Genomic DNA, 60948 nt, shown 5'->3' on the forward strand with positions numbered 1-60948 from the left:
TACATTTTATATATTACTCCGTACATTATTACAGAGATTCTATGAATACGTCAAAAAAAAATTCGACAACTATTTTTTAGTATATATTATACCAAATTAGTTACCATTTTGTCGTCTCTATCTACATATATTAGTGACAACTATTTTTTAATCACTGATATTATATAGTGACCAAGATTCACTAACCATTTAATTAGTGATAATTAAATAGTAATATTCGTGACCAAATAATAAATGGTCACTAAAAAGTGGTCACTAATGATCATTTTTCTTATAGTGGTATTAGGCCACTCCCAACAATCATGCTATGGAGCCGCCCTCAAGCATGCTATTGAGAGCTCCATTGGCATTCTCCATGCCATGCCTCCACCCTCAAAGCACAAACCATTCATGCCCTGCAATTTGCTCCGGATAGCATCTTTGAGTACAAGAGCAACTCTCTTTCTTCATTTAATTTGTTTTATATATTTGTACTCCTAGCTAAATAACTTGTAACTTATTATATTTAATTAATTTTGTGAAGTATGTCATAGTTACTCATAGTTAGTAATAATGTGTTATAGGAGTGTTATGGGGGGAAGTGGTGAGGAAAGTGGAAAGAGAAATCTAATGTGACGCTGAAAAAAGTTGAGGAAGTATGTCATGGTCGGAAGTGATCTTAGTATTAACAAATCTAAGATGATGTTGTACAGCTTTATAAATACGTGTAGCTTTGTGTTAACCTTTTTTAGTTGGCTACCATTGCACCGTACGTAACGATCCTTGTAAAATATCTCCTCAAGAAAACTCGTACAAATTATCACCAAAAATGGCATACGTATATCCAGAGGCGGATCTAGAGTGTAAGGAGGGGGGGCGCCCGCCCCCGGTGGATTTCGAAATTTTAGTGTAAAAATTTTGAATTTTTCGACTTTGCCCCCGGTGAATTTTTTTTTTGCCTCAAAAGCTTTATATTTTGCCCCAAAACCTTCAAATTTTGTTCAAAATTCTCCAAATTTTGACTCAAAACCTTCAAATTTTACCCACAAATCTTCAAATTTTGCCTAAAAACTTCAATTTTTTGCCCCAAAACCTCCATATTTTACTCAAAAAAATTGCTATGGTTTTAAAAAAAATTTCGCCCCCGGTGGGAAAAAATTCTGGATCCGCCACTGCGTATATCCCTTCGTTATGTCCTTTATGCTACAATCAATAACCCATTATATCATATTTTTTCATATTTATATTTATATTAATATTTATATCCATTATTAGTTTTAAAACTCGAAAGGCATACTAGATTCTTATTCCATTGTTAACTTTCATATTTTATAATTTATTTTTAGATTTTTGGATATGTCTAGATAGATGTTTGTCACTTTTCTTTTTCTCTTGAAGAGCCCGTATGGTTCCTGTTTATCTTATTAGATTCGTTACTATCCTTCCTTATTAAATACGAATATGATAAAAATATTAATAATAAAAAATTATAACTAAAATCAATAAGTAAATACTAAAAAAAGATATTATAAACTTTGCCACCTTTTCCCTTTTCTGTTTTGGGGAATAAAATGTTTCCTGTTGCTTATTTCTTTATGTTAAAATGCCGTTTAAAATGTTCTTTTAGTTTTGTTGATTAAAATTGAAAAGTATTTGATAAGTGAGTTTTTCATAAAATAACCCACGTCGATGATGCATTTGTGCTTATATAGTGATTATCAATTTTATTATTTTTTTAGTTCCCTTTCATACCCGAGTTTCCGACTTGCTTTGCGAGGAGATTAATCTCGATGAGACAACTTGCTTTGCAAGCTGCTCAGACTCGTACATGGTGAACCTCTGTGGCCATAAAGGGCTTATTGATGCTTTATGGACTTGAAATCCTTATCTCCTTTTCTAATTTAGTGAGAAAGTCATAATCGTGACCCGACTACACTTTAATAAACAGAATGTAATTTTGATCGGGGTAACGACTGTGACGTTTCCTTAATCCCAATACAAAATGTTGGTGTAAATGCTCTGTCTTAAACAAAATTTGTGTAGTACAATTTTAAGCAGTTGTAAACTGATTGATGTTCTCGTACAACTATACAACTGTTTTGAGAGACATGTCTGAATCACAAAGTTTTTACGCATAAATCAGGATGTATATTAATACCTAAATTTCACGTACTAAAGCAATGGGCCAATAACATAAAGTTTGAGAAATAAGAGAAACAAAAAACTTCTATGGCGATTTATACGTTTTATTAACTACTACAATTTGTCAGTTATTTTGTGAAATTTAAGTGAGAAGAGCGTTGCTTTTGTTATAATATCTTCAATCATAATACAATTGTTGACACATATCTAGGTAATCTATAAATAAACATGTTATGTTTCGCCGTAAACAATTATCACATTGAATTTGGCACGATAAACACATCTAGACACCAAAGTGTACACAAGTTTTGACTATTTGGTTGAGTCATAAATGAATTCAAGTAATGAAATACAAGTCTCAAATTGTTAGACCATCCTCTTTATCTTCGGATTGCGTTTTAGAGGAATGCCATAATCATCACGTTCATAAATGTAAACAGTCAGAAGAAAAACGTTTGGCAAAAAAATGATAGTAAGGTGCATCTTCTTAATCTTAAATATCATTAAAAAGGCACGTTTTGTGTACTTTTTTTTTTTTTTTTTAAATATCGTTTTTATAACATAAAAATTTATGTTGAAATCATAATCTCGTGCACCCCCTCATATGGATTTGTAACTAACATAGGTTTTACACATAATCCAAGTTCAAAATTTACATACGAATTAAAAGAAAGTACACTACTTAATATACTCTTATAATAAAGGAAAGATACAGGAAAATGTGGTCTAGCGGTTGGTGGTCTACTTCAATTAAGGGAGGTCAGGAGTTCGACCCTCCGTTTTCTACATATTAACCACAATATCATTCATGTCATGAAGTATGAGATTGGTGCGAGTTTTCTCCTGTGCACGCAGCTGGGGCGGGTATAGCAACTGCGAAAAATGATCGCGTGAGTGATTAAGTCCCCTAGGTGATCCCCAACTAACTATTGTCAAAAAAAAAAATGTGGACTTAAACATGGCAGTCTTGTAGTGAAAAGTAACTTGACTCTACACAAGATATAAAACGTTGAAAAATTGAGAATGAACTCATCACTGATAAGGTTTTAATCGTGTCAATTTTCTCATATGTAATTCTGGATTCTAATTTTGACATAGTTTTGGATCATGAGTGATAGTCAACATCATTTACCAGCATGCATGAGCAAGTGTCAATTTGATGGCAGAATAAAAGTTAAATTTGCATATGTTACAACACTCATCAAATAACCAGTCACGCCGTAATTAAGTTGACTTATCTATAAGCAATCGAGTTACCAAAAGTGTTGAATTCAAATAAGAAATTACATAATCGTCCACTGTTCATATACACAAATGCGAACTTGTAAAAAAATAAAATAGAAGATTGATTTTATAGGTAATATGTAAATATATTGTTACTGCATAATCCCTAGTTCTATGTATATCATTTGTTTACATTCGGTCATGTAGTAACATTTTATATTGCGACTATTGAATCTTTATGTGTATGCGTTAATATTTTATCAATAGTTAAACTGCAAATACAGTCGACCGAATCAGTTCACTCAATCGATTGACTGAGTCCATACAGTCGATCGACTGTCTTAGACAGTCGACCGACTGTGTCTGATGGCAATAATATATGTGTTTAGACCTCCATTATGAGGTTACTCATCCCATCAACCCTAAACTGCGTGTTTTCGTTTCAGTCGTTTCCCAAGTTCAAAATCCACCGAATAACTAAGTTAGGAGTCGTTGTAATCTAGATTACCAATCCTATGCTTGACCTATTCGAAACCGATACGACCTGTTATTCGATTAAACCTTGTTTTAGAGTTTTTCGCCTCTAGATCGAGTTACAAACGATTCAAGATCTTTAGTATTAATGACCACATATATTATATTAGTGCGTCTAACCTTTCTACATCAATATTATCAACTTATACCAAAGTTAGTGTTTCATTTACGCGTCTTTCCCTATGTATTTTTAATTACTGTAATTTCCTATGGACTTACAAGCCTCTTGCAATGTAATATGTTGTATTTTCTTCATCGTTCCGATGAAAGTTTTATTAATATATTATTTTTTCGCAAAAAAAAATGTTATCAACTGATTGAATCAAATTAAATAAGAGAAACCCTATAATTGATTGATTTCAACGGTTTTCACATTTTTTTCATTATTATTTGAATATATTTGAGTGTATTGATATAAGAACATAATAAAAAAAAAATCAATAATGAATTTAGTAAATGGACAAAGGAATTTCATTGATAGAAGATCGAACAGAGGATCCAGTTAATGCGATGGACCACCTGAGATGCTAGTGTAGTGGATTATATCCAATTTCACGCCACGTGGCTTGATTAGGGACTCATGATCCACTTTTAGTGCTCTTCCCCCTTTTCATTTTCATTATTTTTTAGTTTATTTTTTAATTCATTTTAATTCTATTTTTCGTTTAATTTATATTCAATTTACTTAATTTAACCTAAATTCAAATTTAAATCTTTAATATTTAATTTTAGGGTGACAACGTCATTTACGTGTCAATGCTAATGGATCCTTGGAATCGAAATTTTCTATCTAACAACCTAATCCAAAATTAATATGAAATAATGAATTACCACAGAAAAGTATATATACAGTTAATTCATAAATGAAACGGATTTGGTCGATCTACTTTTTAGATTGTATAACTTAAAAAAAATATATATTATTCAGTGTTGATAAAAAAATCTAACTATAGTAGGCGAGCCGGAAAGTGTTTGGAACGGTCAAAAAGTTTTTCTATAAATGTTGGCACTGTTGACGCGTGTTTAACCAAATCAAGTATGCTCCCGAAAATATTTTTAACCAAAATATTTACATTTGTTTCAAAATAAATCTTCTTTACTTAGATAATACTATAAAGTCACTAAAGTTTCAATTCCACTATTTACAATTGGGTTGAGCCATACTAACATTACATTACATTTTACATTTATGTATTATAATAAAATAGAAAGATCAGATGATCTGATTTTTTTTTTTTTTTTTTTTTTTTTTTTTTTTTTTTTTTTTTTTTGAAAGGCAATGTTAGTGGTTAGCTCACGAAGTTAATTCACGAAAATCCCCCCCCCCCCCCCGAGACTCGAACCCTGGTCTCCTCGAACACCATGTTAACATGGTGACCAATGAGGCAAAGCCCCATTGGCGATCAGATGATCTGATTGAAATACAATGACACAAACCATGCCATCTATTTAAACCTACGATGCATACTACGAACGAAACAATTATTATAACTTCCATCTGATGAAAACAAACCAACATAATTGAATTATAAGAGCATTAGGAGTCGTGACACTGGACTTAGTGTTAAAGCTCAGTGTTAAACTTAACACTGAGATTTAACATTGAGGCCAAAACATGAGAAAACGTTCAGTGTTAAATTTTAGTATTCAATTCATTATTTTATTATTATTATTTAATTTATTTTTATACTTTTATATATTATCTAATTATATTTAACTAACAAAAAATATAATATAAATAAGAATAAGTATTATTGTGATTTAAAAAAAAAATGGACTAGATTTTCAAAAAAATTCAACCCTTTTTTGCCATTTTCATCTTCACCCCATCTTCACCTTCATCGCCACTTTCACCTCATCTTCACCTTCATCACCACCTACAACCACACACAAAGAAAACTGTAAAGACCCGTCCTAATCCATAAGAACTAATACAATAACATATGATTACATTGCGAGGTATTTGACCTCTATATGATACATTTTACAAACATTGCATTCGTTTTCAAAAGACAACCTTTCATTAATCGAAAGTTGACAGGCATCCATACCAATTCATAATATCCAAACTATAAATGACCTAATCTGTCATAATAATCTTTATTGAACTCAACGACTTGAATGCAACGTCTTTTGAAATATGTCATAAATGACTCCAAGTAATATCTCTAAAATGAGCAATTGCACAGCGGAAGATTTCCTTAATACTTGAGAATAAACATGCTTTAAAGTGTCAACCAAAAGGTTAGTGAGTTCATTAGTTTATCGTAACCATTCATTTCCATTATTTTAATAGACCACAAGATTTCATATATTGACACGTGTAACTCGCGAATTAAAATTCATTCATATGGTGAACACCTGGTAACCGACCTTAACATGATGCATATAGAATATCTCCATCATTCCGGGACTCTCATCGGACATGATAAATCGAAGTACTAAAGCATCCGAAACTCGGATGAGGCTTGTTGGACCAAATAGATCTATCTTTAGAATTCGCGTCAATTGGTGGCAATTATCATAAACACCGATTCTTAGGCTACCAAGCTAAAACGGTCATATTCGGTTCGATAATCCAACCATAGAATGTAGTTTCGATCACTTGTGTCTATTTCGTAAAACATTTATAAAAGCAGCGCATGTATTCTCAGTCCCAAAAATATATATTGCAAAAACATTTAAAAAGAGAGCAAATGAAACTCACCATACTATATTTTGTAGTAAAAATACATATGACGACATTGAACAAGTGTAGGGTTGGTCTCGGAGTCACGAACCTATATTAGTTTTATATATATTAAAACATATAATGACATTCAGACGATGTTACATATTTTAATTATTTAATATGTTACTCATTTAATATGATAATGTATTTATTATTTTCAATGCTATATATGTTATTAAAATAGTAAATTAGATATACTTATGATATATGTAATAAATATATTCTTATATAAATATCTTTTGTTTGTAAAAATAATAATTATAATAATACTAAAATAATTTGTAGTAATAATAATAATAATATAAATAAAATAATAATAATGATAGTAATAACAATAATGTTAAAAGTAAGAATAAAAGTAATATTAATACTAATAATAATAATAATGATACTTTTAATAATAATAATAATTGAAAAAATAAGTTTAATAATAATGATAATTCTAATAATAGTCTTAATGATATTACTACTAATTTTAATGATAAAAGTCATAATAGTTACGATAATCATAATAAGGATAATATTGTTACTAATGATAATATTTATAATTAGTAATAATAATAATAATAATAATAATAATAATAATAATAATAATAATAATAATAATAATAATAATAATAATAATAATAATAATAATAATAATAATAAGTAATAAGTAAACTACCCGAAAACAGTAGCCCTTAAAGAATGCCCAAGTCCGGGTTTGAACCCGCGACATCCCACTAACCCAATAACATCCTTAACCGTATTTATTATTATCGCTATTTCACCTATCATTAACGAATCATAATCATCATCATGCTACATCATCTTATTATTTTGTGAATCAATATATTTAATTCGTTATTCGTTATCATCGTCTTCATAATCACCCTCAACGTGATCATAATCATCATCTAATCTATCTTATATCATATACCATCATCTTTATTATTATCATCATCATTTTAACTTCTTTAACTCGTCATCATCATACCCGATTATTACCAATTCATCATGTATCAATATTATCTATCATCTCAGTCCAATTAAATTATGGCCTAACAAAGCATCCCGTTAACAATTATGAAATGTATAGGGGTTCATATATAACGCGGCCCAACAGACCCATGTTTCATCAATAAGGTTCTCGGCCCAATCAATTATCTGAGCTCTCGGCCCAATCATGGAAATGGCAGCCCAATACAAGATCGTTTCTATTTTCTGTTTAATTACCTATGATCTAAAATAAACCCCGAAATTATCAAGTGGTGAGTGGGGTTTGTTGGCCAAAAGAAAAAGAAGGAATACTCATGCAGCCTCCACGACTAGAATTTAATTAATCTGGGTCCCATACAATAAACTTTGCTGGTACCGAATCAAGATACAATAAAATTGTATGTGGGGTTTCGGTTTTTAATGGAAACATAAAGAAACCGCCGTGTAACATCAACTTTAATAATCATAAATCAATAAGTGGGGTTATATGCTTTATCATGTGTTGGCCAACAAAACAAAGTGTAATTCGATGGATTTTGTACAGCAACAATATAACCAAATAGCAGCAACAATATTAATTGGGTGGTGGTTTGTTAAGTCTAAAACAGGAGCAAAAGCAACAACAAATGTTTGAACAAAACAAATGAGTTTCATAGTGATGGTTGGTGATGATTTCATGGTTGTAGTGAGGGATGTTTATGGTGGTTTGAGGTGGTTTGTAGTGTTGATGATGCACGTATGTATATACATGGAAGAGGTGGTGAAAGTGGTAGTTTGGTGATCAAACAGGATCAGTTAGATAGAGACAGGAGCTAGGCTGTTTACAACCTTAACAAGGCGATTCTTGGTGTGGCGGTTTTGTGATTCCAATAAAGATAGAAACGAAAAAGAAAGCAATTTATCAAGTTAATGATGGTGGTGGCTTTCGGACTGAACACATAAATAATAACAACTGTAGCAGTAGCAGTTTTCAATGGTGGAAGTCATGGTAGTTATTGGTTATTGATGGTTGTTGTGGTGTGTTTGTAATATGCAAGTTATACAATTGGGTTTGTTGGGTTTTTAGACAACGGTGATCGTGGTTAATAGATTAGTTGATGAGTTTTGTTAGTTTGAGGGTTCACGAAGGGAAAACAGAAAGAAAGAAAGGAATAGTGAGCAGTAGACAAGGCAAATTTGCAGATTTATCAGAATTGTCCTTCGAACAGTAAATAATAGATACCTGACAATTGCAGCAGCTTGTTTGGAGGTGATGTTCATGAAGGAAGTAATAAACAGAAGGCAAGGTGATGGTGGTTTTAATGGTTGAGCAAAACGATAGCAGTTGTCACCAAAAATGATTTCGTTTCTATGTTGATCAAACGAGTAACAATTTAATTGATAATTGATGATGGTAGTGGTGGTGTTCGAATAAAATAGTGGTGGTGATGGTAAAAAGGCGGTGATTAGTGGTTTGAATCGTAGCAGCAAATATAATGGTGAGGATGATGTTTTATGATGGATTAATGGTAAGTGTTTTGGCGGTTCATAAAGAAAATAGAAGAGAGAGACGATGAGAGAGAGGAGAGAAAGTTTAAGTAAATAAAATGATGGTTGATTGTGCTTCATTAATTGAATGCCGAGTTTATGTAATAATTTAGTTAAGATTGAGAAAGGAAACAAAAATTGAAAAAGTAGGTTTAGTAATTCAATAACGGAAATTTAGGGAAAAAGGAACAAACTGATTTTGATGGATAACAATACTTGTACGCGTAATTGTTTATTTTATATCTTATATTTAATTTAATATTAATGATTACTAAATATATTAATAATAATAATATTGTTAATATTAATCATAATAATAATAGATATTAATAAAATGAAAAATGATAATAATAATAATAATAATAATAATAATAATAATAATAATAATAATAATAATAATAATAATAATAATAATAATAATAATAATAATAATAATAATAATAATAATAATAATAATAATAATAATAATAATAGTGCTAAATATGATATAAATAAAATAATAATATTACTATAACAAATTATTATTAATACATAATTATTTAAAACAAATTATTATAAATTTATATATTTCGATCTTAATCCTTGCAAAACTATTTCTACAAAGTTTGTCACTTTCTTGTTTTTAGTCTCAAATAAGATTTATAGGATATTACAATCCAAACTATCAAAGTAATTGCATTTTAAATAACTTATCATTTACGAAATCTTTTTACAGATCAATGATTACAATCATTATGTTCGAAACCATTTTTATCCGACTTACATTATATCTATTATGTTTTAATAATAATTTATTTATTTCGAAGATTAGTTCAAACCATTAATTCATATAATACTTTATTTAATATTTCTAGTTATTACCTATATACATATATATACATATACACACATTTATTTACAATTTATCGTTCGTGAATCATCGAGAGCAGTCGAAGGGTAAATGAATATATTAACACAGTTCAAAGTTTTTTTTTTTGAGATTTCAACATCACAGACTTTGCTTATCGTGTCGGAAACATAAAAAGATTAAGTTTAAATTTGATCGGAAATTTCCGGGTCGTCACAAAAACAAAGAAAAGAAAAAGGAAACAGCATCTGAAATAATTAATAGAAAAAAAAAAAGAAAAAAAAGCTTTGCCCACCCGACGGTGAGCTCCGACGCCGGCCTTTAATGGCCGTTTAACACCGGTGGGGAGTCGGCACATCCGTTGTCCCCGACATTAAATGTCCATAACGGTGAAAAATGGGAGTCCTGGTGCTCTAAACAACCAATAAACCACAAGTGCAAATAAAACCTAACAAAACAACAACAAACAACCAACATATAATCAAAAAACTTCCAAGACCAAACTAATTTCTGCAATGCGAAAACCCCTTACAAAACTCTCTGGCTACCGAACACAAACCCAACACAATGTCTACCCACTCATTGTTGTTCACTGGTTATAGTCAATAGTCAAACTTAATCAAACGAGGGTCACAAGTTCGAAAATTGTTGTCACAATTTGTTCTAATAAATCAACTTTCACTTTAGTACCGTGCCAACAAATCTTTTAAAGACCAAAAAAATATCATCCATACTTCTTAGAATAATTATGGCTTACAAAAATATTTACTTTAAATTGAACACACAAATGCTACCGCACCGAATGCAAACGTTTACTTTACTCTCTCCAATCTGAAAGATGTTAATAAAGATGCAATTGAGGTTGCAAGAATGGAGGGCGGAGGTGATGGAGAGCGTGTTATTGGTGTCAGGGTCGTCTCAACAATTCGAATACCCAAGGCGAAAATAAAAATGGACTCTTTGTACACGTTAATATTTTAAATACAGAAAAAATATAATATTAAAATTTACCAATACGAAAAAAGTTCTCATGACATGCGCATCAAAGTATTTTATATACTCAAAATATTTGTCCTTCAACTATAACTAAACTATTATTTAAATAAAACTCCTCTCCTAGCATTTTTAGAAGCAAAGTCGTTTATCAGCTCTTTATAGTCAATATTCTTCAATATATGATTCTCAATAGATATCAAAGTCAATCCATTAAGTCTTTCCTGTGACATGGTTAAGTATTAAATTTATTAAACACATTATTTTTATTTACTTAACTATATATATATATATATATATATATATATATATATATATATATATATATATATATATATATATATATATATATATATATATATGTATATAGTTTATATATATATATATATATATATATATATATATATATATATATATATATATATATATATATATATATATATATATATATATATATATATATATATATATATATATATAAACTATCATTAATAGTATCATTTATAGAATTATTAACATTATTATCATTATTATTAATATTATCATTATAATCAAATATGACTTTTAGTTATTATTATTAATATTATATATTAATATGTATATAAAAATACACTTATAAGTAATATTACGTATAAGTATGAATTAATTATATTAACAATCTTTATATAGATACTCATATATAACTATTTAGGTATTTATAATATATATATATATATATATATATATATATATATATATATATATATTGAACAAATAATTGAAGAATAACAAGATATGATTCTTCAATCACAGAAGAATGAAATCTCTAATCACAAGAGATTAAATCGAATTAAAACAAAGAAAATAAATGATTCAGTACACTCAGTATCACTATGATTCACTATAACAAGATCAATACAGTTTGATCTTGTTATAACTCACAGATTGAAACAGAAATATCAAACCCTAATTTGAGAGAAATCGCCCAAAAAATACAGAAAAATATGAAGACTGAATAAATTAAAAATAATTTAACTAGTATTTATAAATTAGCAATTTGCAGTTAGCCCCCTTGAAGTCTTGTTTAAGTCGGCTGCACAAAACTTTTCCCTTTTATACTTCAGCCACCAAACATCAAGAATAAGAGAATTATAGCTTCAGTCCCTGCACATACTTAACCCATAAATAAATACAAGCTTAACCAAAAATGTTTAGATTATAAATGTTTATAATTCAATATCCCCCTTAATCTAAACATTAGTAAATCAATCTGAAAGAGTAAGCAGGTCACACAATATATTATGTTGATTTCCATTTAAACCTTTTGTGAATATATCTGCAAGATTATCACTAGATGTGATCAAATGAGTTTGTAAAATTCCAGAACTTATTTTTTCCCTTACAAAATGCAAATCAACTTCAAAGTGTTTTGTTCTTTCATGAAAAACAGGGTTTTTAGTAATTTGTAAAGCAGATTTACTATCACAGAAAATATTAACAGGTAAATTATACTTAATATTTAGATCTTTAAAAACTTTTAAGATCCAAATAATTTCACAAGATACAGAGGCAAGAGCTCTATATTCAGCCTCTGCTGAAGATCTTGAAACAGTTGACTGTTTTTTATTTTTCCAAGAAATTAGATTATTTCCTAAGAAAACACAGAAACCAGTGACAGATTTTCTTAACATGTTACTTTTTGCATAATCAGAATCAACAAAAGTAGATAAGGTAAAATCACTAAAGCTTTTAATAGTAATACCATTACCTGGTGATCCTTTTAGATATCTTAAAACCCTTAAAGCAGCTTTCATGTGAGAATTTAAAGGAGCACACATAAATTGACTAAGACAATGAACAACATAAGCAATATCTGGTCTTGTTAATGTTATATAGATTAATTTTCCAATTAATTTTTGATAAACACTAATATTATCAAGAGGAAAATCAGAACTGGAATAATCATCTATATTAGAAAAAACAACACCAGACTCAATTGGAGTAATAGCAGGTTTACAAGCAAGCATTCCAAATTCTGCAATAACTTCTAAGCAATATTTTCTTTGACAAAGAATAAACCAGTTATTATTTTCAATAAGTTCAAGTCCAAGAAAGTACTTAAGTTTTCCTAAATCCTTAATTTTAAATTTAGTTTCAAGAAAACTTTTACACTCATTAATTGAAGTCTCAGAATTACCAGTAATGATTATATCATCAACATACACAAGCAAGTAAACACAAACATTACCATTTATTTTAACATATAAAGAGTAATCAATCACACTTTGTTTAAAACTAAACTCAAATAAAACATCACAGAATTTCTCATTCCATTTCCTAGGAGCTTGTTTAAGGCCATATAATGACTTAACGAGTTTACAAACTCTAGTATCAGTTTTATCAAAATAACCTTCAGGTAATGACATGTAAACATCTTCAGTTAAGTCTCCATAAAGAAAAGCATTGTTAATATCAATTTGATACAAAGGCCAACAATTTTTGCAAGCAACAGATAAAATGATTCTAACAGTTACCATTTTAACAACAGGAGAAAAAGTTTCATCAAAATCTAAACCCTCTCTTTGATTATAACCTTTAGCTACTAATCTAGCTTTGTATCTATCAATTTCACCTGTTGGCTTGTATTTAATTCTGTAAACCCACTTACATCCTATTGGCTTTCTATCTTTTGGTAAATCATTTAGAACCCAAGTGTTGTTTCTATTTAAAGCCTCACTTTCATCATTCATTGCATTTACCCAGTTTTGGTCTTGACAAGCCTCTATGAATGAATTTGGTTCATGACCTTTGTTCAAACATGTTACAAAACAGTAATTTTCTGATCCCAATTTAGAAAAATTCAAGTAGCTGTTAAGAAAAAAGTCTTTGAATTTAGAAGGAGTTTTTGTCTGTCTACTTGATCTTCTTAATTGAGGAACACAAATATTTATATTATCATTTTGATTGCCCTCAGGGACAGTTTGTGTCTTAATACCATCATCATTGGAAGTTGCAGGTGAAATGTCCCATTCATATTGATTATAAACGTTCCATATTAATTGATTTTGTTGCGAGTTTTTGACCTCTATATGAGACGTTTTTCAAAGACTGTATTCGTTTTTAAAACAAACCATAACCTTTATTTTATCGACAAGGTTAAAAGGACACCACCTAGATTATCAGAAATGATAACCTAAAAATATCACAATTACACACTACCAATACATATTGGTTTACAATATTAATATGTTACAACAAAGTAAATCTCGAATGCAGTTTTAAACAAATTTATACAAGTATGCTGACACCAAATCTTGTCCATATATTAGCATGTGTAACGACCCGGATTTTTTCGATCGTTTTGTACATATGAGATTAATATTTATATAAATTAAACATTACCAACATGATAAGCAATCTAAATTGTTGAGTCTTGTGTTTTTGAAAAGAGTTTTACACAACGTTTTACCGTCCAATTTGACCGATGATATCACGAACTATATAACATACGATAATTATACGATTGTGTACATATATATATTTATACATATTTAACATGATCTAAGGATGGTTTAACATATCATTGTGTACTAATAACAATGAGATTATAAGTATACTTTGAGACTACTAACTTAAATTTTCAAAACGGTAACTATACGTAACATTCTTTGACATATATACCTATAACCTATAATGCTTATACAAGTATCGTATGGATACGTATTTAATCACTTTTAAAGAGCTTAAATACATAAAACAATATAAGTAAATTCACAAAAGATAGTTATATTTGAATTCTCGTTCCGTTTCCTCAAGATTTCTACACGTATACTTAGGGTATATGTACCCGTATTATACGCAGCTTCTAGATCTATTTACTATTGGTATATACCAATAGAAAATACCAATGATCAGCCATGAATGATTAAAAGACATGATAGCAACTTGTGGGAACCATCCTTTGTCATTAATCAAGACTTATGAACTAAAAATCAAAACATAAAATCTATATATATACATGCATATATCACGCCATATATACACATACATATACTTTCATATCAATTTTCTTCAAGCTAGATTATCTTCTAAACTCTCTTATCTTCAACCTTCAAGAGTTCTTCGAAGTCTTCATAAGTTTCTAGCTCCATAATCAAGGTAAAAATATGTTTAAACTTTGATTCAATTCATGTAAGTTAATTATCTTAAATCAAGATATAAACTTACTTACAACCTTTGTTTCTTTCATGATTTCACTTCTTAATCTTCCAAGTCATCAAGAACAAGTTTATATCTTGTTTATTCAGTAACTTTCTTCATCATACTTGAGGTATAACCTTTGTTCATCATCTTGTTCAATTATAACTATCTTATTAAGAATATACAAATCATAACAACAAGAACATAGTTTGAATGATTTCAAATTTGTTTGCAAACTAAATAGATCCTTCTAACTTGAATTTTAAAACACTTCAAGACCTGTAATATATCATAATGATATGCTAATTTAAGAAGATACAACTTGATTTTACAAAGAACACCTTAAAACTGAATCTACATCGTTGGAGTGCAACCAGGGGCTGTTTTGGGTTGGATAATTAAAAACCATCTTAAACTTTGAATTGGAAGTTTATATTCTGGAAAAATGATATTTCTTATGAATATGTTAATATATAAAAATCTCATGGTGTAACTCAAAGTGTAAGTGTTTTTGTAAAAATGATCATCTAGGTGTTATTTTTACAACGGAAATGATCACTTTCATAAGATTCACCAAAGTTTGACCTATAACCTGTGATTTCGAATGCAAACTAAGGTATTTACAGTTCATATTCATAAATAATGACTCGACCCAAGGAAGTGGCAAGTTGAACCAACAAAAACGGAGTTGTATTGAAGAAACTACGGCTAAAACAAAATTGGGTATCCGAAGCTAGTTTAGCTACGAAATTAATTGGAGTAAAACTAAACTAATCATGTCTTTACTAATTAATATGATATTTTATATATATTTACTTATGATTTGATTTTATATAATTCAGGACCACCAGTAAATAACACGAGAAGATTAATCATAAGACCTCATGATTGTACGCAACACGTCATTTGACAACACGGTACTTTATGTACGCAACATGTCATTTGACAACACCGTACCATGGGTCGAGATTAATTCCGATCAATACGAATACGATGGGGTCTTTATTTATTTTATTGAACAACTAATTGTGGACCACTAATATCGGACTGCTAACTACGGACAATTAGATATTAAAAGTATTATAAGTATACATGTAACGATTATTTGAAAAGAAAACATGTTGATATATTATATATGGTTAGGTTCGTGATATCTATCGGAGACCAAGTCATATTAAATATCTTCAAGGCAAAAGTGAGAATATAGTCCCACTTTTAAACTCTAAATATTTTGGGATGAGAATACATGCATTTTATGATTTACGTTATGGACACAAGTGATTAAATATATATATTCTACGTTGAGTTGTACCACTGGCATACTTCCCTGTAACTTGGTAACTACTATTTACATGCGGTATTGTAAACGCGAATCCTGTTGATAGATCTATCAGGCCTGACAACCCCAACCGGACTGGACGACCAGTATTCAATGGTTGCACAGTACTTCGTTTCGGTAACTATACTTGGTACGGTGTAGTGAGATTTCATAATAAAGGGAATATGCGACGTTGATTAAATGTTAAGTATGGTTATCAAGTGCTCAACCACTTAGAATATTTTTATTAAAACGTTTATGTATATGAAATCTTGTGGTCTATATTTATAACGCTGCTAGCATTAAACCTATATCTCACCAACTTTATGTTGACGTTTTAAGCATGTTTATTCTCAGGTGATAATTAAAAGCTTCCGCTGCATTATGCCGAATTTAAGCAAGATTTGGAATATGCATATTTGTGTCAAAAATAAAACTGCATACCGGAAGATTTGTAATGTGAAATATGTTGGAAATCGTATTGTTATTATCAAATGTAAAGTTTGTAAGACTAAGATTATCACTAAACGATAATCATTATTATGTGGTTTAAGCCTTTGGTTATAATAAAGATTATGGTTTGTATCATAAAAACGTATGCAGATTTAAAAAAAAAATGTCACATATAGAGGTCAATACCTCGCAATGACACCAATGAATACGTGACGTTTATATTCGATATGAACGGGACGCTTCAGGTGGTATCAGAACGTTGGTCTTAGAGAACCAGAAAATTTGCATTAGTGTGTCTTATCGAGTTTGTTAGGATGCATTAGTGAGTCTGGACTTTGACCATGTTTAGAAAACTATTGCTTATCCTTGTTGGTTAAAAATTAATATGTAAATATTATGTGGTACTAACGTGCTAGTTGTTATGTGATAGATGTCTGGCTTAGAACTTATTATCACATTCAGCGACTCCGAACCAGAATCCTCAGATAGTGTTCCAGTCATTAACCTATCCGATGATGAAAACGACACCTTTGGGGAAGACTCACAATTTCCGGATGAATCAATTGAAGAGGAACCGGAAAGTGATCCTGAGGAGGAAGAAATATAGAAAATTACGAAAGACAAGTTCGAACGAGGAAAGAAACGAAAGGCTACTTAATTGGAAAATCCAAATCCCGAGTTTAGTGAGGATGTTGTGGCACCAACTCCACCAGACACTTCCACCCCTATTCTCACTATTCCTATTAGTTCTATCCCGACATCCAGTTCTTCAGTCCCTCAGCCAAAACGCAGAGAGACAGCCAGGATAAGCTTTAAGCGATTTCTTTGAACACAAACGTTTTGGGTTAAATGATGCGCTGTTGTATTAAACCATGGGATCATATAATGTTTTGTATAATATTACTAGTGTGGTTTGCTTAATGTTTGATGTAAGATAAGCATATGTAAAATAGTGAAGTGTGAAATGCAATAATTTTCCATGGTGGAGTATTATTTGGATGGTAGTAATTAATTTATGTACTAAGCTATTAAGTATGAACTTTAACGGGTAGGTACTACCCTAGATATAATTATAAAACGCTAATAGGAAGAAAAGGATTTTATAATAATAACTGGTTCATATTATTAATAAGCTACAATGTACTGTAAATACACACTACATCCATAATATTCTATGTGAATAATTATATTTTTTCATTCTTATTGAAGAATATGGCGCGATTGAACCGAATGACGGAACAAGAAATCGAGGAACTCATCAATCAGCGAGTGAACGACAGAATGTTATGGGTCGAGGCTGTGAGAGGTGCTGAAGTTAACCCAAATCCTCGTGTGGGATGTACTTACAAAACTTTTCAAGGTTGCAAGCCCTCATCATTCAGTGGAACAGAAGGACCGGTCGATTTAACTCGGTGGATCGAAAAGATTGAGTCTGTGTTTAAAATCAGTGGTTGTATTGAGAAGGATATGACCAAGTATGCATCGTGCACCTTACAAGATAGTGCACTCACGTGGTGGAAAAACTATGTGAAGGCCGTAGGAGGAGATGTAGCTTATGATACTCCATGGGAAGAATTCAAAACAATGCTAATCAACAAGTATTGTCCAAGGAACGAGGTTAGGAAGTTGGAAGCTGAACTACGAAACCTGAAAGTTGTTGGTACTGAACTCACCAACTACAATCAGCGATTCATGGAATTAGCTTTGTTATGTCCCGAATTGGTACCAACCGAAGAACGGAAGATAGAACTGTACAAAGATGGTTTGCCTAAAAATGTCAAGGAAAATGTTATAGCATCAAAACCCAAGACTATTCATGAAGCCATCACTATGGCAAATGAGTTGATGGACTAGATTATTCTGGATAAGAACACCGATGTCAATACATCGGAAAACAAAAGAAAGTGGGAAGGTAATCAAAAATCCAACAAGAAATAAGAAACCACGCAAGGTGCGGGTAGTGGTTCAAGCTCAGGTTACAAAGGACGAAATCCTTTATGTAACAGATGCCACAAACATCACTCTGGTTATTGTAATGTGGTGTGCGATAATTGTAATCGAAGGGGTCATGTTGCTGAAGATTGTAGGATTCCTGTTACAAATACAAATGGCATCAAGACTCCTGCCACCAATACAAATAGAACTGCCTTGGCCACTGTTACTTGTTATGGGTGTGGGAAACAGGGTCATTATAAGAGCCAGTGCCCGAATCCAGAGAAGAATAACGGATCTGCACGTGGAAGAGCATTTATTATTAATGCTAGAGAGGCGTGTGAAGACCCGGAGCTTGTTACGGGTACGTTTACCATTAATAACTTATCAGCATCTATTATATTTGATACTGGTGCCGATAGAAGCTATATGTGTAGAGACTTTTTACGCTAAATTGAATTGTTCATCATTAGCTCTAGATGCTAAGTACATGATTGAGTTAGCTAATGGTAAACTAATTAAAGCCGATAAAATTTGCCGTGATTGTAAAATAAATTTAGCCGGAGAAACGTTTAAAATTGATTTGATACCCATAGAATTAGGAAGTTTTGATGTAATAGTCGGCATGGACTGGATGTCTAAAATAGGAGCTGAAGTTGTGTGTGCCAAGAAGGCAATTCGCATTCCTCGTAAGGATAAAACGCCGGTAATGATTTATGGAGAGAAGGGTAACTCAAAGCTAAAACTCATTAGCTGTTTGAAAGCCTAAAAGTGCTTGAAGAAAGGGTGCTATGCTATCTTAGCACATGTTAATAAAGTCGAAATGAAGGAAAAAGAGAAGTGCATCAACGACGTGCCTGTGGCAAGAGATTTTCCTGAAGTCTTTCCGGAAGAGTTGCCGGGATTACCTCCATTTAGATCTGTAGAATTTCAAATAGATCTAGTACCAGGAGCTGCACCAGTGGCTCGTGCTCCATACAGACTTGCACCGTCTGAAATGAAAGAGTTACAAAGCCAGTTACAAGAATTACTGGACCGTGGTTTCATTCGACCGAGCACTTCACCGTGGGGAGCTCCGATTTTATTCGTCAAGAAGAAAGATGGATGCTTCCGAATGTGTATAGATTACCTTGAATTAAATAAGTTAACTATCAAGAATCGGTATCCACTACCGAGAATTGATGACTTATTTGATCAACTGCAAGGATCATGTGTTTATTCGAAAATCGACCTAAGATCGGGCTATCATCAACTACGCGTCAAAGAAGAAGATATTTCGAAAACTGCTTTCCGGACACGCTACGGTCATTACGAATTTTTGGTCATGCCATTTGGATTGACGAATGCGCCAGCTGTATTCATGGACCTCATGAATCGAGTTTGTAGTCCGTATTTAAATAAGTTTGTTATCGTTTTCATTGACGATATTCTCATCTATTCCAAAAATGAGCATGAGCATGAGCAGCATTTAAGGTTGGTATTAGAATTGCTAAGAAAAGAACAGTTATACGCCAAATTTTCTAAATGTGCTTTTTGGTTGAAAGAAGTGTAATTTATTGACCACGTTGTTAGTAGCAAAGGAATTCAGGTTGATCCAGCTAAAATTGAGGCCATTGAAAAATGGAAGACTCCTAAGACACCAACACAAATACGTCAATTTTTGGGCCTAGCCGGTTATTATAGAAGGTTTATTCAAGATTTTTCCCGAATAGCTAGACCATTGACAGCGTTAACACAAAAAGGGAAGAAGTACGAATGGACCTCTGAGCATGAGAGTGCATTTCAATTACTGAAGAAGAAGTTGACTACGGCGCCTATTTTATCGTTACCTGAAGGGAACGATGATTTTGAGATATATTGTGACGCTTCGCGACAAGGTTTTGGTTGCGTCCTTATGCAACGAAAGAAAGTTATTGCGTACGCATCCTGACAATTGAAGATTTACGAGCGAAATTATACGACGCATGATCTAGAACTGGGAGCAGTAGTGTTTGCATTGAAGATATGGAGACACTACTTATATGGGGTTAAATGCACTGTGTTTACTGATCATAAAAGCCTTCAACATATTTTCGATCAGAAACAGCTGAACATGAGGCAACGTAGGTAGGTCGAGCTGATAAACGACTATGATTGTGAGATTCGCTATCATCCAGGGAAAGCGAATGTAGTGGCTGATGCTCTAAGTAGAAAGGAACGAGAGCCAATTCGAGTACGAGCGCTGAACATAAAAATTCGCATGAATCTCAACTCACAAATCAAAGAGGCTCAATGAGAAGCTCTTACTAAAGAAAACATAGTAAATGAAATAATGAAGAAGTATGAGAAGCAACTCGTTATACGGAAAGATGGAATTCGATATTTTGCAAAACGTTTTTGGGTACCAAAGTTGGGTGGATTAAGGAAGTTGATATTGAACGAGGCACATAAGACAAGATACTCGATACATCCTGGAGTTGGAAAGATGTATCAAGATCTTAAGACGCATTATTGGTGGCCTAATTTAAAGACAGACGTTGCAACATATGTCGGGGAATGTTTAACTTGTTCCAAAGTCAAAGCAGAACACCAGAAGCCGTCAGGGTTACTTCAACAACCAGAAATCCCAGAATGGAAGTGGGACGGTATTACCATGGATTTTATCACGAAGTTACCCAAGACTGCATGGGGCTATGACACCATTTGGGTAATATTTGATCGTCTCACCAAATCTGCACATTTCTTGCCTATAAAGGAAATGGATAGAATGGAGAAACTATTACAATTATACATAGAGGAAATTGTTTCAAGGTATGGAATACCTATTTCCATTATATCCGATCGTGATAGTAGATTTACATCAAAGTTCTGGCAATCACTACAGGAGGCCCTGGGAACTCGTTTGGATATGAGCACCGCATATCATCCGCAAACTGACGGGCAGAGTGAAAGAACAATTCAGACTCTTAAATACATGCTCAGGGCATGTGTGATCGATTTTGAAAACGGATGGGATAAATATCTACCATTAGCAGAATTCTCGTATAATAATACTTATCATGCGAGTATTAAAGCTGCACCATTTGAAGCACTGTATGGAAGGAAGTGTAGATCCCCTATCTGTTAGAATGAAGTAGGAGATCGACGATTAACTGGTCCCGAGATCATACACGAAACTACTGAGAATATAGTACAAATCAAGGAGAGATTGAAAACAGCTCGTAGTCGCCAAAAGAGCTACGCCGATGTCCGAAAGAAACCATTAGAGTTTCAGATCGGTGACATGGTTATGCTAAAGGTGTCACCTTGGAAAGGTGTAATACGTTTCGGCAAAAGGGGTAAACTGAACCCAAGGTATGTAGGCCCGTTCAAGATCATCGAACGCATTGGACCGGTAGCTTATCGACTCGAGTTACCACAACAACTCGTCGGAGTACATAATACGTTTCACGTCTCAAACCTTAAGAAGTGTCTTGCAAAGGAAGACCTCACCATTCCTCTTGAAGAAATCCAAGTCGACGAGAAACTACAATTCATAGAAGAACCAGTCGAAATCATGGAATGTGAAGTTAAACAGCTCAAGCAGAGCAACATACACATTGTTAAGGTTCGTTGGAATGCTCGAAGGGGTCTCGAGTTTACTTGTTAGTGAGAAGATCAGATGAAACAAAAATACCCACATTTGTTTCCCGATAACGCAAAATAGGTACAACTTTAAAATTTCGGGACGAAATTTATTTAACGGGTAGGTACTGTAACGACCCGAATTTTTTTGATCATTTTGTACATATGAGATTAATATTTACATAAATTAAACATTACCAATATGATAAGCAATCCAAATTGTTGAGTCTTGTGTTTTTGAAAATAGTTTTACACAACGTTTGACCGTCCAATTTGACCGATGATATCACGAACTATATAACATACGATAATTATACGATTGTGTACATATATGTATTTATACATATTTAACATGATCTAAGGATGGTTTAACATATCATTGTGTACTAATAACAATGAGATTATAAATATACTTTGAGACTACTAACTTAAGTTTTCAAAACGGTAACTATACGTAACATTCTTTGACATATATACCTATAACCTATAATGCTTATACAAGTATCGTATGGATACGTATTTAATCACTTTTAAAGGGCTTAAATACATAAAACAATATAAGTATATTCACAAAAGATAGTTATATTTGAATTCTCGTTCTGTTTCCTCAAGATTTCTACACGTATACTTAGGGTATATGTACCCGTATTATACACAGCTTCTAGATCTATTTACTATTGGTATATACCAATAGAAAATACCAATGATCATCCATGAATGATTAAAAGACATGATAGCAACTTGTGGGAATCATCCTTTGTCATTAATCAAGACTTATGAACTAAAAATCAAAACATAAAATCTATATATATACATGCATATATCACGCCATATATACACATACATACACTTTCATATCAATTTTCTTCAAGCTAGATTATCTTCTAAACTCTCTTATCTTCAACCTTCAAGAGTTCTTCAAAGTCTTCATAAGTTTCTAGCTCCATAATCAAGGTAAAACTATGTTTAAACTTTGATTCAATTCATGTAAGTTAATTATCTTAAATCAAGATATAAACTTACTTACAACCTTTGTTTCTTTCATGATTTCACTTCTTAATATTCCAAGTCATCAAGAACAAGTTCATATCTTGTTTATTCAGTAACTTTCTTCATCATACTTGAGGTATAACCTTTGTTCATCATCTTGTTCAATTATAACTATCTTATTAAGAATATACAAATCATAACAACAAGAACATAGTTTGAATGATTTCAAATTTGTTTACAAACTAAATAGATCCTTCTAACTTGACTTTTAAAATACTTCAAGACCTGTAATATATCATAATGATATGCTAACTTAACAAGATACAACTTGATTTTACAAAGAACACCTTAAAACTGAATCTACATCGTTGGAGTGCAACCAAGGGCTGTTTTGGGTTGGATAATTAAAAACCATCTTAAACTTTGAATTGGAAGTTTATATTCTGGAAAAATGATATTTCTTATGAAAATGTGTTTGTGTGTGAGCTCTTTCACGTGAATATGGGGTTCCCATATAGGCTCCATTAGTTTGTTATTTTGTGAGATATTTCATGCTAGATGTTAAATGATGGTTCCCACATGGTTAGATGACTCACATGGACTGCTAAGAGCTGATCATTGGAGTGTATATACCAATAGTAAATATATTTAGAAGCTGTGTATTGTACGAGTACAAATACGAGTGTATACGAGTAGAATTGTTGATGAAAATGAATGAGGATGTAATTGTAAGCATTTTTGTTAAATAGAAGTACTTTGATAAGTGTCTTGAAGTCTTTAAAAAGTGTATAAATACATATTAAAACACTACATGTTTATACATTTTAACTGAGTCGTTAAGTCATCGTTAGTCATTACATGTAAGTGTTGTTTTGAAACCTTTAGGTTAACGATCTTGTTAAATGTTGTTAGCCCATTGCTTATTATATCAAATGAGATGTTAAATTATTACATTATCATGATATCATGATGTATTAAGATATCTTAATATGATATATATATATACATTAAATGTCGTTACAACGATAATCGTTACATATATGTCTCGTTTCGAAATCATTAAGTTAGTAGTCTTGTTTTTACATATGTAGTTCATTGTTAATATACTTAATGATATGTTTACTTATCATAATATCATGTTAACTATATATATAACTATATATATGACATCATATAGTTTTTACAAGTTTTAACGTTCGTGAATCACCGGTCAACTTGGGTGGTCAATTGTCTATATGAAACCTATTTCAATTAATCAAGTCTTAACAAGTTTGATTGCTTAACATGTTGGAAACACTTAATCATGTAAATATCAAATTCATTAAATATATATATAAATATGGAAAAGTTCGGGTCACTACAGCAGGTACACAATTACTTGATGATTCAAAAGAACCAATAAGTAAGGTATTGTTGCCATCATCCTTAGTACTGTCTCTCCCTTCATCATTGGGACTTACAAAAACAGTTGACTCATGATTATCAGTAAAAATATTTTGTTTAGAATTATCAGTAAACTCATCATAAGAGTCAAAAAAGTTTTGATAATTCACATTATCTTCAGTAAAACTAGTTTTAAAAACAGAATCCAATTTGAAAAGAAATATATTTTCATAAAACTTGACATCTCTTAAAAAAATAAAGCTTTTATCATCCAAGCAAAACAACTTATAACCCTTTTGAAAATTAGAATAACCTAAGAAAACACATTTTGAAGCTCTACTAGAAAACTTATCATGATTGTTTAAAACAGTTGCAAAACAAAGACAACCAAAAGTTTTTAAATGGGAGAGATTAGGACATTTTCCATAAATCAATTCATAGGGACATTTTCCATTTAAGACAGAATAAGGAAGCCTGTTAATAAGATAAGTAGCAGTTAGAACACATTCAGACCATAAATACAGAGGTAATCCCCCCTGAAACATAAGGGATCTAGCAACATTAAGAAGATGCCTATGTTTCCTTTCAGCTATTCCATTTTGTTGGGGTGTGTATGTACAAGAAGTTTGATGAATAATCCCTTTATTTTTTTATAAACTCACTCATTTTGTTATTTAAAAATTCAGTGCCATTATCACTTCTAATAGTTTTAATTGTTTTACCAAACTGATTTAAAATTAAGTTGTAAAAAAGTTCAAAACAATTAAATACTTCTTCTTTTGATTTTAACAAGTAAGTCCAAACAGCCCTTGAAAAATCATCAATAATTGTTAAGAAATATCTGAATCCATCTTTACTTTTGACTTTATATGGTCCCCATGTATCAAGATGAATTAATTCTCCTAAGCTTTTAGTTTTGTGTTCACTCAATAGAAAAGGTTCTCTTGTTTGCTTTGCCTTATGACATGTATCACAAGGTTCATTGTTATCATTAATTTTACTAAAACCAAGTTTATCACTTAATTCATTTAAAGCTTGATTAGCAGGATGACCTAACCTTTCATACCAGAGTTTATGTTTAGACAAATTAGTATATATCATGTTGCTCTTAAACATCTTACCATGTAAAGTTTCATCAAAAAAGTAAAGACTATCAAATTCACTACCAGTCCCCATTAGCCTTTGATGTATTAAATCATGTATATAACATTTACTTTTATCAAAACTCACAACTAAATTACTGTCTTTGATCATTTTGTTAATAGACAATAAACTAACACAGTATTGAGGAATAACCAACACTTCATACAGTTCAATAGTGTCAGACAGTCTTAAGTTCCCCATTTGTAAAATTTTAGCAACAGTACCATTTGGATGGTTAACAGTTAAATTTAAATCAGTAACATCAATAACATTATTTAAGTTTTGAGAATTAGAAACCATGTGTTGATTTGCCCCTGAATCAATTATCCACCCTTTAGAAACAAACTTAGATTGAAAACAGTTTGAAGAAATTTTATTATCAAAATGTGTATTAAAAAACACATTATTATTTTGAAAGTTACCTGACATGTTTGATTCCATTTGACTGTAAGCAGGTTTCTCATTAACAAGGCTAAGTAGCTTCATAATCTGTTCACTAGTAAGTTGAACATTAGTAGTACTTGTATCATGTTTATCACTAACACAATTATTGCAATTAAACCTAGGTGCACCTTGATTAAATGGTTTCTTAATATAGCCAGGAGGATAACCAATTAACTCAAAACACCTCTCAACAGTGTGACCAAGCATGTTACAATTAGTACATTTTAAAGGTGGATTTTTATATTTTCTTCTGTTATTATTAGAGTTATTATTAACAACATTAACAGTTTTAAAATTGAAAGCAGATGATTATGTTTTGCTAACATTAGAACTTGAAGAAGTATGCATTCTATGTGACTCATCCATAGAAATAATAGAAAATACAGTTTTAACAGTAGGAACAGGGTCAGAGGTGAGAATTTAACTTCTAATAGGAACATATATATCATCAAGACCCATTAAGAACTGCATAAGTTTTAAAAACTGAACATGTTCTTGAAAAGACTTATTAGCAGACACAATATCATCAATTTTAATCATATCATCAAATTGTCTCCACATAGCATTCAACTTATGATAATAATCAGATAATGATTGTCCAGATTGACTACATGAATTAATTTTCTGATATAGATTAAAAGTAACAGAAGCATCTATCTTATTATAGGTTACTTTTAATTCAATCCAGAGAGATTCAGCAGTTTTGGAGAAAATTTGGCTACTATAAACATCCTCAGATAAAGACATAAAATCCAGGTAAGCACCACAGAATTACATCTATCCCATTGACTGAGTAAAACTTCATCATCTTCATATTCATATCTAGGACAAGAACCATCAATAAATCCTAATTTATTTTTAGTTTGCAAAGCAAGTTTGATATGACCATACATTAAATTTTTAGTACCCTTTAACTTTTGAGTAATAAGTGATGCTCCAGATGTATCACTAGGATGTAAGTAAAATGGATCATTAAACTCTAAACTACTAATCTTAGTCATACTACCAGAACTAACAGAACTATCATCAGACATGATTACAGATAAAAGAAGAAGAAGAAAACAGAAAAGAAATACAGTAAACACACAGTAAAAAACAATCAACAGATATAGCAATTAATAAAAAATAGAAAACAATTAGCACACAACAAAAGCAACAAATTCACAGATCAGACACCTGTAAGGAAAGAAAGAACAAACCCCAATCGACTGGTTACTAACCAGGCAACCTGTAGAGATGATTTACAGTAAAAAATGGTCAAGATCAAACTACGCTTGATCAGGTATTCATAGATCTCAAGGATCTAGATCAAGAGTTGGGCGTAGTGATCTGGTCAAACAAGGTAAAAGAAAACACAAATAAACGCGAGACTCCCCTTTGAAGAATCCAAGAATAAAGCAGTAGCAGTAGAAGAACACAGTTAGGGCTTTGAAGTGAAACCCTAATTTATCAAATCAATGAACCCTTGCACCAACAGAATCAACAACCGAACCCAAGCACAGTAGAAACACTTTTCTTTCAATTGGCTGAAAAAAGAATAACCAGAATCACAGAAACCCTAATTTTCCAATTCAATTGAAAAACAGGAGAAGAATACAATAAAGACGAACAGGATCGAATCAATCAACCTTGCCGCTCTGATACCATGAACAAATAATTGAAGAATAACAAGATATGATCCTTCAATCACAGAAGAATGAAATCTCTAATCACAAAAGATTAAACCGAATTAAAACAAAGAAAATAAATGATTCAGTACACTCAGTATCACTATGATTCACTACTAACAAGATCAATACAGTTTGATCTTGTTATAACTCACAGATTGAAACAGAAATATCAAACCCTAATTTGAGAGAAATCGCCCAAAAAATACAGGAAAATATGAAGACTGAATAAATTAAAAATAATTTAACTAGTATTTATAAATTAGCAATTTGCAGTTAGCCCCCTTGAAGTCTTGTTTAAGTCGGCTGCACAAAACTTTTCCCTTTTATACTTCAACCACCAAACATCAAGAATAAGAGAATTACAGCTTCAGTCCCTGCACATACTTAACCCAGAAATAAATACAAGCTTAACCAAAAATGTATAGATTATAAATGTTTATAATTCAATAAATATATATATGGGCACGATCCATGGATAAGTTTAAAAGGAGTACAAACGGGATAAGTAAAATAAATTTTTTTTTTTTTTGAATTTTTTTTTACATTCATAAATCTGCATTAAAATGCACCTCTAATCAATTTTTTTCATAAAAAAAAAAATTCAAAATCTTTCAAAAATCGATGATGAATGGTAAAATTAAGGGGGATGATTCTCACACACTGTTTTTTGATCCTCACACACCAATTTACTTGAACTCCTCCCTAATAATAGGGTAAAAGGGTGTGTGAGGATAAAAAACAGTGTGTGAGAATCATCTCCCTAAAATTAACCATTCATCGGGTTAATTTATCATTCATCTTGTTTACGATGAATGATAAAATTAATCAATGCTAAAAAACCCAGATGAATGGTTAAATTAACCATTCATCTGTTTTTTTTATCATTAATCATAAACAGATGAATGGTTAAATTAACAATTCATCTGCTTTTTTTAGCATTAATTAATTTTATCATTAATCGCGAATAAAATGAAAGATAAATTAACCAGATGAATGGTTATTTTTACCATTCACCATCAATTTTTACCATTCATCATCGATGTTTACCATTCATCATCGATTTTCGAACGATTTTGTTAAAAAACTTTTTAAAAATTTTTCGTTTTCTTCTATTTGCATATTAAAGGATCGTTTTTTTATAAAAAAATTTTTTGAAATTTTACTTATCCAGTTTGTACCCCATTTAGTGCTTATCCATAAATTGGTCCACTATATATATATATATATATATATATATATATATATATATATATATATATATATATATATATATATATATATATATATATATATATATATATATAATATTGGTTCCTTCAAAAATTTTGGACCCTAGTCGATCGCCTATCTTCCCTATGTTCAAAGACGTCACTGATTGGTGTCTTGAGAGCAATCTTAAGAAAGCTTCAAGAAGTGAACCGTTAACGGTGGTGTAATGAATTTTTTTTTTTTTCTATTTTCTAAATTTATCAAAAAAAAAAAAAAATCATATTTTTGAAGGTTATTAATCAAGAATTAAAATACGAGTAATAAAATATTTTGTTTGAATAGAGTAATAAGATTTATTTAAGACGTCATTCCTCAGCGTTTATCCCACTTAATGTAACTTTTTATATGCCACGATCGTGTGTGTTAATTTCCCTCATTCTATTAGGATTCTCCTAACCGCCACTTGCCCCATATTTACCTGCCAAATCTACTACTTTCACCAATCATATTTCATTACGTCATATTCAACCAAAACATGCATCCTTCTTGTTTCCATAAAGTTAAAATCCACCTTGTTTACACAAATTAATGTTAATTATACATGAATAGCACATGTTTGTCAATCTATTATGTATACATTAATAGCACATGCTACTCAATTTATTCTTAAACAACAAAATAAATATCATTGCATCAACTTTTCTTCTGATTATTGTAGATTTGTAGACCCTAATGTCTAAATATGTAGTAACTTATATACTAGTATATACGCTTTATGAAACTTTTATATTTCTGCGGATTAATTAATATATATGTGATAGTGAGCGTGTGAGTTTAATTTCATCTAAAAAATTTTAGCGGTGAAGTAGTGGTAAAGTAGTGGCGAAGCTTGAACACTTTTGTAAGAGACGAAAGTATATGTTATATCAAGAATAATAAACGATTTTTACATATAATATAAATTTATAGTTTGTTAGAAAGCATATGTGTACTTATCTATCAAAAAATAGTAAATATACAAATTATACCGTAAAATTGAACCATTAAATTAAATTCGATATAATCAAATTCGACTACCTAATATAATTATTCAAATATATTGAAATTTATAATAGCAATTAATATCAATAAAATAACAATAACAACTAAACTATATATTATAAAAGTATAACACGTTCGAATGGAGGCTATAAATTATTTGGTAACCATAAAGTGAAAATTGTAGCATTTTTAGTTGAGAGCGTTTAATATTTTGAATTAACCAAATATAAAGATCAAAACGGTGGTCACAACTTTCAAATGCCACGAGCTTTAACTATTTAAGCCATATTTTTTAATACGAAATCAAATTTAGTTGATATAAAAATCTAAACGTTCAAAACTCAAAGAGCAACACATTCAATTACATAGCTAAATTTTGGCGAGGATCGAGATCCCCTTCTTGCCCCTTAGAATATCCTTCGGAATGAAGATTGCCTACATATATGCTTGCTAGGTGTTATGAATTTCTGCAATAAATATTTTCAACCCGTGCGAAAACTACATAGGGACAGGGAGGCACCTGCCTCTAGTGAATTTGAAATTTTCAATATTAAAATTTTGAATTTTTTAATTTTGTCCCAATGAATTTGAAATTTTCAGAATAAAATTGATTTTGTCCTCAAAAGCCTTTATATTTTGCCCAAAATTCCTCTAGATTTTGTTCTCAGCCCAAAAGCCATGATCCAAAATGTTGTATTTTCATGAAAGAATGAACGAAAAAATATACAGTGAATGTGAACCCCTTTTTTTAAAAAAAATTTGTTTTCAATAAAAAAAATTATGGTTCCGCCACTACTTTCAAGTAAACTTTTCTGTAAGAGAATTATCGTACATGAAAATACAAAAGGTGTATTTTATATGTGACATGTATGACGTAGTTCACAACATAAGATACATGTAAAGATGAAAGAATAATGTAAAGATGAAGGAATGGTTATGAGAAAATAAAAATTGTAGATCGTGCTTAGATAAGCAAATATGTCCAATGATAACAAATGATAAATCAAATTATTTAGATAAGTCATTAACAGCATCATACAACAGTACAAACTCATACACCTACGGTTAGGGAGTCAGTTTTACTTTAGAACAACTTCATCATCACAGATTTCAGTTTTAAACTTTAAGTTGAAAAGGAGAATGTTAAATATTTTTATTTATAAATATACCTTCAAAATTTAAGAAATAATATTTTTTTCCCATTACGGTTACGCCGATGAAAGTAAGTTGTCGGAAAAAGCCTCACAGAACGTTACAACATCAACTTTTTGCCAGACTTCCCGACGGCATTTTGATCAAAAGATACACGGACGACAAGTTGTCAACATGTCGTCAACAATTTATTTACATAGTATTATTTTTTCAATTTTTAATTTAGACGCAAAAAATTTCTTTCTCGTTAAATTTTGACGATGACATGCCAGTTCCACTATTTATTAAGTAAAATGTGATATATAAATAACTATAAAACTATATATATATATATATATATATATATATATATATATATATATATATATATATATATATATATATATATATATATATATATATATTGGTTTTTGTTGTCGTGTTAGCTTCATTACATTAACTAAGTTGAATATTTAAATTACCCACGGGTTCACTCGAGGGTCATAAACATCCGCAAGTTACATGGGTGAAAAGTTTTACCTCCTAATGAGTATGTGTGTCTCAACGGGCGAAAAATATTCTTAACAAGCGGATTGTAGATATATTGCATCGCTAGCGAGATGTCACAATCCAACAATTTTATGGCCCAACCCACTAAGTTTATGGCCCAATATGTGAAAATCAAAGAAGGCCCAAGAACCTCATGGAAGTTCACTAGAACTTTCCCATGAGTTCTTCCATGGAATGGTATAGAATGTCCATGGAAATATCTAGATACATGAAGCTTCTAGTTCTTAGATCTTAGCCATCCATTGTATTTAATCCTAGCCATCCATTTTGTGATATGAGTAGTATAAATAGGGGTGGCCTCATTTGGCACACCACACCTCAAAAATCTCAAACATTCTCTCTTGTAAAGCATTCTCAAGCAATATAAGTATTTTCTTCAATTCCACTTGTTCTATAATATTTTCTCTTTTGGTTACTTGAATCGTTATAAGGTCCGAGAAAGGCTGACTTAGTAGAGACTAAGTGCCGCACGTGAGCTTATCGAGATAAATCCGTGACATTTGGTATCAGAGCCAGGTCGATTCAAGGAGATGGCAACCGAGACCGAGAAGAATGTGAGCGCAACAAGTGGTGTGATGGGTGATGAGACTCGTGGTCGGGTAGAGACTCGCCAAGGAGCCAAGAAGAACCGAGGTACGTCCAAAGACTTTGTCGCAAACTTGAATAAGAGGATCATGGATGTAGAGACATCCATGGACGGCGTGAAAGCAAAGGTCGAAGACGTCCACCAACGTTTGGATGGTTTGGACGGGGACTTTGACGAATTGAAAGATGATTGCAAGAGTGCAATCAACGTGCTAGACGTTGACATGCGACGTGAGATCCATGACTTAAGGGGTATGCTCATGGGTGAGATTACGAAGTTGCGAGGCGAAATGGAGGGGGAGGTCTCCACTATTCACCAACGCCTCGTGGATTTACAAACCAACATGAACTCTTGTTTGAGATTCATGGCTAGTGGGGGTGGCAACACTGGATGCAATGCTCTGAAGGTGGACATTCCCAAGCCGTCACCGTTCGTGGGGAAGCGGGAAGCCCGAGCGGTTGATGATTTTATATGGGAGATGGAACAATACTTGGAGGGAGTCAACATAGTAGATGATGCAATGAAGATCAAGACGGCAACTCGTTACCTGAAGGATACCGCAGCATTATGGTGGCGTCGTCGATATGGAGATATCGAGAAAGGTACGGTTACTATTGATACTTGGGATGATTTCCTTACTGAACTTAAGAATCAATTCTACCCCAAGAATGCTCAAAAGGATGCGATGAGTCGTCTACGTAAATTACATCATTCCGGGACGATTCGGGAGTATATTAAAGAATTCACGAACCTTAGCCTGGAGGTCCCAGATATTCCCGATGATATTCTTCTCTTCTATTTTCTCGATGGTTTGCAACCTTGGACTAAAACGGAGTTGGAGAGACGAGGAGTCCAAGACCTTGCCACCGCAATTGCTCAAGCGGAGGCACTAGTCGACCATGCTAATAGGAAAGATTCGTTCAAGTCAAAAGATAAGAAGGTGAGCCATGAGAAAGGTGGGGGAGATAAGCCCGCCCAATCAAGGAATGATAATACACGTAAGCCACCAACCGGGAATAACAAGAGCATAAAAACTTCTTACAAGAATGATGGATGTTTCATATGTGATGGACCGCATAGAGCCCGAGATTGTCCGAAGAAAGCTAGCCTTCATGCTATGGAAGCTCAAAAGGCGGGTTATCAGGATGAGGAGCGGTGCATAGGATCAATGCATATCCTCAACGCAATCAAGGCCAAGACGGAGATACCCAAGGTAGTGGCTAAAGGACTCCAATTCGTAGATATTAACATTTGTGGAGATCGGGTACGAGCTTTGGTGGATACGGGAGCAACTCATAACTTTATCTCCACCGATGAAGCCAAAAGGCTAGGACTTAAGGAAACAAAAGAGAGTGGCATGATGAAGACGGTGAACACGAGTGCCAGGCCGATTAGTGGGGTGGCTAAAGACGTATATGTGAAGATTGGAGAATGGGAAGGAATGATTGATCTCTCAGTCGTGCCTATGGACGACTTCAAGTTGGTACTTGGGATGGAGTTCCTAGATAAGGTACGCGGTTTCCCTATACCGTTCGCTAACTCACTGTGTATCTTGGATGGTGAGAAGACTTGTATGGTGTCAACCGAACGTGGAAGCAAGAGTGCATCCAAGTCACTTTCGGCCATGCAATTCAAGAAGGGGTACAACAAGAATGAGACATGCTATTTAGCGGTAGCAAAGCAAGAGACGGTTGAAGATAAGGGAAAACTAGAGGTACCCAAGGAAATTGAGAAGGTCCTTGATGAGTTCAAGGATGTCATGCCCAAGGAGTTACCAAAGAAGTTACCACCTAGAAGGGAGGTTGACCATGCGATTGAGTTGGAGCCGGGATCAAAACCACCTTCCAAAACCCCATACCGAATGCCACCACCCGAGTTAGAGGAGTTGCGAAGACAACTCAAGGAGTTGCTGGATGCGGGATACATCCGACCGTCAAAATCCCCGTATGGTGCTCCGGTGCTATTTCAAAGAAAGAAGGATGGGTCCTTGCGGATGTGTATAGATTACCGGGCACTCAACAAGGTAACTATCAAGAACAAATACCCAATCCCACTTATTGCTGATTTGTTCGATCAACTTGGGAAGGCGAGATACTTCTCCAAGTTAGACTTGAGATCGGGATATTATCAAGTCCGAATTGCCGAAGGAGATGAGGCTAAGACCACATGCGTGACGAGGTATGGCGCTTATGAATTTCTAGTCATGCCCTTTGGTTTAACCAATGCCCCTGCCACATTTTGTACTTTGATGAACAAATTATTCCACCCGTTCCTCGACAAGTTTGTCGTGGTGTACTTGGATGACATAGTCGTGTATAGCGACACCATGGAAGATCATGTGAGGCACTTGAAGCAAGTATTTCAAGTACTAAGGGACAACGAGTTGTATGTGAAGCTAGAGAAATGTTCATTCGGATTAGAGGAGGTGGATTTTCTTGGACATAGAATTAAAAATGGGAAGTTACTCATGGATGGGGCTAAGGTCAAGGCAATTCAAGAGTGGGAGGCACCAACGAAGGTGACTGATTTACGATCTTTCCTTGGTTTAGTAAACTACTATCGTCGTTTTATCAAGGGATACTCGGCGAAGGCGGCTCCATTGACAGAATTGTTAAAGAAGAATAAAGCTTGGTTGTGGGATGAGAAATGTCAAGCAGCATTCGAGGAGTTAAAAGGAGCTGTCATGGAAGAACCGGTGTTGAGACTTCCGGATGTGACCATTCCGTTCGAGTTACACACAGACGCATCGGACTTTGCTATTGGAGGAGTTCTAATGCAAGAAGGTCACCCAATCGCGTTCGAAAGTCGAAAACTTAACGAGGCGGAAAGGAAGTACACTGTGCAAGAGAAAGAGATGACAGCGATTATTCATTGTTTGAGGACATGGAGGCATTATCTTTTGGGATCAAGGTTCGTGATCAAGACGGATAATGTGGCAACGAGTTATTTTCAAACCCAAAAGAAGTTGAGTCCCAAACAAGCTCGTTGGCAAGACTTCTTAGCCGAATTTGACTATGTGTTGGAGTATAAGCCTGGGAAAGCCAATGTGGTAGCTGATGCCCTAAGTCGTAAGGCGGAGTTTGCAGCGATCACAAAACCACAATTCTTCCTTCAAGATCGTATAAAGGAGGGATTAGAGCATGATTCTATAGCCAAAAACCTTGTTGGATTGGCTCGAGACGGGAAAACGCGAAGGTTTTGGCTCAAGGGTGATCTATTATTCACCAAAGGAGACCGGTTATATGTGCCTAGGTGGGGTGATCTTAGACGGACAATCTTGAAGGAGTGTCATGATTCAAAGTGGGCTGGTCATCCAGGTATCAAGAGGACACTGGCATTAGTAGAAGGCACTTATTATTGGCCAAGGATGGAAGACGACGTAGAGACGTACGTGCGGACATGCCTAATATGCCAACAAGACAAGATAGAGCAACGCCAACCAGGAGGACTATTACAGCCGCTACCTACACCGAAAGGACCATGGGAGAGTGTTTCCATGGACTTCATTACTTGCTTACCCAAGTCGGAAGGGTGTGGGAGTATTATAGTCGTGGTAGACCGGTTTTCTAAGTATGGTACCTTCATAGCCGCATCATCCGAAGTTACCGCGGATGAAACCGCAAAACTATTTTTCAAGAATGTGGTGAAGTATTGGGGGATACCACATGTGATAGTAAGTGATCGAGATCCGAGGTTCACAGGGCGTTTTTGGACAGAGTTGTTCAAGATCATGGGGACGGACTTGAATTTCTCCACGAGTTTTCATCCCCAAACGGACGGACAAACAGAAAGGGTGAATGCACTATTGGAGCTCTATCTTCGACACTATGTAAGTGCAAATCAACATGATTGGGCTAAGCTCCTTGATATTGCTCAGTTCTCTTATAACATGCAAAGGAGTGAGTCCACGGGGAAGAGTCCTTTTGAGTTGGTGACAGGACGCCAACCTTTGACCCCAAATGCTTTGGCCGCTTCATATGATGGAAGCAGCCCAGCCGCTTATAGAACGATGAAGGAGTGGCACGAACAAGCCGACTTGGCCCGAGCATCTCTAGATAAGGCGGCCAAGAAAATGAAGAAATGGGCGGATGAGAAAAGGCGACATGTTGAGTTCAAAGTTGGGGACCAAGTGATGGTGAAGCTTTTACCTCAACAATTCAAAACATTTAGGAAGGTGCACAAAGGATTGATCCGGAGATATGAAGGCCCATTCCCAGTAATTGGACGTGTTGGGAACGTATCTTATCGAGTCCAACTACCGCCCAAGTTAAAGATTCATCCAGTCTTCCACGTAAGTTTTCTAAAACGTTATCATGGGGACAAGGAAGAACCAGAACGAGGAGTTTCCAAACGAGCACCAATGGCAGTTGCGACTTCGTTTGATCGTGAGGTGGAAGATATCTTGTTACATCGAACGGTACGAAGACGAGGTGTGCCGAGCTATAGAGAATACCTAGTTAAGTGGCGTAACTTACCCGATAGTGAAGCAAGCTGGGAGGCCGAAGACCTATTGTGGCAGTTCACAGACAAAATCAAGAAGTATCACGAGGATCACACGACGAGGACGTCGTGAGCTTAGGTGGGGGAGAATGTCACAATCCAACAATTTTATGGCCCAACCCACTAAGTTTATGGCCCAATATGTGAAAATCAAAGAAGGCCCAAGAACCTCATGGAAGTTCACTAGAACTTTCCCATGAGTTCTTCCATGGAATGGTATAGAATGTCCATGGAAATATCTAGATACATGAAGCTTTTAGTTCTTAGATCTTAGCCATCCATTGTATTTAATCCTAGCCATCCATTTTGTGATATGAGTAGTATAAATAGGGGTGGCCTCATTTGGCACACCACACCTCAAAAATCTCAAACATTCTCTCTTGTAAAGCATTCTCAAGCAATATAAGTATTTTCTTCAATTCCACTTGTTCTATAATATTTTCTCTTTTGGTTACTTGAATCGTTATAAGGTCCGAGAAAGGCTGACTTAGTAGAGACTAAGTGCCGCACGTGAGCTTATCGAGATAAGTCCGTGACAGAGAGCCATCCCCACATTTTATTTACTAATTTCGTTAATAATAATTACTCTGTAGTAAGCAATTCAATATTGAAAACACTACAAAGCCTCCACTCTAACATATACCACGTGGCAAAATATGAATAGTAATATCACACTAGTGTGTCCCACATCCCCACTCAAAAACGAATATATAAAGCTACATCATCCCATCTATCTCCTCCAAGCTCATCCTACAACTTCCATAATTTACTTCACCGGAGAAACAATCAAACAAACAAACATTCCTCACTTCACAACACTAAAAATGGGCACCGGAGAATTCCACTACCCGAAATCGAGTTTCGATCAACAACAACCTCACAAAGTTGCTATTCCACCACCACAACCATTCTTTAAATCATTAAAGAATACAGTGAAAGAAACATTCTTTCCTGATGATCCACTTAGGCAATTCAAAAACCAACCACCTTCGAAAAGAATCGTTCTTGGTGTTCAATATTTCTTTCCCATTTTCGACTGGATTACTCGTTACAATTTAAGTTTCTTTAAGTCGGATATAATTGCTGGTATTACCATTGCTAGTTTAGCTATTCCTCAAGGAATTAGTTACGCTAAACTCGCTAATCTCCCGCCAATTCTTGGACTATGTAAGCTTATCATGCCTCTTAAAAATTATATAACCAAAGTACATACTTACACTTTCTAAAATAATCAAATAAACAGTTTAACTAAAGTGTTTATCTTTTTAACACAATTTTTTTCACGAATATATACATATTGTCCCTCATAATCGAGGGGCAACTCAATATATGCTTAGTGTCTTTTAAAGCTACTTTAAATAGTTTACTACTACCTCTGTTCCATCACAAGTGTCCACATTTCTATTTTGGGATGTCCCATTTTAAGTGTCCAATTTGTGTTTTAACCAATGAGAAGAGGTTATTCTGGAGAGAGAAGATTTCTGATTGGTGGAGAATGAAGTTAGTGGGATTTTCTAAAACTGTGTTCAAAAAGTAAGTGGACACTTATAATGGAACGAGAGAGTATTTTTTTTTACTTTTAAAATAGTAAGGTGAACAGTTTATTTGGCTAGAATCTTAAACGCTTTGTATGTGATTCTAAGCACGAATTTAATATTTAATACTGTTTTTTTTTTTTTTCAGATTCGAGCTTCATTCCACCATTAGTCTACGCCATGATGGGAAGCTCAAAAGATTTAGCAGTGGGGACGGTGGCAGTGGCGTCCCTACTAACCGGTTCCATGTTAAGCGCAGTTGTGAACCCGAATGAAAAACCGAAGTTATACCTTCAATTAGCTTTCATGGCTACATTTTTTGCTGGCGTTCTTCAAGCTTTCTTAGGAATCTTGAGGTTAAATTTCAAAGCTTAATTAAGTTATCATCATCATTTTTTACACATAGAACATAATATAGAAAGGTTAAACACATAATTACATGTTAATTAAATCCATGCAGGCTAGGGTTTATCGTCGATTTCTTGTCACATGCAACGATCGTAGGGTTTATGGGAGGTGCTGCGACTGTGGTTTGCTTACAACAACTTAAAGGCATATTGGGTCTTGTACACTTTACTCATGGCACCGATCTTGTGTCTGTTCTTCGGTCTGTATTCACTCAAACCCACGAGGTTTGTGATATAAGTGTCTTTTTTAAATGTACACATAGTTTTATATAGTTTTATCCTATATGTTATTATTGACAACAATTTTCACCAATCAAGTTTCATCTTCATAGCGGAGCAAATTAATATTGAAATTTTGCCATTTATAACACCACTAATTGAGTTGTATAATAGTAATATATAGTTCATATTTTATTCTTATTCTTATTTCAATAGATAAGGTAAAGTAGTTTGATACTAATATATATGTTTGTTGCTTGGTATTAATTAGTAAATATATTGTCTAATTGCAGTGGAGGTGGGAGAGTGCAGTTTTAGGAATCTGCTTCTTGTTCTATCTTTTGGTTGCTAGATATATTGTAAGTATATTCTAATTCATTTAGTGAATTTAATCCCTACAAATTTTGAAATAGCATAAAGTAAAATAAAGTATTCCGTAAAATAAAATAAAGTAACCAACCTTTTTGTAATAGTCATCAAGCTATTTATCAATCTAAACAACAATTTTGGGAAACCAGTTATTGTGTATATATCTATAGAATTGTACAAAGCTAGTAGTGATCATTGACTGTTTAAAAAATGAATCATTATATTATAAATTTCCTAATGATTATAGGTATATTTATATGTTTCGGCTGATAAATTGTTGTGAACAGAGCACGAAACGACCAAAGCTATTTTGGATATCAGCGATGGCTCCATTAACGTCAGTAATCTTAGGAAGCGTTCTAGTGTATTTGACTCATGCCGAAAAACATGGTGTTCAAGTGGTTAGTTTCTTTCTCTTTTTATATATATAGCGTTGCATTTTAAACATATCGTACCATATGCCATATCGCGTTTATACATGTCATTATCGTTGTACCATACATAAAATTAGGCGCTTCATTAATTATTAGGTGACTCGTCAATAGTCGAGTAAACTATTAGCATAAGATTCTTTCGTATTGTATAAACATTTTAAGTAATTTAGTACAATAATTAGTTTTGTTGTTTTGTATAAAAAAATACAGATTGGTGAATTGAAGAGAGGGCTAAACCCAATCACAATAATGGACTTGTCTTTTGGATCAGAATATGTATCTACCGCAATCAAAACTGGCATTGTCACGGGAGTCATTGCCCTCGCTGTAAGCAACTCGTACATTGTGCAGTACAACTTGTACATCCTATTATTAGCTTTAGCAACTTGCATCTTGTTCCAAAATTTCACAATACTCCAAATGAATAATGTCGCTCACGGGAGTGCCGTTTGATCACTAATCCAGATAACTAACATTCCGTACAAAGTACATACTTGCAAGCAAGTTAGGTTGAAAAGAAAAAAAAAAAGACGCGAGACGGGGTCGATACGATCAGATAAAAGGTCGAAATGAACGTAGACTAAAGTTGACCTTATATATATATATATATATATATATATATATATATATATATATATATATATAGTGGTAGGATCAAGAGGGAAGTAACCATTCGAGGGAAGCAAAATTTTTTTTTTCGTTTTTTGAAAAAACTTTGTTCACGAACATTATAGATGAGATGAAAATATGAACATTTAGTAGAGACACTTTGTGATAAATGTTTTTATTTTGGCGGAAAAACGCTCGAAGAAGTAATATATATCAATTATCGTATTTTTCGAGCGTATTTTGAGGTTTTAGCTATTGGGGTTTAGATATTAGGGTTTAGATATTAGGGTTTATAGGGTTTAGATATTAGGGTTTAGAAATTTAGGGTTTAGGGTTTAGATTTAGGGTTTAGATTTAGGATTTAGATTGAGTTTTTAATACGAACGGTTTAGAGTTTTGGGTTTAGGGTTTGGTGTTTTGGGTTTATGGAATAAACCCAAAACCCTAAACCCTAAACCCTAAACTCTAAATCGGGCTAAATTTTACTTCACAAAACATGAAGAAAAAAAAACGTTTATATTCTTCACGAACAATATTATCTTTAATGTTATTTTTGTCGATCGTTTTCCAGCCTAAATAATAACATTCATCACGAAGTGTCTCTTCTAAATGTTCATATTTTTGTGCGATCTTGATGCCGAAAAAAAAATTTCAAAAAAAAAAAACGAAAAAAAAAATTTTGCTTCCCCCCGTTTCCCCCCCGATTGGTTCCTTCCCCATTGATCCTGCCCCTATATATATATATATATATATATATATATATATATATATATATATATATATATATATATATATACACACACACACACGCATATTATAAAGCCAAAAAAGTTTTGGTTAACCAATTTATACCTGTAATTGCTATTACAATATAATCGCTATTACTGCTAATGTAATACTAAAAAGTAACACTAAACTATATCAATTTTTGATGATTTGTTAACCGAATTTAACCGAATTTTCGACTTTTGACCGGCGTTGACCCGGCCTTTTCCGTCGTGACCCGACTTTGACCGTCGATCTACTTATTAACCGTCGAGACGGGGTCGAGAAAGGCTAGTCACCAAAACGATGCAACGGCTGTCACAACAGACACAACGGACGTCGTTTGCAACCATGCTTGCAAGTTGCATAGATAAGGGGTAAAAAATGTAATTTTGTATATCATGAAGGGTCGTAATGTAAACGGGAAACGGATAAAGTCTGGGGTTGACGTAGTTTTACTCTGATGTACATGACCCTAAACGAATTCTTCGACGATTGTTTCTGACCAATTTTGTCGCCACCCTAAATTATGTTGCTACCAAGGTTTGAACTTGAGACTTCTTGTCGATATATCAAGACCTTAACCAATAGTTTATGTTAGGATGGTTTGGAGATAGAATTGTAAACTTGCATAGGAGTAATTAATAAAAAAAATCCCTTAAATCTTTGGTACAAATTATTGGTACACAGGAAGGAATTGCAGTCGGAAGAAGCTTTGCTATGTTCAAGAATTACAACATTGATGGTAACAAAGAGATGATTGCATTTGGAATGATGAATATTGCTGGTTCTTGCACTTCTTGCTACCTTACAACTGGTGTGTGAATTACCATTACACCCTTTGTATGTTGCAAAAAACTAGACTATGTTACTAGCTTCTAACAAACATGTATTCCATTGGATTTAATTTACATTATAGGGCCATTTTCGCGTTCGGCTGTGAACTTCAACGCTGGATGCAAAACCGCGGTATCAAACATTGTAATGGCGATGGCGGTTATGATCACATTATTATTCTTAACCCCGTTGTTTTATTACACTCCTCTTGTCGTATTGTCTTCAATCATTATTTCTGCAATGCTCGGTCTTATTAACTACGAAGAAGCTATTCATTTATGGAGTCTTGACAAATTTGATTTTGTTGTATGCATGAGTGCATACTTTGGTGTCGTTTTTGGAAGTGTTGAAATCGGACTAGTCATTGCGGTATAGTACTTAGCCATACAACTTTTCGATCTTGACACATATTGTTGCATTTTCGCTATAATGATAAACAATTCAAATGCGACAAATGTAGGTGGCATTGTCTTTGCTTCGGGTGCTCCTTTTTGTCGCGAGGCCACGAACATCGGCGGTTGGTCACATACCCGACTCCACAATTTTTAGAAGTATGGATCAATACACAAATGCGAAAAGCGTCCCTGGAATCTTGATACTTCAAATTGATGCACCAATTTACTTTGCTAATGCTGGTTACTTAAGGGAAAGGTATGTTTATTTAATTTGCTGTCTTATACTTTTAAGACTTATTTAAGAACAAAAAAAATTAGTAGTAAATCTTTGTTGGTTTATCAGGATTTCAAGATGGGTTGATGAAGAGGAAGACAAATTAAAGTCTACGGGAGAAAATAGCTTGCAGTATGTGATACTCGCATTGAGTGGTAAGTGATCGATGATCGAATAACAAACTTTATGCCTAATTCTTAAGATATGAAAAATTTAACGCTTGGGTGCAGCGGTTGGAAATATCGACACAAGTGGGATCACAATGCTTGGAGAGGTTAAAAAGCTTATGGAAAGAAGAGGGCTAAAGGTAACCCATACAAATGTATTTTATTTCTATGAGCGACACATTGCTGAATCAAACCTTGTTACTAACACCACCTAATTTTTATTAGTTGGTTTTGGCGAATCCCGGAGGAGAGGTGATAAAGAAGTTGAACAAGGGGAAACTAATAGAAGTGATCGGGCAAGAATGGATATATCTAACGGTAGCAGAGGCCGTGAGCGCGTGCAACTTCATGCTCCATACTTATAAAAATGTTGAGAAACCAATTTCGAGTGGATCGTCATCTGGAAAAGAGACATGGAATGACAATAATGTCTAGTTCGATGTTGCTATAAATCACTTGACAGTATTTGTAGTCAATGGTGTATTAGTAACCATAAATAATCTGTATATTGAGTAGCTTGTTTTGGAATGAATATTAACTTCGAGTTTTTCTTCCTTATGTAAGTAAAATATTTTCTATATTAATCCGAGGGTTACGGTACAAAATAAAATAAAATCCTATCCTATCCTGTCTCTAATAAAGAAGATAAAAGATAAATCTTTTTTATATTACAGAAAAATAAAATGATTGTCTAACTGTAATTGACTAATCGATCATATATTCGAATATGGGCCTAGGATATAACAAGTGGGGTAGTGTCAGCCCAATCCCCATATAATGTATACAGAGAGCTTCGAAATCCTTAATTTTGAAAGATAAACTTGACTCTTAGGCCTGTAAGGCAGAATTATGTACTACCAACAACCAAATGTTTCAGCATTATGATTCAAACAATCCAATCTATGTTTTGAGGTGGCTCGACAACGATCAAACTTATATATCTTGAACAATTTAATACTAGCCGTTAAATTTATTTATAACTATTAAACCAAATATTACAAACCGAGTAGTAAGCACACGATAGCCATTGATTTGAAGTTGGCACAAAATTGAATCCTAAAACATATGTATGTTTCACAAATTAAATCACAAAAACAAATTTTGATATTTTTTTTAATGGAAAATCTTGATAAGTTATTAAATTAGGTATTTTTTTTTTTTTTTAACGGCATTAAATTAGGTATTTTGATGGGTTAAAATGGTGATGGATTACTTATTAAATTAAAATTCAAAATTAAACTTAATAATTGTAGTTTTTTTTATTATTTTTATTTATCTAAAATTTAAATTTAAACTAAAAAAAATACTAGTAGAGAGCAGTGTTGTAAAAAGGGTCAAGATAGTCATCGCAACGGACGTGAAAACAGATATACTTGTGTACCGTCGCAACGGATCTAAAAACGGGTAAAAACGGTCAACGTTAAAACAACGGTCAACGACGATAAAAAACGGTCAAAAACCTTAAAAAAAATGCCGAGACGAGGTCGAGAGGGGGTTGAGGTGGGATTGAGACGGGGTCGAGACTGATTTTGACGAACGTTGACTTTTAATATATATTTTAAACATAAAATTTATTTCCAAGTTAAAGAGGAATATTTCAAATTAGAAGTAGATATTGGGTGTGTTTGGATGAAAGTAGCTGGAGCTGGAGCTGGAGCTTGTAGCTGGAGCTGGAGCTTATGAGATTGAGCTGGAGCTGGAGCTTATTTTTTAAGCGGGTAGCTGGAGCTTATTATTTTTTATAAGTGTTTGGTAAACTAGCTGGAGCTTATTTTTCAGTTCATAAGCTCTACTTTTTTTTCATAAGCTACTGAAAGTAGCTTATTTTTCCAGAGCTTATGATTTTCATAAGCTCTACTTTTTTGGTCTACCAAACGAAACTTATGATTTGGAGCTTATTAAAATCATAAGCTCAAGCTCCTATAAGCTCCTATAAGCTCCTATAAGCTCCAAGAAGCTCGTCACCCAAATACACCCATTAGCTTTTAATTTTGCATAATATTTGAAATGTTTATGTTCAAAATATATATTAAAAGTCAACGTTAGTCAACATCCGTCCTACGTGGAGATTCCGCTTTAACGATTGCGACGTCCCAAAATCCTAACCGTCATGATCCCGTGTAAACGTCTCGATACCATCTCACGTTTTTTACGACCTCGGTAAACAGTAATATATACTCCGTATATGTTTGGTTAACCACAATCCAAATTCCAAAATCAGAAAATGCATAGAAAGAATATAGACACTACTACTTTTATGTACTCTTAACCAAAGGTCAAACACAAGTCCCAATACTACCATTCCCAATCTGATTTCCAGCTTCAATTTCACTGAAACCTTGCACATAATTTCACTAAACTTGTACGAATTTCTATCATTTCACCAATAATCCGATTTCTAAATGGCTCCAAAGAAATCAAACCATGAATTTTCACCCAAAAAGATCAAAATACAAAAGATCCCAAAATGAAAATAAAGAAGAAAAAAACATCATCAAACACAAACACAGAAGCAGCAACGGCATCAGTAAGTGGTAGTGAAAACAGAGGTGTTGATTCTGAATGGTGAATTTCTTTTTGGGATAAAAATGCTTCCGCTCCTTTTATTATTTCTACCTTTTATCATCGTTTTTTTTCCTTTAAAAAAAAAAAAAATTTATATATGATGATCATTTATCAGAGTAGAGCTGTAGTTATTGGTTTATACCTATCTTTTTCTTTTTTTTTTGAAAGGCAACCATTTCATTGAAATAAGGAAAGTAGTCGAGTACAAAGGAGTGTTTATGCATGAAGGTCATGCATTACATGATACAAAGCACATAAACTATACAACACGAAATATGAATTCACGAGAATAAAATCTCAGTGTAATTATTATAAGTTATTAATAGTTTGTGCCTAGGGATCCAAGAAAAGAAGCTCTGCTTTCGAGGAAGCTCGTGGGAACCGTGTAATATCCTCCTTAAAGTTGTGACATTCACGAACATCTGCAGCAGCAGTAACACTCGGTCGGATTGATATCATTTCAAGAGCTGGAGAATGATTAAGTAAAAGCTTTACAAAGAGTAAAAGCGGTCTTGATACCAATACACGTGTGATAATTATAGTTTTTAACCGTCTCAAAGTCTGATTAAAAGAGCCTGATGCTTCCAAATAAGTTTGTGCTTGTTTCACATCCAAATGCATGTTCACATCCAAATGCATGTAATGACGCCGCTAGAAATACATTCAAAGGGAGACCGTGCATTAGAAGCACACACTATAAAAAAAAGTTTCTATCTTTTTTGACGTTTTTGACACTTACAAGCAGTGTTGTAAAAAACCGGATTACTCGCGATTAATCCCCGATTAATCTAGAATCAATCCGTTCCGATTTCCAAAAATCCGTTTAATTAAACGGTCAACATCAATTGATGGATCAAAATCGAATTTGGTAATCAAAGTCGGTCAAGTCAAAAATGGTTAACATTTTAACATGAATTTAAACTCGAATTTTATAGTTTTGAAGCAAAATGAACAATTTATTTTAGACAATTATGTTAAAATATATCTTTATATTTATGGTTTTTTTCTATAGTTACACATAATTTTTAAATTTTAATATTTAAGTGTATACAGTACAATCCGATAAATCTCCGATTAATCCCCGAATTGCCAATTAATCCTTCCAAAGTCCCGACCGATTAATCTCCGAATAGCCTCCGAATAGCGAATTTTGCAACCTTGCTTACAAGTGTCACAAAGTATTTGACACTTCAAAGCATTGAAAAGGAAAACCCGTCAAAAAAGTTAGTAGCACTACTGTATTTTGATATCATAATTTTTCAAGCTTAAAAATTTTTGACGCCATATATTTATCGCTTCCAACTCACATGTCACATTTATAAGGGTTAAAAATTCATATAAAAAGTGTCAACAATTATAATAAAAAGGTTTAGTACTCTTTACCTGGACCCAAGCCTCTACAGTGAGTCGTTCTAAGTTAGGAGAATTCTGAAGGAAACATAAAGCACTCTGAATATGATACAAGTCACCAAAATTCAAATCATAAATGGTGAGTGTTTTTAATCTTTTAGCTGCGTGTGAAAGCCACTTGGGGATGTTTTCTGCAATACAAGACTGCAATAGAAGGGTGAAAGTAAGACTTCAACTTGAAATGATGGAAAACAAAGAAGATTAAACATTATATAATATTTCTAAAGTTGAGAAATTATACCTGAAGAAAGTACCCATCCACAGATAAAGATGCAAGATCGGGCAAGTTACATAAAACTGACAACATATTTACTTTTTGAATTTCTGGAAAAGGTGTGGACAAAGAGAAATGAACTGTAGTAAGCGACTGACTATTAAGCAATAGCCGAAAAAACATGACATCATAGCAAAAATAAACCCTTATACTTTTAAGATTTGGTGCCATGAGGTTAAGATTGTAAACACATGTGCACATATCATGGTTGTAAAACTCGGCCAACTCGGCCGAGTAATCGGCGATTACTCAGTTGGAAGAACAAAACGAGTAATCGGTGTCTAACTCGTCCAATTACTCGGTCAACGCCGGTCAAACGGTGGTCAACGGCGTCGGAAAACTAAGATCTTGCCTGAAACGTGAAAAGATGAGGAAGGAAAACAGGAGGCGACTGCGGATTTGTATGGTTTCAAAACCGGCGAATCGTTGTTTCCCATCGGAATCTTCGAACTCCGGATTTGTGTTGTTAACGTCGATCTGAACGATTCCAGTAGCTCGTGTCGATCTGAATGATTTGAAACCAGACACTTGTAGATCTGAACGATTTAAAAACCAAATGAAACTTGTTTATCTTCTTTCTTTTTAAGGGAGGAAAGAGAGATAGACTTGCTTTTAAATCCAGAAACTTTCAGAAAAGAGAAATGGAGCGTGTATCTATCTCTCTTCACATTCACATCCACATCCACATCCAGAAGGAGTATATTATTATTTTTAATTTACATTTAAACCCCCTAAACATTAGTTGTTATAAATTTCAACACTTCAAGAGTTGAAGTACAGTTTTTCTTTCAATTTCATTATCAAATAAATACAACTCTAACCCTTTCAATTAAAACCAATATTTAGATGTAACTAAACTTTATATATTTAACATTTATATTTATAAAATACTTGGTTATAGCTAATATATATTATATATATCTATTATATATCTATAATATATTAAAATATTTATTTATATTAGAAAAGTCAACAAAAGTCAACATCCGAGTACTCCTCCGAGTTCTCCCCGAGTTGCCGATTACTCCTCAAAAACCTCCGGCCGAGTACTCCCCGAGTCGCGAGTTTTACAACCTTGGCACATATCCAGGCACATGTTCTTTAGCTGTGGTAACTTCTTGACAGTTTCACATTCAAATGAAATTCTGGTGAATGAGAGATGTTGAAGATAGAGAAATTGTTGACGACACTCGAGGGGGGGAGGCCCCTTAAGGGTAAATCTAGTAACTTGTAATTTCCTTAGTTCTGAACAATGAAACAAATACCAAGGAAGTTGGTCACGTCGATATGAACCAGTAAGGACAAGTTCCCTCACAGGCTGTCTTGACAAAGATAAAAACCATTGTTCGAGTTGTTGGAAGCTAACATGAATCCCATTTGGTATGTTGAGATGTACCTTCAAGATAGGCCCTTTAAGAAAGTTTAAAAGTTTGTTTGTGATCGTTATAAAATCATCACGATAAATATGATCATCATCATCATTATCATTATCATTATTGGGCAACTTATCAGAGAAATGTTTATCAAGAATCATTGAACTCATTGTGGTCCATTTGTACCTCCAGTTTCTAGATAGAATGCTGGTCCTCACGGCATCTTGAATAGGGAGCCGGTCTAATATAGAGCCTATCAAGTAGTTGGGCAGATTACTCAGATTATCCTTTTCGGCACATGTCTTCATATGATTACCTATATATATCATCAATACATTCAAGGAAAAAACCAACACAACACAACAGTGAGTTTATTTGAAAGAAAACCAATTAAATTCAATCAACATATAAATACATAGAATAAAATGATATTTCTTGATGATATAGACCTTAAATAATTACTACGGAGTACCTAACCAGGTTAACAAATTAAATAATTACTACAGACATAAAACTTGTAAATTGAACCTGGTTTAATTAATCAATCGAAAACCTAAAGTAAGGCTTGTCATCTAAGTGAAGTTAACCGAAACTCCTATGTATTATGTATTAAAGAAGCTATGACATATTAATTAATTAGTTTACACAACATAATACTAGATTAAATCTCATATCAAACATCAAAAGTGAAAACGTACCAAGCTTCACAATTAAGGATGAATCCATCTTAAAGACCAATCAGTTAAAAGCGTACCAGGCGGCTTTAAAGGTTATAGGTTCGGATTTAGGGCTTGGTGCGGTGGTTGATAGCGGCGATGATGCAGGGTCGATGAAGATTAAGTCGCTGCTGGTCTTATTAACCCTATATTTTTTTACTACTAATTGTCATTGCCAAAGGTGTCGTTTCCTCAAGCCAAAAACCCTACATTACTAACTTTTTTACTACTAATTGTCATTGCCAAAGGTGTCGTTTGTCATTGCCAAAGGTGTCGTTTCCTCAAGCCAATAACCCTACATTACTAACTTTCATTGCCAAAGGTGTCGTTTCCTCAACCCAACACTACAGTAGTATGTTGCTCTTTTCACACCAGGATTTTGCATTTATGTTGCTCTTTTCACACCAGGATTTTGCATTTTGCATTTTGCCCCCTCTTAACTCTATATTACTAATTGTCATGACCAAATGTGTCGTTCCCTCAAGTCAAAAACTACAATAGTATGTTGTCCTTTTCACACTAGGATTTTGCATTTTGCCCGCTCAACTAGAACCAACTTACACAAATTACATCAAACTTCAGGGGTTAAATTCTCTAATTCTCTAATATATTACTAATTGTCATGGCCGAAAGTGTCGTTTCCTCAAGCCAAAAACTACAATAGTATGTTTCCCTTTTCACACTAGGATTTTGCATTTTGCCCCCTTTTAACTCTATATTACTAATTGTCATGGCCAAAGGTGTCGTTTCCTCAAGCCAAAAACTACAATAGTATGTTGCCCTTTTCACACTAGGATTTTGCATTTTGCCCCCTCAACTAGAACTAACTTACACAAATTACATCAAACTTCAGGGGTTAAATCGTAAATTCTCTAAATTAAAATAAAAAGTTCGCCTAACTACTTCGACAGCACGTATCTTTCTCCTCGCTCCGAGTTAAATTTCACCGATCACACCGTTAAACCCGAAATATTTTTATGAACAAAATGAAACTAACTACGTTCGAAACAGACACTTTCTAAAAAACGCTAAACGCAACGACAGCCCGTATCCTCCCGCTCGCCGCGAGTTAAATTTTTCCGACTGCACCGTCAGACTCGAAATAATTTTAGGAACAAAACTGTGAGAATCCGAAACTAATCCTCCCGGACGACGTCTTCAACAGTTGGTCCCATTGCGATGATCGACTCCAAGTAATGTCTTTAGTATGAGCAAATGCACAGCGGAAGACTTAATTTGTACCTGAGAATAACATGCTTTAAAATGTCAACATAAAGTTGGTGAGATATATAGGTTTGATGCTAGCAGCGTTATAACAATGGACCACAAGATTTCATATTTATAAACATAATACACTCGCAAGTGTATGAAAAGCATTCCAAGCAGTGGGCACCCGGTAACTAGCCTTAACAAGAGTGTGTGCCCCTGAGTTATATAATATGTGCACCGAATCAAGTGCGTTCCGTTAACCTCGAAGTACTAAACCCCCGTTCTTCTAGTTTAGTAGTGACTAGAATAACATCTGGGTGGGGGTGTAAAACCCGATAGATCTATCTTTAGGATTCGCGCTTACATGCTATAATAACATATAACTAAATTACCTAGCACATCAATCCGCAGAATATCATTTTTAATCACTTGTGTCCATAACGTAAATCATTTATAAAAACAGCGCATGTATTCTCAGCCCAAAATATTTAAAGTTTAAAAGGGACTATATACTCACCTAATGTATTTTGTAGTAAAAATACATATAACACCATTGATCAATTATAAGGTTGGCCTTCGATTCACGAACCTATATCATTCGTATATTTATTAATACATATAATTGTAACCAAACAAATATATATTATTATTGGTGATATGATTTTTATATTAATAACTTATATATGTAAATTTTTATATATTTATAAATAATACAATATTAATAAATTACTAATAATATTTATAATAACTTTATTAAAATGATAATATCAATAATAACAATACTAATACTTATAAAATGATATGAATACTATTATTAATGAAAATAATAATAACTGGTGTTATCTTCCATAATAACAATAATAATAACAATCATAATAATGATAATATCAGTAGTTTTTAATATAATGAAGAATTTAGTAATAATGGTGATAAAATTAATAATTTTGATATTAATACATAATGTTTAACCCTAATAATAATTATAACAATCTTGTTACGAATGTAGTCTTAATAATAATATTGTTATTAATAATAATAATAATAATAATAATAATAATAATAATAATAATAATAATAATAATAATAATAATAATAATAATAATAATAATAATAATAATAATAATAATTTTTAGTTTTGGGAACTACCTCAATATAGCTTTTAAAAAAAAAAGTTGCCTCCTGCAGGGATTGAACCTAGGACCCCTCAAATACCATCACACATCTTAACCAGCTGGGCTACCGCCCGTACTCTGATATGATACAGAACCTACTACTATTTAACCTGAATTATTAAATGGTTCCTTCTCCTTCCTCAAAATCGAATCAGAAACAACCCATTTTAAAAAAATTCGCAGCAGGCAGGGATCGAACCCGAGACACCTCACTCACTCGAACACACTCTAACCAGTTGGGCTGTCGCCCGTTTTCTGAATAAGTATGAAACCATTTGTTTATAACCCGCTAATAACTATTCCCCATTCATCTTCTTCACACGAATTAAAATCAACTCAATTTAATCAATACCGCAAAAATCTACTTGGGTTTAATACTTGTAATCACAGAAAACGACTCATGTATTGATTTGAAATTAACAGAAACCAGTAAAAAGAAATATAAAAGAAGCTATACAGCCCGTTCATGAACACAAACGACCTTAAATCACTTTTCGAATTCTAGGTTGTTTTAGACAAGATTTACAACATGAACTATACTCCATATCTTTATTATAAACTTTCTAAACCCCTAATTATTCCTAAAACATAAAACTGAATCCTAATTCTTCAAAATCAGAAACGTTTGTCTTTTTAAAAAAAAAAAATTTGATTTTTGAAATTCGAATTCAGAAAACGAAATTGGGGTTTAAGAACTTGCAGTTAGATTACACATCCGCTTCCCATCCAAACTGTATTTTTAGTTTTTGATTTATGTTACGAGCTCGACCTTTTGCATAACGAAGTTAAAGAACAGGGGTGAGAGAGATATATAAAATATAAATTTCTGTTAATCTTCAACAAATAATTGTAACAGATAGCACAGAAGATAAACGAGTGATTTATACAGCAACCATGATAGGATCAATTTGTTATGTTGTGCTAGTGGGCATCAACTAATGAATCACGGGTAAACAGATATGAAGAAGAAAAGTTAAAGATATATCTGTTTTTATTCTAATCCTTTAGTTACAGATAAACATATGTATATATACACTTTACACGCGTTTTTTTTTTAATATTCCTATATATATATATAATTTATATTTAATATTAATAATAAATAATAAATAATAAATATCAATATATTGATAATAATACATTTAATAATATTGGAAGTAACCAAAACACTAATATTAATTATTTTAATAATAATTATGTTAATATTAGATAATAATAATGATGTTAACTAAAAAAAATATATTTTTCATAAGATTATTTATAATACTAATAATAATACCATTTGTAATAATATTCATGTTATTAATGATAATAATGATATTAATAATATAATAAGTTATATATGTCAGTTTTTATATTTATATCAACATTTTAATGATACTAATATTTTATAAAATGAAAGTAATAATACTAGTATTAATATTATATTTTAACCTGTAGTTTATTTTATAATTTCTTAATTATATATATTTAATAGTTATTCATTTTAACAGAATATATATATGCATAGATATCACATATATATTTCTTCTACTATATATACAATTACGTTTTAAATATACATATGTTAATTATTTATATATCGAAGCACATAAACTCAAAGTATAATATTTTATTAACGTTATCAAATAATAAATATATAACGTATGTACACATAAATGTTCGTGAATCGCCAGGCATGGTCAAAGGGTATCTAATCATCCGAATATAGATTTTAAACTTTCTAGACTCAAGATTACAGATTTTGCTTATCATGTCGGAAACATATAGAGTTTAAGGTTTAAATTTGGTCGGAAATTTCCGGGTCGTTACAGTACCCCCCCGTTAAAGAAATTTCGTCCCCGAAATTTGGTAGAGGTTGTCATAAATAACAATAGAAATGTTTTCATGACGAATATGAGGTAATAACGTAGTTTAATCATTATCGGAAGATATAGATAAAACGATTCGATCATAGGAAACGCACGAGTGAAGTTATCACAAAAGAGTGAAATGAGTAATTATGAAATCATTTTAACCGAGTACGTGGTTATAATTGATTTCCGGATTTTAAGGGATTTAAAGAAGAAAAAATCTTACGTAATAAGATTTGGTTTTTCGGCGATCAAAATTTTCTTTGATTTAATGCGGCAATCTGTTTTGATTCCTTTGTCGGATACTTTACTATAAATCTACTCCTTCGTTTTCCTTATTTTTCGCAACTCACATCTTCTATTCTTTCTCCTTAATTCCTACTTTGAGACATTCGCCGATATGCTCCATCCCATTCTGATCCTTGATATACTCTTAGTTTTCTCATCTGTCATTATTCTTTTTCATCTACCACCAAAAGAATCTATTTACTTCTACTATATTCTTGCGGTGATAATGTTTCTAGTTTTCCCGTGTCTCCATATCGCTATCGGCATTGTTATACACGGTTTAAAATTTTAAGATTATTGTTGAACTTTATATTCTTCATTATTTTTCGAAGCTTCATGCTTTCGTTTCCTCCTCCCGACTTCAAGTCAAGCGAGTAATGGTTCGGAATTCGTAGGTATAAAGTTTGGAATGAACATAGCTAATGCTTTTAGAAAGAAATGGTAATGGCAAAATTTTGATTTGTACCAGAATATCATGGAAAAGACCGCATCATCAAGAAATATTTTCTTGATATATTTCGAAATTGAATAGAATGTAAGAGCCGTGTAACATGGTACATGGTGATGGTACTGTAAATCATCACATTCCATTAGAAACCCAACATGACTTAATGTAATATAATGACGTTGATCAAGTGTCATTGTATTATACTAATTCATGCATCAGTTCCCAACACTACTTCTAAACATTCTTATTTTAAATTTGAAGGTTTCAGAATTTAGAAACTACACAGTTTCTTTCATGTTATATTGCAGATATCACGGAATGATAAATGATTTCAGACAAGGTTAGTTGTGAAAATATCTCCGAAAATATGGAGAATATTTATAACGGAAGATACGAAGATGTCTTATAATGTCTAAGATATTATGATGATAAAGAATATCATCTAGGAAGGTTTAGGGTAAGGAGTAGGGTTCTTACTAACGATTTCAGCAGGCGCTGGATCATTTGGATTCTTTGAAGTCAAACTTATTCTTTGTGATTTGTTCATGGTTTCCTTCATACTTTGCTCAATCCGGTTTCTGGTTCCAAACCTTTTTTTTTTTCTGAGCTTCCCCATCAAACTCTTGACTGTTAAGGTCGTTTACGGTTTTTGCTGCTTCATCAGCATTTCAAGAACTACTTCATAGTTCAGGGTGTTTTTCAGAACTTCACATTCGAAGCATGAAATTCTTAGGGATAGACATTATAGGTATAACTGGAGAAGTTCTGCGAGATTTTCAAAATACTGATTGCGGATTCCATCAAAGGGATGACGAGCTGCTGGTACATGATGTCGTGGAATATGAAAGGTTCTCCAGTAATGACGACGAAAGGATAACATATTTATATCGAGATGATAATAAAACTAGTTTTACTCAGAAGTCAAACTGGAGCTGTGACAAAATTAGCTTCTTGAAAAGGAATTGTAAAGTTGTTTTTGCTAATAAATGATAAAGAATTCAACACTAATATGTGTTAAACTATGAATTTGGATTCGAGAGTTTTTCAGGTGCATAAATCTTTTCTTCCGTAGATGAAGTGCGGTTGGTTCATCTTTCCGATCGAGGTGTTTTCAAGAATCATGAAAAGTTGTGAATGCGAATTGTAATCGCCAAGATACGAATGAGGTTTAAGATAGAATCAAGTGGCAAACTTGAAGATTAGTTTAGTTTCATATGTTATAATCAATATTTTAATTCATTTTAATTGTCCAAAGTTAGCAGTCTAATTGTCCAATGGTCCAATGATCCAATATATTCATATATAATTTAATATATAATATTCGAATTAAATAATACGTATCGTGACCCGTGTACCGGTCTCAGTGTCGATCACAACTCAAAGTATATATATATTTTGGAATCAACTCCGACCCTGTATAGCCAACTCCCACCTTCACATGTAGAGTGTCTATGGTTGTTCCGAAATATATATATAGATGGGTCAATATGATAAGTCAAAACCTTGTATACGTGTCCCGTTATTTAAAGTGCGTAAAAGTAAATAACAGAAATTAAATGACGATAAATAAAATTGCGAGAATGTAAATTGCAATAAATTAAATGTTAGACGGGAACAGTTAGCTAGGAACAGTTAGCGTGGATTCCTAACAATATTTCAATTTATTTAACTCGTCTGTTTCTAACAAATTTTATTTTGTCCAATGTCTTCTTCTTTATGCCACTTGTTGGATTCTGATAGGTCAAAATCCGAATATGAAATTTGAATAGAAATGGTTATTCTGTGGTGAACGGATACGTGTATTGGTAGTTGTAAGTAGGATAGTAAATGATCGTTGAATCAGATTCGAAGAATGTACAGTGTAACTTATTAATGTGAATTCTAAATATTCCTCGGGTACTACCCACCCATTAAAATATTTTCATCATTAACAGTTTGTACGAAAGAATTTTTAATTACAATTTCATCGGATGTAATCATGAATTTAATGAGTCAATAAGGTATTAAACTCATTTAATTTATTGTTAGCACTTGATTACATGATCTCTAAAACTTTAGAGATTACATAATTGCCATGCCGGACAAAGGTAAATGAGGTAGAACAATACGTAGAACGAAATTAATCAATGTAGAATAATATGTAAAACAAGGAGTATACTTGAAATACAGATGATGATATTGAAGCGTGTGATGTTAATATCCGAGGTACAGATCGTGACGTTGAGATTTATGACGTGATTGTGGTTGAGGTGATAAGAGTATTGTCGGCGTTGATGATGGTGGTACGGATTATGCTGCTGGTGTCTCCACACCAGATTCTCCAAAGCCATTACTCGATCACGTAGTTCGTTAACTTCTTATATTACGTCGGGATGATTGACGATTGAAACGAGCGGGTGAGTAAGATTCGAAATATAGGATAATATGTAATCGTAACAGGATATTCTAAAAATGAGAGGGTAAATGGTTTCTCGAACAGGTTCGCCGGTAAATGCTTCCAAGTTCATTGTCAAGAGGGCAATTTGGTGAATAAGAAGGATCTTCAATGTGAAATGATTTTTCGGATGTCGAATGATATTCTAGCTATATAGAATATCTATGTATAATACCAAAGATTTCGTAAACTATGGAGAAATTTACGGCATATGTCAGGCAAGTCTACAGATGTGCTAGGATATGAATTTTGTCTATACACTATCGATGTACTAAATGCAGTAAGACGTGTCTAGACTTAAGAATACTAAGCAGGCAATTCCAAAGGATGATAAGCAGATGATTTCCGACTAGAAATGATAAGCAAAACTTTTGATAGGCAGACACGGTCAAAGTCCAGACTCACTAATGTACCCTAACAACTACCAGTTAGACACACTAATGCAAGGCCTAGTTCACTAAGACCAACGCTCTGATACCAACTGTGAGAATCCGAAACTAATCCTCCCGGACGACGTCTTCAACAGTTGGTCCCATTGCGATGATCGACTCCAAGTAATGTCTTTAGTATGAGCAAATGCACAGCGGAAGACTTAATTTGTACCTGAGAATAACATGCTTTAAAATGTCAACATAAAGTTGGTGAGATATATAGGTTTGATGCTAGCAGCGTTATAACAATGGACCACAAGATTTCATATTTATAAACATAATACACTCGCAAGTGTATGAAAAGCATTCCAAGCAGTGGGCACCCGGTAACTAGCCTTAACAAGAGTGTGTACCCCTGAGTTATATAATATGTGCACCGAATCAAGTGCGTTCCGTTAACCTCAAAGTACTAAACCCCCGTTCTTCTAGTTTAGTAGTGACTAGAATAACATCTGGGTGGGGGTGTAAAACCCGATAGATCTATCTTTAGGATTCGCGCTTACATGCTATAATAACATATAACTAAATTACCTAGCACATCAATCCGCAGAATATCATTTTTAATCACTTGTGTCCATAACGTAAATCATTTATAAAAACAGCGCATGTATTCTCAGCCCAAAATATTTAAAGTTTAAAAGGGACTATATACTCACCTAATGTATTTTGTAGTAAAAATACATATAACACCATTGATCAATTATAAGGTTGACCTTCGATTCACGAACCTATATCATTCGTATATTTATTAATACATATAATTGTAACCAAACAAATATATATTATTATTGGTGATATGATTTTTATATTAATAACTTATATATGTAAATTTTTATATATTTATAAATAATACAATATTAATAAATTACTAATAATATTTATAATAACTTTATTAAAATGATAATATCAATAATAACAATACTAATACTTATAAAATGATATGAATACTATTATTAATGAAAATAATAATAACTGGTGTTATCTTCCATAATAACAATAAAAATAACAATCATAATAATGATAATATCAGTAGTTTTTAATATAATGAAGAATTTAGTAATAATGGTGATAAAATTAATAATTTTGATATTAATACATAATGTTTAATCCTAATAATAATTATAACAATCTTGTTACGAATGTAGTCTTAATAATAATATTGTTATTAATAATAATAATAATAATAATAATAATAATAATAATAATAATAATAATAATAATAATAATAATAATAATAATTTTTAGTTTTGGGAACTACCTCAATATAGCTTTTAAAAAAAAAGTTGCCTCCTGCAGGGATTGAACCTAGGACCCCTCAAATACCATCACACATCTTAACCAGCTGGGCTACCGCCCATACTCTGATATGATACAGAACCTACTACTATTTAACCTGAATTATTAAATGGTTCCTTCTCCTTCCTCAAAATCGAATCAGAAACAACCCATTTTAAAAAAATTCGCAGCAGGCAGGGATCGAACCCGAGACACCTCACTCACTCGAACACACTCTAACCAGTTGGGCTGTCGCCCGTTTTCTGAATAAGTATGAAACCATTTGTTTATAACCCGCTAATAACTATTCCCCATTCATCTTCTTCACACGAATTAAAATCAACTCAATTTAATCAATACCGCAAAAATCTACTTGGGTTTAATACTTGTAATCACAGAAAACGACTCATGTATTGATTTGAAATTAACAGAAACCAGTAAAAAGAAATATAAAAGAAGCTATACAGCCCGTTCATGAACACAAACGACCTTAAATCACTTTTCGAATTCTAGGTTGTTTTAGACAAGATTTACAACATGAACTATACTCCATATCTTTATTATAAACTTTCTAAACCCCTAATTATTCCTAAAACATAAAACTGAATCCTAATTCTTCAAAATCAGAAACGTTTGTCTTTTAAAAAAAAAAAAAATTGATTTTTGAAATTCGAATTCAGAAAACGAAATTGGGGTTTAAGAACTTGCAGTTAGATTACACATCCGCTTCCCATCCAAACTGTATTTTTAGTTTTTGATTTATGTTACGAGTTCGACCTTTTGCATAACGAAGTTAAAGAACAGGGGTGAGAGAGATATATAAAATATAAATTTCTGTTAATCTTCAACAAATAATTGTAACAGATAGCACAGAAGATAAACGAGTGATTTATACAGCAACCATGATAGGATCAATTTGTTATGTTGTGCTAGTGGACATCAACTAATGAATCACGGGTAAACAGATATGAAGAAGAAAAGTTAAAGATATATCTGTTTTTATTCTAATCCTATAGTTACAGATAAACATATGTATATATACACCTTACACGCGTTTTTTTTTTAATATTCCTATATATATATATAATTTATATTTAATATTAATAATAAATAATAAATAATAAATATCAATATATTGATAATAATACATTTAATAATATTGGAAGTAACCAAAACACTAATATTAATTATTTTAATAATAATTATGTTAATATTAGATAATAATAATGATGTTAACTAAAAAAAATATATTTTTCATAAGATTATTTATAATACTAATAATAATAATACCATTTGTAATAATATTCATGTTATTAATGATAATAATGATATTAATAATATAATAAGTTATATATGTCAGTTTTTATATTTATATCAACATTTTAATGATACTAATATTTTATAAAATGAAAGTAATAATACTAGTATTAATATTATATTTTAACCTGTAGTTTATTTTATAATTTCTTAATTATATATATTTAATAGTTATTCATTTTAACAGAATATATATATGCATAGATATCACATATATATTTCTTCTACTATATATACAATTACGTTTTAAATATACATATGTTAATTATTTATATATCGAAGCACATAAACTCAAAGTATAATATTTTATTAACGTTATCAAATAATAAATATATAACGTATGTACACATAAATGTTCGTGAATCGCCAGGCATGGTCAAAGGGTATCTAATCATCCGAATATAGATTTTAAACTTTCTAGACTCAAGATTACAGATTTTGCTTATCATGTCGGAAACATATAGAGTTTAAGGTTTAAATTTGGTCGGAAATTTCCGGGTCGTTACAAAAACGATACTACCTACGTTCAAAACGGACACTTTTTAAAAAACGTTAAACCAACGACAACCCGTATCTTCCTGCTCGCCGGGAGTTAAATTTTGCCCCAGCATCGTTAGAATTAATTTTATGAACAATACGAAACTAACTACGTTCGAAACGGAAACTTTTTAAAAATCGCTAAACGACACCAACAACGACGCATAACACATGTGCCGTTTCCCCTTCTGTAAATAAAACTGCTTTAAGTATGAATACGCCGGCCGAAATCTCCCGCCGCATCGCGCGGGCCGGGCCGGACTAGTTGGAACGATAAAGGTAGCAGGAGAGTGGACAAATCTTGATAAGTTTTTTAACGGAAAATCTTTGATAAATTATTTAAGGGTTTAATCTGATGGCTATATACCGGTTGCCTGCTTACGTGTAATTTTTTTAAATTACAAATATTACACTTTCAATCTCTGTGGTTTGTTTCTTTTGTAAGAGCGGTCCCTAACACTAACGGATGTTAAAACATCTGTTAAATTGAATCAGATACCAAGCATCTCACATAAAATTCAAGTTTAT

At 32.7% G+C, this 60948-nt stretch overlaps 2 protein-coding genes across 3 annotated transcripts; one reads left to right on the forward strand and one right to left on the reverse strand.

The window, feature by feature from the left end:
- The first annotated feature begins 37863 nt into the window (after positions 1-37863).
- On the forward strand, positions 37864-43676 carry LOC139899297 (sulfate transporter 3.1-like). The gene is made up of 12 exons (XM_071882122.1): positions 37864-38274; positions 38791-38998; positions 39103-39274; positions 39562-39627; positions 39925-40038; positions 40282-40398; positions 42136-42262; positions 42365-42651; positions 42743-42933; positions 43021-43106; positions 43182-43258; positions 43344-43676. The coding sequence occupies exons 1-12, from the start codon at positions 37932-37934 to the stop codon at positions 43551-43553; spliced, it is 1998 nt and encodes a 665-aa protein (XP_071738223.1). The 5' UTR covers positions 37864-37931; the 3' UTR covers positions 43554-43676.
- A 2180-nt stretch (positions 43677-45856) lies between these two features.
- LOC139899298 (F-box/FBD/LRR-repeat protein At1g13570-like) lies at positions 45857-49591 on the reverse strand. Of its 2 annotated transcripts, XM_071882124.1 has the most exons (5): positions 49439-49591; positions 48927-49056; positions 47335-48777; positions 47067-47237; positions 45857-46334 (listed from the first exon to the last, which is right to left on the reverse strand). In XM_071882124.1, exons 3-5 carry the CDS (start codon positions 47566-47568, stop codon positions 46017-46019), a joined length of 723 nt encoding a protein of 240 aa, XP_071738225.1. In that variant the 5' UTR covers positions 47569-48777; positions 48927-49056; positions 49439-49591; the 3' UTR covers positions 45857-46016. The 2 variants fall into 2 exon arrangements, with proteins under 2 accessions (XP_071738225.1, XP_071738224.1); XM_071882123.1 differs by having other exon boundaries at positions 47335-49056.
- Positions 49592-60948: the final 11357 nt, after the last annotated feature.

This window comes from Rutidosis leptorrhynchoides, chromosome 3 (assembly GCF_046630445.1).
Source record: "Rutidosis leptorrhynchoides isolate AG116_Rl617_1_P2 chromosome 3, CSIRO_AGI_Rlap_v1, whole genome shotgun sequence".
Taxonomy (NCBI): Eukaryota; Viridiplantae; Streptophyta; class Magnoliopsida; order Asterales; family Asteraceae; genus Rutidosis; species Rutidosis leptorrhynchoides.

Coding starts and splice junctions, on each gene's coding strand:
- LOC139899297 (XM_071882122.1), top strand. CDS start 37,932: ATGGGCACCGGAGAATTCCACTACCCGAAATCGAGTTTCGATCAACAA. Junction 38,999..39,102: donor GCTTTCTTAGGAATCTTGAG/GTTAAATTTCAA, acceptor AAATCCATGCAG/GCTAGGGTTTATCGTCGATT. Junction 39,275..39,561: donor TATTCACTCAAACCCACGAG/GTTTGTGATATA, acceptor GTCTAATTGCAG/TGGAGGTGGGAGAGTGCAGT.
- LOC139899298 (XM_071882124.1), bottom strand. CDS start 47,568: ATGTGCACATGTGTTTACAATCTTAACCTCATGGCACCAAATCTTAAA. Junction 47,238..47,334: donor TGGATGGGTACTTTCTTCAG/GTATAATTTCTC, acceptor CTTCTATTGCAG/TCTTGTATTGCAGAAAACAT. Junction 46,335..47,066: donor CTGTAGAGGCTTGGGTCCAG/GTAAAGAGTACT, acceptor ATGTATTTCTAG/CGGCGTCATTACATGCATTT.